This window comes from Prorops nasuta, unplaced genomic scaffold (genome assembly GCF_024137725.1).
Source record: "Prorops nasuta isolate Cenicafe-Biocafe unplaced genomic scaffold, Cenicafe_Pnas_1.2 PNAS00014, whole genome shotgun sequence".
Classification (NCBI taxonomy): Eukaryota; Metazoa; Arthropoda; class Insecta; order Hymenoptera; family Bethylidae; genus Prorops; species Prorops nasuta.
The window spans coordinates 6,593,188-6,663,541 of NW_027116811.1; the positions used below are offsets into that span (position 1 = coordinate 6,593,188).

General features: G+C 41.2%; 7 protein-coding genes across 11 annotated transcripts; 4 read left to right on the plus strand and 3 right to left on the minus strand.

The window, feature by feature from the left end:
- Window positions 1-11,368: 11,368 nt before the first annotated feature.
- Window positions 11,369-14,617, plus strand: LOC136778611 (protein FAM8A1). The gene is made up of 6 exons (XM_066735604.1): window positions 11,369-12,209; window positions 12,304-12,545; window positions 12,674-12,817; window positions 13,071-13,191; window positions 13,279-13,402; window positions 13,503-14,617. Exons 2-6 carry the CDS (start codon window positions 12,344-12,346, stop codon window positions 13,839-13,841), a joined length of 930 nt encoding a protein of 309 aa, XP_066591701.1. The 5' UTR covers window positions 11,369-12,209; window positions 12,304-12,343; the 3' UTR covers window positions 13,842-14,617.
- A 1,866-nt stretch (window positions 14,618-16,483) lies between these two features.
- On the plus strand, window positions 16,484-17,828 carry Taf9 (TBP-associated factor 9). 2 transcript variants are annotated; one of them, XM_066735605.1, is made up of 4 exons: window positions 16,484-16,674; window positions 16,758-17,207; window positions 17,273-17,356; window positions 17,450-17,828. In XM_066735605.1, the coding sequence occupies exons 1-4, from the start codon at window positions 16,548-16,550 to the stop codon at window positions 17,593-17,595; spliced, it is 807 nt and encodes a 268-aa protein (XP_066591702.1). In that variant the 5' UTR covers window positions 16,484-16,547; the 3' UTR covers window positions 17,596-17,828. The 2 variants fall into 2 exon arrangements, with proteins under 2 accessions (XP_066591702.1, XP_066591703.1); XM_066735606.1 differs by lacking the exon at window positions 17,273-17,356 and having other exon boundaries at window positions 16,489-16,674; window positions 17,450-17,819.
- Window positions 17,829-17,893: 65 nt separating this feature from the next.
- LOC136778610 (cilia- and flagella-associated protein 20-like) lies at window positions 17,894-19,292 on the minus strand. The gene is made up of 4 exons (XM_066735603.1): window positions 19,174-19,292; window positions 18,894-19,085; window positions 18,507-18,751; window positions 17,894-18,444 (listed from the first exon to the last, which is right to left on the minus strand). Exons 1-4 carry the CDS (start codon window positions 19,255-19,257, stop codon window positions 17,907-17,909), a joined length of 1,059 nt encoding a protein of 352 aa, XP_066591700.1. The 5' UTR covers window positions 19,258-19,292; the 3' UTR covers window positions 17,894-17,906.
- Window positions 19,293-19,345: 53 nt separating this feature from the next.
- LOC136778614 (uncharacterized) lies at window positions 19,346-20,168 on the minus strand. The gene is made up of 3 exons (XM_066735607.1): window positions 19,910-20,168; window positions 19,552-19,826; window positions 19,346-19,384 (listed from the first exon to the last, which is right to left on the minus strand). The coding sequence occupies exons 1-2, from the start codon at window positions 20,095-20,097 to the stop codon at window positions 19,604-19,606; spliced, it is 411 nt and encodes a 136-aa protein (XP_066591704.1). The 5' UTR covers window positions 20,098-20,168; the 3' UTR covers window positions 19,346-19,384; window positions 19,552-19,603.
- Window positions 20,169-21,291: 1,123 nt separating this feature from the next.
- LOC136778541 (oxysterol-binding protein-related protein 2) lies at window positions 21,292-27,290 on the plus strand. Of its 3 annotated transcripts, XM_066735480.1 has the most exons (9): window positions 21,292-22,049; window positions 22,663-22,694; window positions 23,556-23,754; window positions 23,857-23,966; window positions 24,076-24,234; window positions 24,347-24,547; window positions 24,651-24,840; window positions 24,921-25,255; window positions 25,327-27,290. In XM_066735480.1, the coding sequence occupies exons 3-9, from the start codon at window positions 23,638-23,640 to the stop codon at window positions 25,427-25,429; spliced, it is 1,215 nt and encodes a 404-aa protein (XP_066591577.1). In that variant the 5' UTR covers window positions 21,292-22,049; window positions 22,663-22,694; window positions 23,556-23,637; the 3' UTR covers window positions 25,430-27,290. The 3 variants fall into 3 exon arrangements, with proteins under 3 accessions (XP_066591577.1, XP_066591578.1, XP_066591576.1); XM_066735481.1 differs by lacking the exon at window positions 22,663-22,694 and having other exon boundaries at window positions 23,485-23,754; XM_066735479.1 differs by lacking the exon at window positions 22,663-22,694.
- Window positions 27,291-31,113: 3,823 nt separating this feature from the next.
- Window positions 31,114-34,754, plus strand: LOC136778609 (tumor protein D53 homolog). 2 transcript variants are annotated; one of them, XM_066735601.1, is made up of 6 exons: window positions 31,114-32,257; window positions 32,862-33,013; window positions 33,106-33,254; window positions 33,668-33,727; window positions 34,116-34,278; window positions 34,370-34,754. In XM_066735601.1, exons 1-6 carry the CDS (start codon window positions 31,813-31,815, stop codon window positions 34,502-34,504), a joined length of 1,104 nt encoding a protein of 367 aa, XP_066591698.1. In that variant the 5' UTR covers window positions 31,114-31,812; the 3' UTR covers window positions 34,505-34,754. The 2 variants fall into 2 exon arrangements, with proteins under 2 accessions (XP_066591698.1, XP_066591699.1); XM_066735602.1 differs by lacking the exon at window positions 33,668-33,727 and having other exon boundaries at window positions 31,138-32,257.
- Window positions 34,755-42,137: 7,383 nt separating this feature from the next.
- Window positions 42,138-46,372, minus strand: LOC136778370 (zinc finger E-box-binding homeobox 1). The gene has a single exon (XM_066735157.1). The coding sequence runs from the start codon at window positions 46,233-46,235 to the stop codon at window positions 44,124-44,126; it is 2,112 nt and encodes a 703-aa protein (XP_066591254.1). The 5' UTR covers window positions 46,236-46,372; the 3' UTR covers window positions 42,138-44,123.
- Window positions 46,373-70,354: the final 23,982 nt, after the last annotated feature.

Sequence of the window (70,354 nt, forward strand, 5' to 3'; positions counted from 1 at the left end):
CGAGTTTTAAAGGCGCCGGCGGACTACATAGTCGACGTTCGCAAAGCAACGTTATTCTTACCAACATTAGCAAAACCAGTTCGTGTGGAAAATGCATGTACTTGAAGAGCCATCGAGGCTTGCTCGGAAACCTTGCATGTCGATGCCAAAAGAGTCTTCGTGCAACCATGAAGTGTTTGGTCCAGCATAATCGCTAGATTTAAAGGTACCTCCAGAAGACGTAAACATATATAGTTAACGTTTGTTAAGAACGTCCAATACATGTACGATTTTGATACACGGAGAAGCACAAAATCGTGTCAACAACGCGATGGAAAATGTTGGGGAAAGTTGATGACGACATCCAGAGACGCCTCAACGCTTTACAATTTCTGATGCTCGTGTACGGTATATGGAAAAAATAAAATCAAATTGGAAAACTGTCTTCCCGTCTATTCGAAAGCATTACCAAGGAGCAGAAAACTTGAAACGTTGCGGAAGATAGTGATTTTATAAGCCGTAGGCGTCTTTTGTCACAAAAGTACCGAGATGAGTTTTCAGATTGATCCTTCCAGGCTAATCTTGCGCGAAAGCGTGCCATTATAATGGACTACCTCGAGGATCTCGTAAACTTAATAGCAAACTCCTGTAACTTGTCGTAGTTTCATACAATCACTGTCATACATAAATATATTTATGTGTAAGGGACTAACAATGAGATAAACATTAAACTATTATTAGTTTAATTCCTTTAGTTCTATTACTGACACTCTTCAAGGTTCAGCATCAATTATTCCTCGAGTATTCATAGAAAGTTTCGTCCAGAAATAGAGAGAGAAATTTATAGATATATATATATATATAGAGATGCACGGTATAGCTAGAGCGCATAAATGCGTTAACGTTTCGTCGGGCGTACCAAGGAAAATCGAAGGATTTTTCTAGGAATAATGCAATTCTGTCAGGCGCAACGGTCCTCTCGATAACTTGCAATAATTGTGTTTAAGTAGATGTAACAGCAACGTCGTTACTGTGGCAAACGTAATTGAGGGAGATAATTTTGTCCAGCATCTTCGCTCTATTAGCGTTCATAGGCTCCTGTCTAAGAGCTTTTATTAGGCGTTCGCCATCGTCATCAAATTATATTAATTTATCATATTTAATTGGAAGAGTTGACGCGGGAAAGAAATGCGTAAAAAATAAAGTATTTTTCCTGGAAGAATCTGCAAGTATAAGCAACTTTCTCCTTCCTCCTATACATTTTATTTTGCATCACACGTTTATAGTGAAAACCTAATGACGAATGGCGAACGAGATAATTCCAGCAATAAAATTAACGCCTCGCAATGATTTTACAACGCTCGAAACGAACAGCCGCTAATCCAATTATTCTCACAATTATACGCAACGGCAATTATTTTTCTCCGAAGATAATCGTAATATTACATTAAGCTTTGTATTCGAAGAGTAAACCAATCACCAAATTCACACGTTCGCGTTTAGCGGATTAACTGCCGGTTAATAAGTTACTTAACATTCTCGATCACGCATGAGTAGATTATATCGATTTCTTCTTAAATACTACGCAAACACACGGTAAACTTGGTTTTACTCGCGCAAAATCGAATTAATTCCAAATAAAATTTACGTTAGCTTTAAATCGCGTACTTTTCCTTATTTTTCTTTTATTTTTGATCAAAAACGACTCGTACGACTGAAAAGAAACTCCTGATAACAAAGCGTCCGCAACGAAGCGATTGCGAAAATATTCGGAAGTCCCGCGGTTTGCATAATTAATTTTTCCGCGACTCGAAATCCAGATAAATTATAATGCATGGAACTGTAAAATCCGTTCGGTTTTTTTTCCTTCACGAGTGTTCTTCTTTACACGTGTTTTTCTTGGAAAATAGCAGTGAAAAACAGTCTATGCTCGACTGAACACAATAGAAAATTGATATAACGATCTTGTACCTATTTTAAAGAGAAACTTACCGAGTTAAGCCGATTTACGTGGAAACTGTAGAGTTTTGTTTGTATACAAACGCTTGAGCGTGACTCTCTCTCTCTCTCTCTCTTTAAAGAATTCTAAATAAATGACTGACAATGAACGACGCGTTCAAGTGTTATTTTCCAAGAAAATAATACAAACATATCGAGCGAATATGCAAAAAAAGAGACCTGTATATAAATATAGCTACCAATTTCTACCAGCAAAACTTTTCTTCCGCAAGATACTTTTACTTGACCATCTTTTTCCACACTGAATATGATGTAAGCATCGCGTTTCGCTTTCAGGAATTCAAAACCGAGTTACGAATGTTGAACGCCAGTGGAATAGCGGCTGGTTATGGCGTGGATATTTTTAGACACCAGAGAGCTATTAGAATTTTCGTTGCTCGGTCGCTTTTAAATTGCGCTTAAAGTTAATAAAACTAAAGTTTTCAACGTCAAGGGCGTTCTAGGGTAAAACGTGGATTCGTGCGAGTCTCGCGTCTCTCTTATCTAAGGTCGAACTACTAATATCAATACACACATATATATATAATTGGCATTTCGACGTGTCTGCAATTTAGCAGCCTGCAGATTGATTACGCCAAAAACTTGGCAGCTCGGTTATCCGATATAATTATAGAACATCGATATATCAATGAGGAATTATTGGCTGAATCTCTGGGAAATTTAACAAGTTTAATTTTTTCTTTAAAAATGAAGAAATATTCTATTTCTTCAATGTATATAGTATATATAAATATGATAAAGTAACGTAACAACCTATCCTTGATAGGTCGTGACTGTGCCGCTGCTAAAGCTGATGAGCTAAAGCGAATTTGCAATGAGAAAAGTTGTAGCTCGCGTCTCTCGCATGCGCTTGTCCGACAAGGATCATTAGCTGCGAATGAGCTTCGCTTCGGAGTTCCTTCCAAAGTGCTCGACTTCATGAATGCTAAGCAATCCAGAACACTCGCTCTGCCTGTTTTACATCCTCTATAAATTCATTAGTCCGCCTCTACTAATCACTGCGCGTTTGTCAAAATAAACAATCGACTCTCTTCCTCCCTTATTGATCCTATTATTCCGACGACTCTCTCCTTTTCCAACTGCAACATTGTAGCTGACTTTGCGTGATTTAACCGTAACACCTTGTATCATCGCACTTTATGCTTTTTATTCTTAAATGTCCGTGCGATACACCACGCAAAAACGCGTTTTGCATCATTAAGGTCCGTTCACACATAACCGGTCCGTCACCGTACCGTATCCGTACCGTGATCGGATAAAAAAATTATTCAATACATTTCTTAAGGAAGCATGCAAACTCCGTATCCGATCAGTGACAGGACGTACGGTATCGGCCTTAAGAAATGTATTGAATAATTTTTTTATCCGATCACGGTACGGATACGGTACGGTGACGGACCGGTTATGTGTGAACGGACCTTAAAGACCAGAGACCCACTTCTCCGACGTATCTTCCGACGTGCAGGTCCAAGACAAATGCCGTAAACTGCGAGGCGCGGGATCCTAGAAAAAGAAGACGTAGCGACGTACGTCTGACGTAAGACTACGGAACTCAAGACGCGGGGAGCACTTTGAAGACTTGTTTCTGACGTATGACGTCACACGGTTAAAGGCGGAACAGCTGCAAGCTGTAAGGCGTAATAATGCAACGCGTCGATGCATACCTACCTGACGTCATACATCGAACACGCGTCTCTTTGTGTTTTTTCTGCCCGAGAGACGATCGTGGCGCGAACGAGATCGTAGCGAAGAAAAAATTGAAACTATTGAATATTAAAGACGACTTTGAAGCAGATACATATAGAAAATCAGTGCTTTAATATTTTTTTCATCTGTATTATATGTTTATTCGCTTGTTTCTCATAAGCGATAAATTCTATTTTGAGACAATCTGTCGCGCACTGATTCAAAGGGATAATGGGGAGAGTGGTGTTTCGTCAGAGAGAGGATATTTAATTTGATGGAATCTGTTCGGATGGTTTTGTAAATGAGATTGTGGATTGATTGGAGTTCGATAGACGTCGCTAACTTCCTGTGTGTCCGACAATCACACGCGACTAGCGAATCACTCTAACAAGGTCTGGGACCCCGTACACTTTCGATCGAGCGTGCGTCCACAAGGTCAGCCCCAGTCAGAGGCACTTCGCTTCAAGTCCGAGGGAGTCAGCCCCCAACGATTTCCAATGAAACGAGCTGCGATCCTTTTCATAATTAGCCTAGGAATTCCACTGTTATTGATTCCCGGAAAACCGAGTGCAACGGTGATGCTTTCTACGCGAGAATCGACTCTCCTCTCCTCTCCTCTCCTCTCCTCTCGAAATAAACTCTATTGCGTGCGCGTGAAACTTTGGTCGTTTCTCGTTTCCGGTATTTTTTCTATATACAGGGTGTTCTATTTTAATCAGATTTTATTGGAGAATTAACAAGATTTGGAGAATGTTCCAGATAGAATTTTTTTTAACTTGGAGGGAACACACTCGAGTTGGTATCACTTGACCTTGGAAGACACGCCGAAGAAAATACAAAGGTACGAACGAGTTTTGAAACCAATCCCTCTGTCCTTCTCTAAATACTGATCCAGGACGATTGCAAAGAAACACCCTGTACATTTATACAAACGTTCAAACGGATCGCTGTCTCCAGGGTCGAATAATTTCTAACAACACACCGAGCAATTTTCCTTGATAAACTTGTAATTTGATGAAAAATTTATTAACACGCCAGTGTGTTTCCAAGTTGAGCATAATTAAAAGAGTAAAAAAATGGAGGAAAAACTACACAAGGTACACTATTTATATTTTGAAGTCTATATAGTTTTAATGCGACGCATAATCGGTATATATTGGCACGAATGACGGTAGACCCGTTAACGAGATGGAATATTAAAGCAAAAATTAGGGCATCGGTGTCTCGCGGAGAGGACGGATCGTAGGTGTTTCGGTGTGTTGGTGCGGCGAGGCATGGAATTTCCTGGAAGGATTTCACGCTGATTCAATACAGACTTTGATCCTGCGTTCCTGGATGGCTCTACCCTTAAGCGGGGAGTACCAACAGCGGACGCAGGTTTCTTATAAAAAGTGACACAGCAATCAAGCGGAAACTCGAGTTTCTCGTCCATTCTTTTTCGATCGGACCTTCGCGTGGATCGACGCTGCGCAAAATGAACAGCCGTGACGCCGCGGCAGTTATTTTGCGCCGTTGGCATATTGTTTAAAGCGTCGTGCAGTGCTCCACGCGAAAAAGTTCAGCAAAGATAAAGCGCGTTCGTAATATACTTGCAGAGGCTTTGATAAAAACCTGTCTAGTGGAGCAGCCCCTATGGCTGCTGAAACTTGATGAAAAAAGTGTTATACGTGCTCTTTTAAGATCCGGAAATGGACGAAAACCCGCTTCGTCTGGGCAGTCAATGAGGAATTGTTTTTTAAATCGAGGGGGGGGGGGGGGACGGTTTTTTGGAACGCGAAGTTATGGATGGGATGAAAAAGCAGTCATGTGGGTGACGATAGTCATTGATGCGATCATTGGTCGACGAAACGTGGAGTTTTGTGGTTTGAATTTTTTATTAGGGTTCTAATCAAAGAGACGAGCCACTTGTTTGCGATAAAGTAACGAGGAATTAATTTTTACACTGAGATCACTGCTTTTTTTTCATTGGAATTTATATTTTGAGGGTTTTTTTTTTTTTTTTTTTGAAGAAATACTCTAATCATCTTTGTCTAAATTTTGTAAAGCTACGTGGTGTTCTACCACAAATTTTAGTGAGATTAAAATTATATTTTTGGGGTAGAATATGTTTTAGCAGGATTAAAATAACGTTTTCATTATATACGAAATGTGTTAGTAGGACACCAATGTGCTTGTCATTTTTTTTAGAAGTAAAGCATGTTTTTTGGAAGGTAAAGTAACGAAGAATTAATTTTTAAAGCGAAAGAATGAAGAGACGTTTATTTGGACGAGAAATTTCATCGAAGATTAAAAGCATTCGAGTGAATATTGAAGGTAATCATCGATAAAGCCATTGATCGACGATTCACGTGTATGGAACTTTCGATTCGAGCACTGTGTGCAATACATATGTAAAGTAAACAGTGGGCAAAACAATAAAATATTTGGTTCCGATAAATTAATAAAAAAGTAATTTTGAAATTGAAAAAAAATCCAACCCAAAAACTGGAACGTTGCTCGTAATACAGTTATTGATTAATTCTCGCTAGAGGTTTGAGATTTGAGCGTCGTGGTCGTAAAAGAGAGAGAGAGAGAGAGAGAGAGAGAGAGAGAGAGAATTATTATTGTGTTGACCTTGAAAGCGGGTTTTGAGGCTCGAAAGGAAAACTCATTTTCCAAGGAGTTAAAAAGAGCGCAATAACACGAAGCCTGGTATACCTGACCCTTCGCGCGCTACTCTCGTTCCATTTGACGTTAAAACGAATCCACCCCCCCCCCCCCTCCCTCTCCACCATTACATCAAAGGGAAACGTCGATTCGAGGGTCGCTCGACTTAGGGTGCATTATATACGGTATACGTCGACCACAATCCGCCCTTCTTTCCTCGTGCGAAACGCTCTTGGATCAACCATTACTCTCGTTACGCAGAAATTCTACCTTTCCCTCCTGCGATCACTCGATTCCACCACAAATCCTCGCACGATACCCGTACACGTTTCCAAACTTCATCCCACGGCTCTTAATTGTCTTTCTCTTCAACATCATACACACACACACAAAGACAAAATAAACGCTTATCTCGTGAAATTCAGCTGAAAAAAAAAACATTATCCAAACACACACAGCTTTGCAAATGAAAACTCTTCTCAAGGAGACTGATTTCGTACTTATCCGACGAATAATATACACACTGGATAAAATATAAACGTACGATTGTCCTCACTGGGTTAAAAAACTTATCGATCGTGTTAAATAGCGGAATAAGAGTGACCGAAAGCGTTGTTTCCTGCAGAATATATATACTTACCACACAGTGCATATACATACACACACACACATATATATATGCACAGTTTTCTTTTGTCCATCGCTCTTGCGTGAATTTCGCGGAGGAATAATTGCATCCTAATTAATCGTGACGATCTTCCGGTGAGATTGTCCATCGGCTTTCGCTCTGTTAGTTCTTGGAATAAAACGAGCTGCGCGAGGCCGAAGAGGCTATAACGCCGCTAGACTATGGCGAGCAGCGATATAAGAGCAGCGAGGAGCGAGCGAGCAACGCAACGCCTTGAACTCTCCTCAACGCGTCCGTCCGGAGAGGCAATAAAGGTAAATGAGAAAGTTAGTCTCCGGGGTTCCCTGCTTGCTCCTACGCGTAACACCTACTGTTTAATGGATACAGTACTAAAACACTGTTTAACCGAGTCTAATAAGCTCGGAAAATGCTCGTAACAAACTTAAACACTCCTATCGATTTAATCCAGTATTCATCATTCGTAGAAAAAACCTGCGCTTTCTTCAGCAATTTTACTCCTGTCCGATGACTCGTGTCCGTCTCTTCGATCATTCTTGGTCGTAAACTTTATTCCGTGTCGATGTATTTTCTTGCCAAGTGTGTATAAAAACAAATTATCATATGCTGTGTGTGTGTGTGTGTGTATAGGCGTATACAATATCATGAGCATTTGTTAGTTGAACATTTCCACGCGAGCTGGCAAAAAGGCCATGGAGAAATTCTTCTTGAAAAGCCATTCGAGATGAAGGAATAGCTACTACGTTGCAACAGAATGGGGTTTCTTCGAGTGGATTTATTGAGAGAGAGGGAGAGATGACGCATTGTCGCGATTGGAAAATTGAACCGCCTTCAATCCCATCTACACCAGCGGCAATTTCTGCTACAGATTTAATTTTCCTTCCAATCATTTCCTCCTTCTCTTTTGGGAAAAGAAGACGATACGATAGCTCTCTCTCTCTCTCTCTCTCTCTCTCTCTCTCTCTCTCTCTCCTCATAAAAGACAAAAGACAAAACTCGTTAAGCGTATGGCTCTCTGGCGTGTAAACATTTCACGAGGTAACCTGTAAAAAAAACCAGACATTGCGTTATTATTCTTTTATTTTCGATAATGAATCGTAATAAAAAACCTCACCACTTTGCAACACGGACGTATCTAGGAAATACGAGTATTCGTGTGTGTGTGTGTGGAAAACCTTGGCGCAAGCTTTATATTTTCAGCGTTATAAGTACAAGTGTACATGTGTGATACATGTATGTGCAATGTTGAAAAACACAGGCGTACAACACGTGCGTACGCGCTGCGGTCTTAAAGTTTGTTTCCATCGGCCAATGAATTTTTGGAAAAGAGGATTTACGGAGAACGCTATACTTTTTATGTTTACACTATGCGTATTTACATGGTGCGCGCCGTAGCCAAATGACACCGTTTGAAGCAAAAGTTGACGAAAAAAAAAAAAAAAAAAAAAAAAAAACACTCTCTGCGTTCTAATTCAGCGAATATCTCATAGGATTCACCAACACTGTGTTGTACCATTTATGCGTATACACAGAAGCAGACGAACACAATGCGAAATTACGAATAACAGGTTCTCGTAATATCTAATCTCGATAGATTAGATACGCCCACATCGATGCTCTCCCGATTGAATTTTTACGATTTTACAATGGCAACTTAACGCGTGTATTATTTATGGGGAAAATTTGTGATTCATTAGGTAAATAAATATATGACGCCTTTGGCGAGATTCGCGAGAGGAAAGTGTGCGAGAGGATTGTTGTGAACGAGTACTATTATGTAAGAATCAGTATACGCGTTTTGATGTAGCGCGTGGAGAGAGCTCCACCTTCGTTGCATCGTAGACGGTTTGTTTGTGGTTTCCGTGCGGTGGTTTCCTTCGGTGCGAGGCATCTTGCTTGTATACAGAAAGCATCTTATCGTCAAAGAACTCGTTGGTCTCGGCTAAAATCGACAACGCCTCGAGAAATTCTCTTCAACCAGACAAACGCAACTGCTCGCGTTTCACCGCTTATCACTGCCTGCCAACAGGAACGAGAACCCTTGCAAAAATCCACCTATACGCCTTCGTTGGTATATGTGTATGTGTAACCTGCATCCAATACGTCCGTTTTATTCCAACGGAAACGGAATTTCCAGCTTGGAACACACCGCGGAGAATTATAATTGTCCAGTAATGAGAGGTTAGGCGCGAAGGAAAAAGGATAAAAAATATTCTCTCCTTGTTATCGTTATTTACCGGTCGGATCGGCTAAATTGTTCATAATTTGAATATCGAATAGGTGGAGCAACTCCCTGGCGTGACGTCGCGTTGCGAACGTACGGTGACGGTGGAGCGAGAGAACCGAGGCAGGAATCCGAGGAATTTTACTCGGAAAAGCTGGGCAAGTTACCTTTGTGCTGAAACGGGGGGAAACAATGCGCTGTAAAAAGGGGACGGACGAAAAGAGAAGTTTGCGACGGATGTGTGATTAAAATTGCTGCTTTTATCGTAGAGTTGACGTATTTTGCTGGTTAGAAATAAAGTACGAATGTGCAATTAGTACGACTGTGATGCTCTCCGTACGAGCTGCAAAACTTCTGCTTTTACGCGTAGTTGGCGCTTTCATAGATACGAGGGATCGTATTTTATCCGGAATAATAGGCTCGATCGATATATTGGAAATTATCATTAATATTTATGCATTTTTCTGCACCGTTATACAGTGCAGGCTCGTGAAAAATGCTTCTTTTTCTGGGCGGAATAATAAAATAAGGTTAATCAATCATGCGTTACGATTGAGCGAATAAAATTAAATATCCGATACGTTATTATCGCTTTGAAGATTAAAAGTGCACGTCGGTTTTATTTTCTTTAAATTTAGCTCATATGTTGACACACAGGCGTTTGAATTTAACGATTATTATCAATTGGTGATCGAGCACGCGTTATCGGGATTATATTACGTAAGCAAAACTGTGAAGCAGAAGGTAAAATGTTTCAATTTAATGTTCGATGCATTCGTGTTAAAACACCTTCGCCGAATTGCACAAAGATTCCCCATGAACGCGATACGACCTAGATGCTTGAACCGTTTACGCTACAGTTTAAGTTATAAATGTCAATTCTTGGGAAGATTTGTTGCAGGCTCCCACGGTATCCTTTCATTTTCCCATGGATTTCACGTAACCGGTTCCGAAAACGTACAGGCGCCTTTAACGCGTGAATGGGACTGTGTGGTAGGCCATTCACCTTGTGCGATTTGGGGATTCGTATCTTTTTTTCTTCTCTTAATACTTCGCTACGAGCGAACCTCCTTCGGTATTTGTATCCTCCTATGATACTTCGCCCTCTTTTTTTTACATGGGATCCTTCGAACAAACATATTCCCATAATAGCAGCGGACCTATAATCTACCCAAACACATAATCAGGGGCCAAATAATACTGCAGTCGTTCATGTGTATATACACAAAAATACCACACTATTAAATTACTTCAGAACCTGTTAAACAATTAAAAAGTTCGTTGAGCGCTGTGATTCTCGCCGTTTATAATGCAATGAAATTATGGGTAATGGTACTGATTTTTCAAGTACGTTGCATCGATGTAAAATCAATCACAAAAATAAAGCAACAATTCTAGCTGGTAGCATTTGTATTGCGGAAGCATCCTTCGTTATTTCTATAAGCGCTTTAAGATACGCTGGAACTGTACCTCATTTCTGTCAAGCTTTTCACCTCATCCTTCTGTCCTTACACCAGTCGATCGCTATTGTTACAAGTACAGAGTGCACAACCGGACGTGAATAAACACAACAATCAAGTGGTTTGCTGCAGTATGTCTAATATTTTCCGTTTGCCCATAACAAAGGGTCTCATTGGAATTTTTATCTCAATTGTGAGCTTCAATCGGTTTCAATAAACTAATAAAATTGATTTGTTAATTTAAAAGAACATTGGTATTTCGAATTAGTGCTTTCGTCTCTTGATCAGTGTAAACAGTAACAGAGAAAATTCTTCTACCCAGGTTAAGGAATCTCTTGAATTTGTTTGTGCGATTGTTGGATATTTTTGTAAAGATATAAATAATGAAAGTATTGTTGCTTGATGAAAATACTGTGATATCACCTAATATATTTTCTGGCGTCGTGCGGCCCACACCCTTCGGAGAAGACTCGCTAAACTGTCACACGAAAATATCACTGATCCACAGGCTGATCTTTTGCACCGACACTGTTTTCCGGCACTCGTTGTTTCTCTCTTACTTATAAATTGACGAGACGCGTTAACAGTACAAAGAATCCAGTCGCCAGAAAGGTATTCTGACTGTGATTACTCGAACGAATACTTTGGAATACGTCATGCTGTGAGAAGCCAGCGCCACGGCGTGAGTTTCTGTGGTCTTGTTTCTCTCGCGCATGGAGTAGGGTCGCATTCGCATATAGAGATTCCTAGGGAATTACTTGCTCGAAAGTTGGAACCTCCGTCTTCTCAGTGACTTTCTTTCCAACACAAAAGTTGGCAAAACTTCTCCTTTCTCTTTTTGTCCAAAACATGCCGTGCTGCAATGCTGCATCTCCAGTAATCTCCACCACTCCACTCCATCAAACCTCGACCGGACCAAACCACTTTATTCCTATATTGATCTTAAACACATTACAGATTATTTAAATCCTATATATCCCTAAAAATTCAATTATATACGTAAATCGGACAATTACTATTTTTTATTTACTTTCCTCTATCATTATATAAGTTTTCTGAATTATTGATTACGAAATTTAAATTTCGTTCTATGCGTAAGCTCCTTAATATGCATTTTTTACGTCAGAATGTTTACTGTTGGTTAAAGCTCTTTATTAGGAAGAAATGGACCAATGAAATATTTTACTCAAAACAGCATTCTAATTACATTTTACATTATAATTAACCAGATACAAGTTTTCCGCAGTTGTGATTGAATTTGGCATAAATTATGCATGTTTGTATTGTATGCTGTAGCCCAGCCTGTAACCTGTAACCCCTGTAACCATAGGCATTATGAACTTGAGAGATAATACACGTCAGTCATTTCTTTATTATTCATAATCCAATGGTTGACCTCTTCAGTTCTTTAGGCTCTTTGTAAACTGTTTTTTGTATTATATTATAATTTTATATTTGTTTATATTAAAGTGAGTCAGAGTGAAATACCTATTATTCAATATTTTCTCAAGTTTAAGTTAAAGATTTGTGATTAACATTTATTCAACAAGTAAGAAAACTTTATTTGTTTATTTTATTACACTGTACACTAAGCATGTTTATTATTTATACAACTGTTTTTGTAACAAATATTTTTCTTGCAGTTTTATCAATCCTATCAAATTATTAAGTAAACAATTAATAATGGCTGATGATAAGAATGAAGGAAGCACAGAAGATGGATCTAAGTCTAGTAGTGAACATTCGATATCTGATGCTGAGAAAGAAAGATCAGAGTATTTTCAAAAACTAGAAAAATGGCTACAAGAAGCGTATGCTTGGCAAACAGTTGCCGCTATGTTTCCTTATTACCTAATGTCTGGCCAAGTATTAAACCCTACTCCTGGTATGAAACTGCATAATTCTTTTTTCCATAATAGCATCATAATCTTTTTACCATAATTATTGTGTTTTTACCTTTTTTATTTCCTAGTACATAACCAAAAATTATTCTATATAACAGATAAATTATAGGTATATTTCCATTGTCTTCACAAATTCCAACTGGCTCAAATCCTCAACGGGTAATTATTGGTACACCTCCACAACAGAATGATCCATTACAGGATAGAAGACCACAAGAGCCAGCTACAAGATTTCAACCTGCTGGAGCAGAAGGTAGAAGATCATAACGATAACTCCTGTGTTCATCATATTCAAACAGAGGTTTAGCTAGTATTACATGTGAATTTGATTTAAAATTACTGCAGTCTAAAGCTTTAGCTTTTAATAACTCTTTTTCATAACGTTATTTTTATTAAACTTTATAACTATTTAAAGAATGCAGTAATTTAGGAACTGGCATCATCATTTTGTCATTAAATATGAATACATTTGACCATGTTGTATTCTGGAACAATTAATATTTTAGGTATCGAATATAGAATACCTTCTATTTGGAAAAGATTTGCTGCTGAATTTATTGATTCTGCAATGCTCTTACTTCTAAAATTATCGATAACAGTTATTGCCATTGATGTTTTTGACTTTATGTAAGCTTTTAAATATTTCTATGTCATCTTTATAAAAACAGTAATATAATCAATTTGTGTTTTTTCCTAATTACTACATATTTTTAGAGATGTGGATGATTTCGACTTGCTCCAAAGGAATTTACACATAGATTATAAAATGGCCCTTGATATGACTTATGGAATTTTAGTATTGGAAGTGATTCATCGCATAATAGTTTGCATTTTTGAGGTAAAGAAGATGTCTACATTGTGTCTTCAAAGTTTTTGTATATAATAAGTCTGTAATAGTTTCTTCACTCAATATAGAAAATAATTACTTGTAAATTTAGGCATTTTGGTTACAATATGGAATGAATGGTCGCATTGGTGGAGCAACACCAGGAAAATCAATGATGGGTCTTAGAGTGGTACAATGCCGTAGTGTTACACCTATCGAGAGGCCGAATGAAACAAATTTAGTCTTTGTATCACCTGGAACTGATTTAGGCTTACCTCTAGCTCTTAGTCGATCGGTTTTAAAAAATTTAATTCTTATACTTCTTTTTCCAATCTGTTTTTTCCTATACTTTTTCAAATTTAACAGAACCAGTTACGATTTAATTTGTAATTCTATCGTAGTGGAGGATCCGTATAGAAATGTAAATAATAATAGACTCCATCAACAATAATATATTTGTTCTTAAAACATAATATTCATAACTATATACATTACTTGTGTATATTTCTCTGTATGTATGATGTAAATCGTTTGTAAATAGATGTATAGATGGTCTTCTCTAATAGTAACATATTTATAAAATAAATTATATGTAAAGCTTTAAAATCGAAAACTAAATTTCAAATTCTAAAATTTCTACAACAAAATGCACTTTATAAAAAACGAAAAGTCTCGTAAATCTGGGCAAGTGTCAAGGATGATTTGCAACATTGTCGAATATTTGAAATAAGAGATGCATGTGGCGAACGTGCAAATTGCACTCTTATTACTAACGAAGGGGTAATGCGAAATCTTTGCACAGTAATCTGGCCATTTGTTCGAAGCTACGCGACACTTGGTTTTTTGAAAAGAGGCCTTATTTATAACGAGTAAATTAATTTTATTAAATATAAGGAAACTGATTAGCAGAGCCAAACTGATAGAGCTAGTTTTACTCTGTTTTACCGCTAAATCAAGAATTTGGATAAAATACAAAATAGTGTCAGTCTGAATCTTCTATTATAATAAAAAGTACTGCTGATTACATCCAAAATTAAACCATTGTACATTCATTTTATTGGTCTCCGTAACTTTCTTTTTTTTTAACTTAAGGCTGATGTAGTCCTTATATATTTTATTCAAAGCACATTTCTTTCGGTTTTGCTCCATTTTTTCTCAGAAATAAAAATGGAAATTAAGTAATCTTGTGTTATAAATCTCTTGTTAAAAGAATTTTTTAAATAAACCATTTTTAACGATGAAATTGCTTTTTCGTTACAATGTCAACAATTGATCCTTTCAATATGCTCGCTGGCCGTGGGCCGCATGTCCCTGAATCCTATACCATCGCGAGATGATAGAATGTAGATATTCCAGTGCAATTCTTGACTAAGAGAGAAGTATATGTATACATGTACCACAAACAAATGAAAATACGATTTCTAGCAGCTTAAGCCGAAACGTGGAAGCAGCAGACTGCTCGGGCAATTTTTATTACCTTGGCGGGGATAGACCGCCTTCAGACATCATTGCATATGTTTCTATGTATCGTGGAAGGTATAAAAATAAAGATAATTACGGTCTCGATTTTTTGCTTAATTTTCTAAAACTTCTAAACCATCTGTTATATGATCTTTTGCTCGTCAATCTTTGCGCGAAATGGATTTTAAATCCAAGATAGGAGGAATATAGCCGATGGCTGATCGAGGACAAGATTTTACGCGGTGCCAATTTGAAGCATTATTATTTCGAGTAATAAATGTGGAAAGAAAGTTTTTTTTTTGTTAATATAATGCATTTATTTATTCCAATTCTTGGCATATGAAGGAACACCATTTCATCCTACTACATTCTATAGAATTTTTATGAATAAATATTATTAGATGTAAAATATAGCTGTTCCTCCGATTCTACTTCTTCTACCACAACTGGATGCACTGCTGCTGGGATGCCCGAAACTAGCGGGACTACCAATGCCTTCTTCTTTTTGTCCAGATCTTGAGCTTTGGCTTGCTTCCGCTGGGCAGACCGAGAAAAATCATCCTCTATGCTGCGCAATGTCTCCTCCATTTCCTGCACTGCATCCTCTAATCTCTTTAATCTTTCTTCGGTATCCATATATATCTCTAAAGTAACATTTATATCGTTGAAGCGAAACCAGTATTGTGAAAACGAATTTCTTTACGTAGTGTAACGTAATCACACATATAAATAATTGTTACAATTAACTTACTTTCTCGTACAGACAATTGTTAGCTACAATGTTTTGATCGATTTTATAATGATTCAGTTAAATTAGTTGTAAAAAGAATTATCGATATTTTACTAAAGTGGAATTTATTGTATCGATTCTCCTCATTCAACAATTGACGATCGAGGTTGGTTCGTCAATAATGTCTCTAATTTCTAATCATAATTATCAGAAGCAAAATCAATGATTATCATTACCAGTTCGTTCAAAACATAGTGTTTATTAGAAGCGATTAGCATATTTTTTATATTTGATTAGGGCGCGATTTGATAAGTTTATAATGCTTATCAATATATAAAATGTACATAGGACACATCTTATAGTACATACATGCAATTGGAGCGATGGAAATATTAAATATATATATAGAATAGAATACACCCTTAACGGGATCCCTCAAGCCCTCTATAGCCAATATTACGGAACAAAAAACGAGGGAGAATTGTCCAGGGTTATTTTTCGTTCGATTTCAATTTTTATGGGATTGTTGAAATCGTTAGGACTTGCACCTTGTGACTCCGTTTTCGGATTTGCCTGAGCACATTTTCCCGCTCTCGATATATCTCTCCAATATCATTATTTTTGTTTTTCGAAATGGCCGCCGTCACTGAACACTTCTCTGCTTCGTCGTAGTGTGACGACACTTTACACCCCTCAAGTTATCTATCGAGACCGTGCACACTAGCAATGACAGTGAGATAAGAATGTATTGGTGTATATGCATACTATCAGCGCAAACTATCGGTCAATTTTCGCAGTTTTTGAGTGTAATTTATTTATACGTATACAGTTATACATTGACACTTCGCTATCATTGTGTTGGTGTGCACGGTCTCTATACTAAAATCCATTTACTTTACACACCGCAACACACCGTAACGTACTTGTTTACAGAACTTACAGAATTTACTCAGTGTACTATTCAAGATGGCAGACATGGCAACCTTGAAACACATTCCGAAAGATGCGCAGGTGATAATGTCAATTATGAAGGATATGGGAATTAATAACTATGAGCCAAAAGTTATTAATCAGCTTCTTGAGTTTACTTACCGTGAGTTTAATTAAATAAATGTACTAATTTTCGTTCATAATACTTGTAAGAATCTTAAAAACAACTCTTTTATTCATTTCCAGGTTATGTTACTTGTATATTAGATGATAGCAGAATTTATGCCAATCATGCAAAAAAGAAATTCATAGATTTAGATGATGTTAGATTGGCAGTGAAAATGCAATTGGAACGTACTTTCACAAACCCTCCGCCAAGAGATGTATTATTAGATGTAGCTCGAGCAAAAAATATTATACCTTTACCATTTGTTAAACCAAATAATGGACTTCGTTTACCACCTGATAGATATTGTTTAAATGCAACTAATTATAGACTTAAGACTGTAACAAAAAAAGTTCATGGAAAACAAATTCACTCGATAATTAGTAATAACACTGCTGGTAATCAGTCTAGAATAAAAGTCGAAAGCAGTAAAGCTGGTCTGTCAATAGTAAAAAGACCTGGTACTCTTGCTACTGTATCCAGAACTCAAACAATTTCTATACCAAAGCCAGTCTTAAAATTGTCAACAGGTACTGTTCAGGTTTTATTAAAAGAGCACACTTTGAAAATAACATATTTATGTTTTCATTCCCAGATTTAAGACCTATCCATCCTGCATTTTCCAGAAAAATAATTCACCTTCCATTCAAGTATCCTACTCGTAAGATCATTAGTAACAGTACGAAAATATTTAATTTCAACTTTTTATACATTTCAACACTGAAACATACAATGTATCATTATTACAAATATTTTCTTATTTGTTTTACAGCAAATACAGGCGCAGCAACAGTGAAAACTCAAGTGGCCAAACCCAAAATACAAATCACGTCTGGTCAGACAATGCCTACTGTTAAAACGGAATGTGAGGAATCTTCTAAAAGAAAAAGAGAAGACGATGATTATGATGTAATATAGCTCTAAGACAAACATATATTTTTACTTAAATTTACCTGTTTGATATACACACTATTCATGTATCTTCCAGCATTGAGAATCTTAACATTAACTGCAATTTGTAAAATAATTAAAAGTTGGTTATATCTGTTCAATTTATTGTCACTTATTACGGATTATACAAAGAGAGAAGTGCTTAGTATTATGTACTTGATTTTAAATATTGAAATGGACACTAAATTTTGACGAATATCATGATAGAAATATAACATTAAGTTTACTTATTAATAGAATTATTTCGATATATTATTATGTCTTAAGGAAAAAATATATCACTCTGCTTCCTCCGTATCTAGCATTTCTTCCTCGTCTTCTCTATCAAATAAATCTTCCGTTTCTTCCACCTTTGCTGTCTCCTCACTTTCTTGCCTCTTTTCTTCTTGCCTCTTTTCTTCTTCCCCCTCTTTCGTATCTTCCTCCTCCCCGGCCACCTCCTCTTCCACTTTTGCTTCTTCCTCCAGTTTCTCCTCTTCCTTCTCTTCTTCATATTCCTCTTCTTCTTGACCGCTAATTTCAATTGCCTCGCCATGATCCGATAATTCTGACTCTAATTGTTCGTCTTCTTTGTCTTCATAAACTTCGCTCAACCTTTCTTCCTCCATTTCCCTATAATCCGTTTCAGCCTCCGACGGTACAGCAGAGGTTTTTACTAATCCTATTTGATCTTCGGTCATTTCAAAATCTGGCAATTTTGTAACTGATGGAACTTTTTCTTTCAATGTGGACTTTCTAGTTTCTCGGATGCCCACTTTTGAATCAAGTGGCATTAAAAGCTTATATTCATCTGGTGTGTTTTCTGGAGCGTAGAGTCTAAGGAAACATGGAAGATTTAGAGAAATTTCAGTTAAATATAAAATATTTGAATTATTTACCTATCTGCGAAATAGATTCGTCTGACTCTGCAATTCGCGTGAATTTGCATTTTTATCGTTTCCACGTAACTCGTGCCATAAGCCCTATGAGTCAGATCAGGAAGATTAAATTGTATTTGGTTCCAACTACTGTTGTCACTGGTGGTAAGTGCAATCGGGCAACTTGTACAGAATGTCTTCACCCTAGTAGTACTTTGAAAATTACTAAATCGAAAACGCCTGCGCATATTTTGATTATCGCGTATCTACATAGAAAATCATTGTTACTAGGTTTTCTTACAAGAACGATTAAAGTAGCTGGAAGATTTTTGTAATACACAGGCGACTTACGAAAGCGCACAAATTTTACCATATAAATTTATTCTGATCGCACATAAATATGCTTACCGTGATTTCGAATGTAAAATATTTTTTCATATTTTTTATTATCATTATGAGGAATGGTAAAGTAATGCCTAAAATTTCACGAGGATCCGGTGGACAATAAATATAGGTGGTAGCAACGTTTAACCCAGATAATTCTAACACCAATGCTTTAACTTCTTCGTCCGTAACTCTACGGACGTATCCATTTCTCACCTGTTAATTTGAAGCTTTTTAAGTGACACAGTGAAAGACTTTTATAATGGACGAAGCTAAAGTCGTAATAAAATTTGCAAGATCTAACTTGTATGCCCCATGTTTTCAACGGAGAAGATCCGACGCTGTATAGAATTGATAAAAATTTCTGTTGAAAAGCATTACGAAACATTTCAGCAACCTCTTACGTTCTATACTTTCCAGTCGGATTGATATTGGAATTTAAATTTGATAAATGTGTCAGCTGTGCGTATCGACGTATCTATTGCATTTTCGTATATGCAACTCGATGCAACCCACTAAAAAAAAAATAGCAGAAGCATGCTCCTGTCATGTCTGACGTTCATTTGTTTATAAAACCGGTAAATAAAAAAAGAACAAAAAATAGCGTCAACGAAGGTAGTCAATTATTTGAAGAATATCTGTAAAAGAAACGTGTCGGAGTAAAAACTGAAAGCTAATTTACTTTCGTTAAAGATTAATTCGTCTGAAATGTGCAGAAATAGTTTCAAAGGATGTCATCTGTCGCGAAGAAGTTCGTGCAGACGTCGGCGTTCTTTCTCGGTCGCAAAATCCGGTACAATCAGAGTTTCCGGTGCCATTCCAACACTGAAGACACGGTCAATATTAACACCGTTAATTGCGAATTTTTGCATCTTGATAAAGTGCATGATTTCTCGATTTAATTGGCGGCTGACTTGCTTCTTGAGTCTCTGGAGTCGACGACGCGCTACCACGTGACTGGTTAAAAATACAGCAATGTTATAATGAAAAGAAAAGAAAAAAAAAAAATAACAGGAATCCACACTGAGGAAACAGCGTACTAAGGAAAATTCTTCAAGTCCGTGTAACTTGGGTGCACGGAAACATCACTCCTGTAAAGTTCCGGAAACGCCTTCATGTGTTTCGATATGTATCTTTGATGCTGTTTCTTCTCTGCATCCTCGTATATTTCCAGTATCGATTGTACGCTGTTCTCCTTATTTTTTGCCAAACGCAAATTCTGATCCATTCTGATTAATCTGTGGTTGAACGTTTGCAACAATTGAAAAATATCTTTTTTTTCACCGAGAAGCGTTGGCTCCGAGTGATACGGGCCTGTAACTTTGACTGAAAATTTTAATCGGGCCAAAAGACTCAGGTCATCGCTGATGCAGCGATGTAACGCGTGGGTGGTGCGCGTTTGCCGCTTGTCGAACCGCCGAAAGTTGGTTTATTTGAAACGAAGTCAGCCCCCCGTGCCTCTCCCAGACGGATATCGATTTGGTTTCTAGGTGAATCAATATACATTAAAAGAGGATTCCACTCGTATTCTTATTTCGTCTCGATGACTGTATGTATATATATATATATATATATATATAAACTTCACCGGAGATAGCAAGATAAAGTTTCGATAGAAACCCACTGGTACCAGTCGCCGTTGAATAAATTAAAAACGACGAGCATTCTCCATCTCGAGATCGTTTAATTTTAATCGCGCAAAGTCTTCTGGAAACTGCCACGGGATTTTGTCTCGATGTTCCTCAGTCTTTCCATACAGACGATTTGCATTTAAATAATACATAGTCCAGCACAGAGTTCTATATATATACGATTTCTTCGATTATAGAAATATACATAACGGTTTTCAATTAACGTATCCCACCTCCGCGAGCGTTCCAACTTTATCACGTGCGATTGTTCCCATTGGAGTGGGCAGGATAGAAGGCCGCAATCAGAGAAGCGTCCAATGGAGCGAATAATGGCGAGAAAACCAATAAAACTAGCACTACTGACTGCCACTATACAAACACAGATTCCTACCCCTCTCTGAGTTAAACATTGACAAAAGCAATGAAAAACCGGCAAAATCACAGGTGTACAATACAAAAAAAGAATCCAGACATTTATATCGATCGTACGAATATTACAAGCCGAAGAGATTATCTCCGAGCTTATTACGATGAAATAATTAATGGTTGGAAGAGCTGGCAATGCTGGAAGCGTCAATTAATTAGATCCTAGTCGATAGGAAGGATGCGAGGCGAGGGATGAAAAGCAGGATGAGTTTGAATTCGAACGGAATCGAGCGTAGGGGTTGAGAGCGCCGCGCAGACGCGTGGATGTTCCGGTATAGCGTCGGTGGCGAAGAGCAAGGTGAGGTGACCAATGGCGATGGAGCTTGGCCGACTGGTGTACAGTGCGAGAAGACGCGCGACCATGAAGAAGCCTGCACGAACCATGCCCGAATTTATTGACGTTTCTCTAGCGGCGTCGAGTCGAGGCTGCTCGCGAGCGAGAGGGGCAACGCATTCCGGAGTAAGCTCTTGAGTGCGGAGAAAGTTAGAGAGGGATCATCGGCATAGTCACGCCCGAAGGTTAAACGTGTGCAATTTTTATCCCGAGTGTACAGCTGATTTTCCGCCGAATTGCACGAGAGAGAGAGAGAGATTGGGAGAACGCGAAGAGCTAAGAGTCCCGGAAGTTACGGGACGCGTCTTTGCCGGTGAAGATGTAGCTTTGTAGCTGGTCCCCGATCATTCCCCCTACGTCCAACGAGTACAGCGTGCAGAACTGCGTCTTATAACCGGGAACTCTCGAGTTTTCCATTTTTCTCCCTCCTTATCTCGTCCGCTACGCATCTAGTAGGGTAGCTACCTCCCCCCCCCCCCCCCCCCCCACCCCCACCAATATCTCGACACACACAAGACCCCCTTTTGTTTTCTTCCCTCTCATCCATCGCACTGCGCGCGAAAATGTGGCGTTTTCTACCAACGCTGTCCGACGACCGATGATCCTCCTTGCCGGATGTCGTTGGACGACGTGACGTCATTTTTATCACTGTCTAGTGCGATTGTGGTGGAACGCGGGCTGCTAGAGCTGCTTCTCGTGGCAGGAGAGCTTCCACGGGGCACGAGAGCTTGCTCGAAAAATACCAGACTTTTGTACGATGGCCAACGAAAAGATACCTAGTCGATACAGGTTCGTGCCTCTTGAGATTTTCCCACTATGAAGACACTCGAGTTTTATATATTTATAGTTATGCTATTAGAGTATATTAGAGAACACAATGGAATGAGCACTGCAAATGCATTTGATATTATGATATATAGTTTATAATATATATATATATATGCGTGCTGTATAAAATTCAACGTCGTATATTATAGCGATAACGTGTTCGGTTAGAGAACGCTATGCCCGCAACACGATTTTTTCATTACTCTGTTGTTTGTAGAGCTACGCTTTTATACAGTCCTCTGTGTGCTAAATTTCTCGATTACGTAAGGGGAAACGCACAATCTTACACACACGCATAATGCAAAGTAGATTTATATATATACAGTACGACACATTCCGACATTGGTATTACTCGTTTTCTAATTACGATGTGTTCGGTGGGATGGAAAACTGTTGCTAAAATAAAAAGCAGTTGTGGCAAGCGAAATGTGAAATCGCGTTTATTCGGTAAAACGACGACGTAGAGGCATTCCCCGCGCAGGAATAGGGGAGATTCCATAGAGTTAAAATTGGCGAATATGTTATTATTCTCTTGGCTCAATCTGATATGTACCCTCCTTATTTTTCTTCCCAGATCTTCGTATAAGAAGCTCCTGGAGATCCGTCGTAAGTCTTCGACACACTTAACAAAGTATGTCTTGTCTGTTGCACGCCCCTGAAATTAATGTTTTTCTCGCCACGAATGCAAATTGTACGAAGAAAAGCTAAAGTGAGACCTTCTGCCCATGTTTTCATTTCCCAAGTGTTTTCCACGCGTTAACGGACTCTCGAGAAGACGTACAATACCACGGACCATCCTGAGACTCTCGTCGTTATTTCATGGCATGAATCTATTCTCATTTCTGCGATGTACACTATTCAATAGCATCAAGCATCACCGCGGTGTATCGTACACAAAGTCACGTCGAACATCTTTAACGCTATACGTGTTTCTTACAGAGAATGAAGCCTTGCAACTAAAATGATCTAACCGCAGTGTATTATTTTTCTTTGTTGCGCATTAATCAATATGTATACATATACCTGCACTGTGTCGCTACAAGTATAAGCGAATGCAGTTTAAACTGCCATACCGTGTCACGTGACATTTCAATAACGTTCGATTAACGAAATCGGAAACTTGGATCAGTATCGCACACAATCAACGGCCCTGTATATCGATTTCAGTCATACCTGTACTTTGCAGTTTCAGTAGAACAAAACTCGATAACTAGCTTAATTACGGTGGTATACGGCTATGTATATATATATATATATATATATAACTTTAAGGCTTCGAAGAAGCAATACTGAAATTGCAAAGGGAGTGACTGAGAGCAATAATTATAGCACGGTAACCCAAATATGTTTGACGAGAACAAACTATACATATATATATAATTGCTGGATATTATAGAGATGTAAGGAAAGGAAGTGGGAGATCGAAAGGGGAAGGATGTAAAATTAAGAAGTGGCTTCTTTTGGCAGAACAACATTACCAGTTCCGGGTCACTCTGAGGTGAATCTCTGCTCAGTGTTATCACTGGGCAAGGACCTTAGCAAAATTACCATGCCCGTTATCTTCAACGAACCGCTCTCCTTCCTGCAACGCGTTGCGGAATACATGGAGTACTCCAAGCTATTAAAGCAAGCCTCTCGAGAAGAAAGCCCAATCGCTAGATTACAGGTACATGTAACGAGAATGATTTTTCTTTCCAACAGGATGTGCCCCGGCGGCACATACCCCATTATCCTTGCCTCTTATCGCTAATGGTATGTGATATTTTAGTACGTCGCCGCGTTCGCGGTAAGTGCCCTGGCATCTAATTGGGAGCGCTTGGGTAAACCATTCAATCCTCTTCTTGGCGAAACGTACGAGCTCGAGCGTGATGATTTCCGGTAATAATATCCTCGTAGCCTCGTCTATCAAAATCTCCCCCCCCCCCCCCCTCCCGCTTCCCTATATATAGGCTTGTTATTAACGGTGCCTCGCAACGATTTTCCCCAGAATAATCTGCGAGCAAGTGAGTCATCATCCACCGGTATCGGCATTCCACGCCGACGGCGAAGAGTTTGTCTTTCACGGCAGTATACATCCCAAACTGAAATTTCGTGGCAAGTCGATAGAGATTCATCCAAAGGGAATCGTCACGGTTGAGTTAACAAAGTGCGTATACGTGGAAAGAACGATACTTATCAGGGGGTTCTTGCATGTGTGTGTGTGTGTGTGTGTGTGTTCAAAGATCGAGTTAAGAGGGAGAAATGTTGTGCTTTTGTAGGTGGAGAGAAGCTTACACTTGGCAGAATGTCAACTGCATACTTCACAACGTCTTGGTAGGCCAACTGTGGATGGAACAATTGGGTGCTTTGGAAATAAAGCAATGTGGAGGTGCTGACTTGAAAGCCACTCTCGCATTTAAAAGCGCTGGCTGGAACGGCAAAGATTTGCATCGCGTGGAAGGCTTTATTACGGATCCAGAGTAAGCTGGTAACAATATGTGTAACCCCACGAGCGTTTGTTAAAAAAAAAATACGAGATTACTTTCAGCTCTGCTCTCTGTTTTCGTGTCTCTTCCATTCCAGAAGAAGGAGATTAGCTTTTCTCTACGGCAAATGGACCGAGAGGATACGTTCGTGCTCACCGAGTTTGTACGACGAGGCCATCGAACGAATCAAGCGAGAAGCTAAGAGTCCTCAGAACAGTCCTGGCCATAAGAAAGTTTTGGCCAAATTGAATAGTTTAAAAATTAGTGCCTTCAAACCTTCGCATCAGGTATGTATACAATGCACAGAGGATATAATTGAGGTGTTTTTATGATTTTTGTCTCTAATGCCATTGGTGCGTGTATGCAGGATGCGATAGACGAGTCATCCGCGAGCTTGGACGGTGAAGACAACCCTACGGTGGACGAAATACCAGGTGCCACTACTCTTTGGGAAGCTGCACCTAGGCCATCCAAGAGCTCGGAATATTATCAATTCACGACTTTTGCCATGTCCTTGAACGAACTCGAGCAAGGAATGGGGAGCAGACTCTGCCCCACCGACTCGAGATTGAGACCGGATATAAGGAAGCTGGAAATGGGCGATCAGGACGGGGCTGCTGCGGAGAAAGCGAGACTCGAAGAGAAGCAACGCGAAGTACGGAAAAATCGTAAACACAAGAAGGAAGCTGAATGGACACCGAGGTATGAAATATCGTCATCTCTTGTCTCTCTATTTATTTTTATCGACAAATTGGTCATTATTTCTCGCGCAGGTGGTTCCAATTCGCGATAAATCCATACACGGGATTGGAAGATTGGCTGTATCGTGGAGGATACTGGGATCGTGATTTTACCGACATCGAAGATATTTATTAACTCAACTATTGATGATCGTCAATAATAGTATCCTTGCTAGATTTTTCAGAACTCCGTTATAACCTTCGTGCTGGATAGCTCGTTAGTACACAAAGATGCTCGACTACAATAATTTCTATATAGAATGTCTATCCACACATTGATGAGAGCCGAACGTAGGTAAAACGTCAGTTTAAAATATGATTTGGTTTTTCATCATTGATAATCATCGTTTGTCTATTCCTTGGAGAGGATCATTAGAGTTTTAACGTTAAGTAAGAAATTGTCTATTAAAGAGTAATCGACTATATTGAAAACGTGAGTATAGAGTATCACGAACGGTTATATAACTTAACTTACTCGTATATAAAATGAAATTTATCATTACGAAAGATTTACTGTTACACAAAATTAAATTTACAAATAAATTCTATGAGAATTTAAGTTCCGGTATCGTTCGAGTGATTTTCAAGGGAAAATATGAAACGAGCGACACTTACTGTCCATTATATTGTACGTGGTAATTATAAAGAAAATTTCGTCGTTTGATCGGCATTGATATTCAGGGTCGTGTTGTATCTTGAGTAAAAAAAAAAAAATAGAAATATTTTTTCCGAGTAATTTAAAAAGCACACAGAGCTCACACCTGATAGAAAACTTCGTATGCAGGTCGTACGTGTTAAAACAATTGTTTATAGCTGCGCGTCAGAGATTCTAATCGAGTTTCGAAACTGAGTGATAAATGGAACACGCAAAAGCGCGCTGACCCCACAGCAGCCCTAAGTAGACATAATTTGTGGCTATTAGTAGTGAGAAGAGTTTTCTTAGTGCTCAAAACCGTTGGTTGATTATATCAACGGTGCAGAAGAGTTTTCCTCTCAAAAGTGTGCAAGTGAATAGAAGAAAAATTGAATGTATCCAATAATCGATGTCTATGTGTAACATTCAATATATTTTAATCTCAAAAGAAAAAAAGAAAAAAAGAAAAACGTTGTAACTTTTGGAACGCATCTTATATATACGTATAATATCTTAACTCTTGTGGAGACGGCCACTACAAGAGTTACGAGTACATTATTTGCGGGACGAGATGAGATTGGAAGGATTCTTTCTCTAGCAAATATAATGTATAGTATATGGCATTCAGGAGAGACAAACATTAACAAATAACTTTTTATAGCACGAGAACACGGTCAAGTTATTTGTTGTAAGGAAATTAGTTGTTTCGAATTATCCTTAAAAAGAGATTTCTATTCCAAAATACAAAACGTACCTCAAACGTGACTTTTTAATTTTTTAACTCTAACACATATATAATGTGAAACTAAAACAAACACTATTTTTATAAAACTTAGATTGACTGGCTATGAAAATGAGGGTGTGAGTCGCTTGATTTTCATAGTCTATCGTTGATCTATGTACATACAAATACAATGTATAAAAGACAATTAATAAAACTATAAGTCATGGAGAAAATATTATTTACTACTGTATTTTTTACGACGACACATTTTTGCAAAAGGCTGTCTTCCTTGCCCGATTCTCAATTAAAGTCTAATCTTATTTTCTCTCAGAAATGTGTTGCTTTGGTTTTGTCATATACCTAATATCTTCGCCATGACCTTTTGTCATACGACAAACACAAATTAAATAAGAAAGTACCCGATTCTTTGAATAAAATAGTCGTGTAGAGCAAGCATTTCATATCTTTTGCCATTTTTGTAACTGACAAATGTTTTTTTAGTCGAAAGATACTTCAAAGCAAATGGCTTAAATTATTAAAGTAGCTCTGAAAAAAACGTGAAAATATTTGATACTGGATGTGCCAATTTATAGGTAGATCTTTCAGTAAGAAAAGACTATATTTATAGTGGAATAAAAATTCATACCATAAATCTGCCAGCTTAATCACAATAATTAGCCTTTAATCTGCTTATTATAAAATAGACAAAATGTATGTATAGTAGAATCTTCTGCTTTTCAAAAGCGACTCCATCTTTGAAAATCTCCCTAATTGTTTACTCATTTTTTGCCATCAGAACCGACTGTAATGTGTTTAACACAATAATTACAATAAATTCTTCCTCGTCGAAATAATAATTTTTCTTAACTGTTATGTTTTCCAGCTTCGTTGTAGATGCAATAGAGAGAGAGAGAGAGAGAGAGAGAGAGAGATAATTAAAAGAAACACTCCAACTTCTCTCAAAACGTTAAAGCTAATTATGCAATTTACGCAACAACAACAAAAAAACTATTTAAATATATATCCGCCTATTAAAATATCTATTCTTGCACAATTCACAAGAATATGTACAAAGAGGAAAAATTACTTTGTTCCACTGCAACATGTACAATAATACAATAATATATACGTATACAGCAAAATTATACAAATCCACGTACATTGATAAAGAACTAAAGACACAATATACGTAAACACATTATAAGTGGAGAATTGACTTTTACCATGATTATTTGTACGCTTCCGTGTGATGGAAAGCCCTGTCAACATATCGGAGGAGATAAAATTCATTGAAATACAAAGTAGCGATTCTCTTATTTGTGGCTATACAATATTAAAAACGTCTAGCAATGTGCTAATGGTGTTTAGGGCGTGAATAGTCGCACATTTATATTAAGTTATACTTGTATACTTCTGGTAATTAAGTAAATCATGTGTGGTTGTAAATAGAAATATAGATTTTAGAAATAAATGTTAATCTAAGATACGAGAGTTTTCTTTTTTTAAACGTTCCTTTTTTGCAGATTAAAATGTTAGGAAAGAGAAGCGGTAGAATTTTAAATTGGAATTATTGCGCTCTTATTAGTTCATTGTTTCTCTCGAAAGGTGGCAGCAGGTATCGGTCAATGTTTTTCAACATGGCCGCCGAGCTGGTTTTCCAGAAGAGGTTTCACAGAAGGAATCGATCTCCGTTCGGTACGAGGAAGTACGTCAAAGGCTTTTGTGTGACAAAATTTTGCTTAGGTGACGTATGCGTGTGTGTGTGTGTGAATTTGGTAGAGGTTATTTGACAGGAGGAACGTGATCAGCCTACAGAGTAAATTATTTATTCGCCACGTTTATTCTTCGAAATGAGTAACATACCAACAGGTGAGAGCACTGACTCGGCTACCAATATTTTACATTTCATTTAGTTTTCCTTTGTTCCCATCAAATTTTCCTGGATTCCTTAATCTTGCTTAAAGGAGATGTTAACATCGCAGAGAGTACTCTACAATCATCGATAAAAAATGGGTTTGAATGAAACGTATGCAATATTTTACGAGCTAACCTATCATCCACGATTTCTCAAGACTGTTATTTAGACGAGAATTATTTTAGAAATTATACTGCAACCAGATTACCAGTAAGGCAGTGCAAATTAATTATGTCATAATTTCTATTTTCATTTAAACCTTACACCTTGGAACAACTAAGAAACACATGTTATTATTCGAGTAAAATGGTGAACTGTTTTGATAAAATCAAAAAAAAGTAAGTTCAATCTAGAGGTTATTCTTTTATCAACTTAACTTAATTAATTGCGTAGTATAAAAAGACGGAATATTTGCATATCATACTGATTTTCCTGAAATTTAAATTAAAAAGTAGACGAATAATCGATGCAGCTATTGTCGCGTGTATACCATGTGTGTAGCGTCGAAGATATCTATAAAACATTATTTTTATAAACTTTTACGAGAATTATGTTTCAAGTTGGTGTCAATTATTTTTATTGAATATATTTTAAAAAAGCATTTTCGTAATGGTTACTTGGTGCAAAGGTTTTGGGATATAACTTTATTTTATTAATTAAGTAGTTCACTTTACTCGTCGATGATTCTTTTAACAATCATGCGCAATACTTAAAAAAGTATTAAGTACCGGAAGAAGTAAATTTTCATTAGTAATGCATATATACGATGTGGTATTAATATCGCAAAATCAAACGCAGTTTGTTTTGATCGAACTATTTTTAAGATCTGCGCCGAAACACGGAAAAGCTTTGTAAATTAGTCTGCACTCTTATCATCAATGTTTTTCTACCTTTACAAACCGAATGTTAAATATTCACATGAAGCAACGCTGCACAATAAGACAATTATTTCTTAGCCTTATTTTCTCAAACCTTCCATGACTTTTTGTATATTTATATACATAATATTTTCAAAAGAATTGTAGGATCTGGAAGCGAGTTTTACACATAAAATAACATTAAATATTTCCGGTGAGTCAGCGATCTAATTATACAATCGGAACCAGCCGTTTGACGTAATCGTGCAGTAGAAGAAACAGAGAGAAAGCTTGTCAAGTAAATTTATCGATGCAACGATACGAGAGTGTTCCGGTCGAACTTTTTCCGTATGATTGCAACGAGATGTCAGTCATTCATGTATGTAAATAATAATGAATAATAGATAAATAACATTCGATCATTTTCACTGAATTTTTCTCCGTTACGCGCAACGTACATCTATTTAAATTCATTCGTTAAAAAATGTACAGATGCAAAGTGTAATTTATTTCTCTCTAACCGTCGTACAATAAATCGCGAGTGTTACCTCAGAGGTGTTTTCTTAGACCAACTAAGCTATCGATCCCAGCCGGACTACTTCAAAGACAGATCCACCCTTGCATATATAGACACGTGCTATATCCATATACTCTTCCAATTTACCTGCAAACCAGTTATTTTCCAGACACTCTTATAATCATCCGAATCCATGTATCGTTTGCTCGATAAAATTCGAGGAAAAATTCACCCGTCATTTCGATTGGAATTTTGATGCAAAAGCGCTGATTAGAAGAGGCGCAAAATCACCTCGTTTCTCACAAAACGATTATTCGCTTCGTCTGCGAATTGGTGGGTACCGATGCTTAGCCGGTAACCTTGAAGCCTTACTCGTAGAGAAAAGTCTGCGCTTGGTCCTCGCTACCTTTGAACAAACGATATACGCGTGTGGAAAACCGGTTTTCTACTCTACGCGAGGAGTTCCGAAATTTATTAAACTTCTCACCTCATCCTGTAGAAACGCTCTTATTAATGGTAACCCAATGCTATGTGATCAGGAATTAAATTTTAACATTGCGATGAATTGTTGCGGGAACCCTCACTGAATTCGTCCAACTGTACATCGCACACTGTACTTCCTCGTATCAACAAAAACATTCTACAGCTCCTACCACTTTTTAAATTGTTTAAGAAAAAAATGTCATTTTCTACTAGCCCATAAAAAACGCGTAAATCTTGTACGTTGTAAATATTTTATGACTCGTTGCAGCATGCTTTTCTCTAAGAAGATATCTTAATGTTCCTTAAGTGGCCTTTGTTGCGGTATGAAAAACAGTTTCAATCCTGTACGAGTTTGCTTTCAGAAGACTTTCTAAAAAAAAACAGAGAGAGAGAGAGAGATATTATTTGATTTTGCGTATTAAGGCTGTCAGAATTCGAAGATTGAAATGCGACGATTATTTTCTGATGCATGTGGTTGTGCCAGAGTTGACACAGTTGTAAATTCAATAGAGCTCTGAAATTTAAGAAAAACTGAAAGGTTAGATGGTGCTCCTCGCGTGTTTACTTATGTATCCAAGAACTACTCAACGGTTTGCTCGGTCTGACGTGAGTCTGTCTGCTCCTGTCGTGCCCTGATAAACGTGGTTTTGTCGTGACTACTAGCGCCATCCTGCAAGCGAAAATCGAAGTGATCCATGCCCTCGCGGTACGGATAGGATATAGCGTCCAGATCCAGCGTTGAATCGTGATAGACCACAGCTGTCTCGTCGCTTGTCGTTCGTCTGCATTCGCCAACTTCTGCACGTGCTTTCCTTACAAAACTCGTATATTTATCATTAATTCGAACGATCCTTGATTCTCGACAAACTGCAAAGTGCTGCACTCTCGACCAATCGAACATTTTAATTGATTTCAATAATGCAGTTTCTCGGGCTTCCGAGTGACACGTACTGTGATTTTGGAACGTGAAAGCGAATAAGCGATCGCTTTTATACATGAATTCGAGTATCTCGTTGGATTGGACGTGAATAAGTTTGTATGGAACGACTGCAAAATAAAACGTGTGGTATAGAATATGGTGTGTGTGTGTGTGTGTGTGTGTGTGTCAAAGTCTAGGAGATGTCTGGCGTCGAGTAACGGATTTATGCTTGTGAAACGTAGCGTGTCTCCTGAAATGGAACCAACATTGACTGTTTCCACGCCGCTTTGTCCAAAAGAATTTTCTCTCGTAGAATACCAAAGTCGGATCTAATATCGTGCAGCGTGGTGGTAAAAGTTTCGCGCCTCAGCTTTCTTTCGCGAGAAAGAAAGTGAGCGAAGGCACCGAGATACACTATGTTGTGATACAAATGATAATCGAAGGTTGAAATTCTCCAAACAAATACTAATATGGATAGCAAGGAAAAGGTAACCTCCAAACTGTCGCGGTTGATCTCTGGCTCTGAAAAAGCAGTTAAAGTTTCTCGGAATCTCGAGGAAACTGGCGACTCCATCGAGAACGATCGAGATTACGAGTCTCTGGAGTACGAGGAGGATGTTTATTACTCAAATTTATCGGCCACGCCGAGCTTCGACGATATAGACGAACTGGACGACGAGGCTGACACGGTTATAGTTCACTGTTGGCGCGGATCCAGCGGGGAGATCGATGAGATTAATTTCGAAGACCCCGGCATAACTATGGAGAAAGAATTGTCCGAGCGGCCGGAGACTCGAATGCCCGACAGAAAACCCAAACGTTCCGTCAAAGTCATTTTCATGGAGTTTTCCAAACCTATCCTTACCAAGATAATGAGTCAGGAGCATTTTAAGAAATTCCTAGAATTGCTGAAAGGTGTGCTTATGGATGTATTTATAAGAACGGTCGAAAGTATAAATGGGAACTCTTGTTAATTTTCAGATTTGATGGTCTACCTATGCGGCATAAAAATACGTTTTATGTAATACTTGGATAATACTGAAACAGGGTATTCGCACATAGCCACGGATCATTGCCTATAAACTTGGGACTGTAATAGTTGCAGTGACCGCAATGAATTTCTTTAGAATCGTAATAAAGATATTCCGTATACCTCAGAGATTTCCATGATATTTGATATGTAGATTTTTTGCAATACGATCTATATAGTTATACAAACGCGGTCCCTCTATATTTAATCGATGATAATCCAATCGTGTAGAGGAACAGCTGCGGTTACGCAATTGAGAAGCAGCGCTTGTTTGGCAGATTTTGCGAGAAATATGATTTTAATTGACGATAAAAAAGCTGTTGTAAATTGTTATTTCAGTATATAGCGACAAGCACGCTCTACACGTTTATTGTTTCAGAGTAATGTCAAAGGCTTGAAATTGTAGATTCTCGAGGAAAGAAGTGGAGGCTTTGTTACAGATCTTGTATAGGAGGTCGTGTTTTCTTGAATCTTGTCTCTTTCTTTCAGGAGAAGACGCTCTTCAGTCTGCTGGCTCCGGCTCCGGCTCAGGCTCAGGCTCTCTCTCCCCTTCCTCGGACAATGTGGCCAACGAATTGCAGGGCCTCTCGCTGGAGGAGCAGGAACGCCAGAAAGCAGAATGGAGCGCCGAACTCACCAAGGTACACACCAACTTTTCTCCCCTTGACAAGATGGACAGTTGTTTCTTTGCTCTTCGTGATGCTTGATGAAGTAATTTCAACGTGTGTTACAGGTTGAAGAGGAAATACAAACGCTGAGGCACGTCCTGGCGAACAAGATTCGGGTCTCTCACGATCTTAAAAGAAAATTGGGTATCAGCGTTTGGAAGGAGCTGTCCGATGACGTTAATCAGGGCTTAAAAAACGTCAAGGAGAGCCAAGTGTATGTGGTTTATCGAGTCACTGCGTTTGCATGCTTTCTATCGCTTTTTCTTTTTTATCCCCACACCTTCTTGCACTTTACACAGACTCTGCTTACATACGCAGCATTCGTTTACTATTATAGCGCACTTGTGCAAAAACTTGTTGGACATTGCCAAGTCTTTTATCGTGTGAGAATAGTTCCACATCTTTTGTTGAAATTCCTTTGAATTTATAACAGCGAGCGCAAATTATCTTCGACCATTGATCGAATCTGTAGTTTCTATAACGAAATGTGATTTTCTTTTAGGATATTTAAAGTCCAAGAAAAATTGCTTCCCTTTGCTTTCTCCGTCTCCTACTTTGTTATATTTTTAATTTTTTTATTTTTACGAAAAAAGTTTTTCTTTGACTTTTGGTTGGATTCTTATTTAGTTATCAAAACGTTGGAGAGAAAATTGGTCAGTTCACCAGGACAGTATCCGAGAGCAGTTTGTAAGTACGAAACAAATAATGATCACTCGACAAATCAATCCAACATTTCTGTTCTCTTTTATGTGTTTGTTCATAAATAGTATTTTTTGTCTGTCAGAGCAATCCTCGAATGTGCATGGAAGATTATAGTGTTTAATATTCTCTCTCTATAATTAATTAAACATTAGTGTAAGGCGAAAGATAATGTGTCCTCGCTTTATTCAATTTAATACTCATCTACTGCTTAACATTAATTGTACAATAAACCAAAATACAGTATGTCCGCAATATTCTATCTAACGTAAGCAAATAATTATTTATCGATGTGTTACTAATAAACTTATTGCGAGTGTCGAACAATTCAAGCCTTATATGTGCAATACTGCAGTAATATTCTCTTTATCGACAGGTTCCAAAAAACTGAGTCGGTGTTCAAAACAACAGCTGAGAAAACCTCGAGCATCCTAGGAGGATTCGGTAGTGGAATTACGATGAAATTGGGGCAGATGCGTAACTCCGACAGCTTTCGCTCTCTGGAGGAAAAGGTTGGCTCAGCCTACGAAAACGTTAAGGTATGAAAGTAAAGAGCGCGGTCTCTATTACCGGTAACTGACAAGTTAGATTTCTACATTGCCTTAAAATTATATCTACGAATATTTTCAGACAAAAGTCGTGCCTTCGAGATCTAATTCAACGCAAAGCTTCGACGAAGCTCTTCGAGAATCCGAAGCATCGAGACGCGCGTCAGCAACGCCGTCGGTCACCAGTCCAACCATTCCTGAAGATAAAATGTTCTAAAGCATTTACTGGGGCGAACCACTCGCCTCTCTCAGTACGATTGTAGTTTTCACATAATCGTACAGTCATACGCCATTTTACCATCAACGCCACTATTGTTCACTGAATTGCTATTACCAAGGCCAATGAAATCTTTGTGCGCTCAATCGAGTTGAAATAATGCGAGATAGTTTCATAGCTAACTCTATGAACTATTGTGAAACTGTACAATTCTAATAATACGATAGAAAAGTAAATATCGTTATATAGATTGAGAAGCTGTGGTATGCATTAATGAATTTAGAAGAGCAAATATCACAGACGCCTTAAGTGTTTAGCACCTTGATTTCCTTTTATTATTCCACTTTTTTTCTAACCCTTATCGCATAATGATATTATGGGTAGAATTGAATCTTGTCTTTCAATTGTTTAAAAGTATTTATTAAAAGGATGAAAGCAAACGGCGCTGTGAATAATGTTTACTTCTCTGTCCGTTGCACGGTGAAAACGTAGTGCTTTCTCGAGAAATCTCTTCAAACAAATACTATTTTATGCATCGGGGGATTATGCGAATAGCAAAAATACAAAATGATATAACGGTATCATACATGCATTGTGTAGTTTTATTTTTATCCCAGTAGAATAAACATATTCATTCATAATGTTTATATCACGTGAAATAATGCATTCGGTAGTTTCGTTGAAGTTTACAACAATTTTGTGACTATTTATAAGGATGCACCGGTAACATTATAATTCCATATAATATTGTGCACTTTTGATGAAGGTTTATTTAAATGATATACAATATATTATGATAGCGATTATATTATTCTCTTGAATATTTATAAAAGTATCTTGTAAATTTATCGATCGCACGATGAGCCGTCTGCAGCAACGAACACGATTTCAATTTATCTTGATGAATCCCGTCCTTTGACAATATATTTTCAAGCGAAATAATGTTGATTCAATCAGTTTAATCATTGTTAACCATACAATTTCGTTCTAGATACTTTAAGATAGATTTGGTGTAATAAATTTATTTTATCTGATAGAAAGTGATTCAAGTTTAATATCTGATTTCACACGCTTTTGCCGTTACGGATAATACCTCTATATTTCTAATAGTGCATCAATATCGTCATAGCGAATCCACGTAGAGCACCAGTTAATGAAAAACAAGGTTGTTGCTTGATACTGGCATTTATTACTTTGTTAAAAAAAAAAACTTATGTATACAATAACGAATGATAGTAAAACTATAAGCTTGTAAGATCAAAGTCGAGTTGTGGGAACTCGAGTTCCTACACAGTATATATTTGACGAAGCTTGTGGTACATATTTTTAAGAGAGCTTATAATTTCAACAAGAATCGAGAGCTATTTTGTATTTAATTTTTAAAAGGGTAGCAAGGGGGGAAGCGTTGCAAAAGTTAGCTCGATCATATTGGGTCGGAATTGAAAATGTTTTTGATTTTAAAAGATTTGATCCGTGCGCATACATCGTAATTGATATTTTTGCATAATATACTGGAGTGTGGCCACTTTTGCGAGTAGAACGTTGTCAATTCGTTACCGCCACTGTTCAATCAGGGTACGTACTTGAATTTAGATCGATATCAGCAACATTATCTTGTTCACACTGATGAATAAATTATTTTGAAGAAATTCTCCATTGGCATTGATCACACACTCCTTTGCGCCAAGATTGATGCAGCGTAAAAAATCACTGATAATGAGATAACAGCAGAAAAATACTGAACGAATGTATAGCTCGACTCGTGCATATTAGAATAGACTCTCGAGTCTCAGTATAGTGCACTATTGGGACAATGTGTGGTTGGAGAGAGACATGTAATTGACGAAATTTATAAAAAAGAAAGGAGAAAGCATACAAACTTTTATTAAAACTAAGTACAAAAATAATAGGTACATTCTTTTCATATTTTCATCTAAATTATAGGCTCCTATACCGGTTGGTCTGCCTTTCGAGATACGAATCACACAGGGCACGATGCGTTTCACATTTTACGAGAGACGTCGAAATTTCGTGATCGTTCTCGATCCAGATCGGGATCAAGATTGCAGAGTGCTCGAGATAAGCGAGCGTTACCTGTTTTACCAGCAACTCGAACTTTATTAAGTACGATTTTACAGGGCGATTGGACGGAAAAACGGGATCAGACCTTATGTGGGTGTGTTAAACGCGTTTTACACGCGTCCACGTACCGTATTGCTAATGGACGGACAGACATTGCGATTATTATGCCTGAGATCAAGACTAAATTAAATAAATAACCTGTTATTGTTGATCGCACAAAAACGCCAGGTTGTTTTCATCGTTTTTCTTTCGCGCGATGCTCGGCGCGACGGGGTGGTCGTTTTGAGACGCGAGTGGAAGAATCAGCGTCGCACGGACCGTTCGAGCGCGCCGTTCATCGGGATTTCTAAAGGGAAACAGAAGTTGTTGGTTGAAAAGCGGACTAAAAAAGTTGTAAAAAAATTTCTTCCCTACGCGGTCCTCTCCTCGTATTCATCTCTACATAGTTTTCGCATTATTCTTTTCCAGTTATTTCTCGCGCGTTCTTGCTGAAAAGGCGAGATAACGGGAGAGCGATCGCATCCTCTTAAACTCGCTCTTTCCACTTTACTCCTGAAATTGGTGACGCGACTGCTCCGATAATATTATCATTTACCTACTAGAATAATAATTCATCCCTCGCGAAGAATGATAAGAACGAAAATTAAGCTACGCGCTCCGATATCTCGCACGCTATTGACCGTCCACGATCCTTCCGGTCTCTCCTGGCTGCTGATCGGCAGACGAATAAAGGAGCAGAGAGCTGCGGCGTTGCAATAACATAACATTGTATCCTTTCGCACTCGAGACGCCAAAGTATTTACGTATAAACACGTGGTTCTCCGTATATTCACATTTCCACGCGTAGTATATATTTCACGTGTATACTACACACCATATACTTGTATATCTTTGCGTACATAGATTTGTAGATATATATTACGATCTCATTAACAACATAAAATGTAATTATTCACATAACATAATAATTCATGCTATATATATATATATATAATATCAATATTAACGATCTGGTTTTGTACTGGGTAGGTCGACGCGTACAATATACGGATATACATAAATTGTAATATGTCACATATATATATATATATATATATATATATATATATATACCTGGCGCAGCGGCAAATCCGACTGCAGTTGCACTTTCATTCGTTCCATTAGAGTCGAAGTTTTTTTTTCTCTTCGCATGCGAGTAGAAAAATACAGTTTATTACGCCGTGTAGCGCGACCTTGGCTTTGCTTGGTTCCGGCTCTGTGCAGCCCTATTGAGTATTATCATTATCGTTATCGTTACTATTACTATTATTAACGTTATCATTATTATCATTATCATTACTCTTAAAGAATCATTGAAAATATCTCTTGGATGTATTTCGTTACCATGGTAACCTTGGGATCGTGCCTAAAACTATGTATCGTCTTGGAGCCACCAGCGTTACAACTTTTAAAGCTAGGTAGTAGCGCGTGTGGACGAAATAATATATAATATATATATATATGCATATAAAAAGAGAAACACAATGTTGAAAGTAGCAACGTTAAATTTACAAACGCTTTTTAAAGTAATAGTGAGTTATCGAGTAAATTCAACGGTATACTGTGAGAGAGTGAGTATTATGTATTATCGTACAAGAAGAAAAGAGAGAGAAGACGAATCGACCGAATGTTGCTATAGGAATCTTGACGAGATTTCCAGTTGGATAAAGGAATAAGGGAGGACGATGAGAGAGCGATACAAACGAGTGTCGAATTTGGAAATCCGTATACACATACACACACACACATACACACACGTGAAAAAGACGCATGTACACACCGAATACACAAGTAGCACTGTACTACGTAGAATAGCGAAGCTCGTGTCGCATGAAAAGATTAATCGCCATACTATATATATATATATATATATATATATATTTGTCCCCAAGTGTCCTTTTATATACCCGCTTGCTTATACCGAGCTCCGGTGCCGCGACCTTTGCGAATAACGTTGCACTTTTGCGCGCAATCTTTCATCTACAGATAGCGTGGCTACGGCTCGTATCTCGTGTTTACCGAGAAAGAGAAACGGGGGTGTGCCACACCTCCACTCTACCTTCAGAAGGTCAACAGGTTACACGTCCATACGTATATATATATATATATATATGTTATACATGTTTCGTGCGAGACTCAATAGCAAAACGATCCACGCCGATAACTATTAGAGGCCCATGTATAGAATTTCGTGCAAATCACAAGAATCCGGAAGAATCGTCCCTGTGTGTATATTTTACGCGCTGTACAATTGATTTCCACTCGAGTTATTCTACGTATATATATCCTGCAGCAAAACGCGAATTGCCCAATCAGTCGGTTTACAAAGATTCGACGGTGATAAATGTAATGTGTATACATACATACATATATATATATATATATATAGAAGTACGAAAGAGACTCCGTACACAATAGATCGCAGGAGGAGCGAATCCACGAGGAAGAAGCAGAGTTTTCTCATTGCGGGGAATTTTTTTAACGGGACCTCGGCCTTAATCGGAGTTTCCCGGATCCTTTGGGCGCGTTTCAATCGACCATGTAACGGGCGTCGAATAAATCGAGGGTTCGATTACGGGCCTGATTCCTCGGGTGTATGGCATCGCGATTAGACGTCGCTGGATCGCAATCTGATTTTAAATTGGTGAAAGTCGAGTGGGGCGCTCGCTCCTCGCTTCCAGCACGGACGGACGGACGGAGCTATATACACGCCGTATAAGGAACTTTCATCATACGTCTGGTCTAGGCGCGCATCGGGCTACACGCTGCAAGGGCATTAAAATTCAATCCTTCTGTGACTTTCGACACGCGGGGAATCAGCCGCTAATTTCGAACGAAATTTAATCATTTTTCATGCATATACGTTTAAATAAAGGTCGGTCACGAGAGACTCCAAGGGCGGAAATACCGTTCTTTCGATTGCTCGGTGAAACTTTTCGCCGGGCAGTTTGCACTCGATTCGAATAACATGCAAAATTGGAATTTAAGAGGCGAAAGAATTCCAGGCTGAAAATGTAAAGAAGAAACGGGACAACCTTGCGATTCTACGCTGCACGGTTCATCGATCACCGTTTTTCCACGAAAGCGGAATAGTTTTCGACGCGTATCACTCGATTTGGTAATTTTCCATTAGGTTTTTTTGTACCTTAATAATTTTAACGTATGGTGTACTTTGGGTACGATCACCGGGACTGATGGAAAATCGATAGACTACGAGATAGGTACAATTAAAAAAGATAGTACCTATATATAGCTATCTCTCCCATGGGATCGAACTGAGACGGATCGCTTCAATTTAGCAATTACCGCACAAAGCTGCATTATCGCAAATTGTGGCCAATTCAAACTTTCCATTCTCGATTCGTCTCCGAGAGTTTACGTGTGCAGCTACGAGCAATCGCATATGTATGTCAATCATAATGCAAAATTTCTTCGGTGATGCAATTGTAATTTTAAAACAATAATACATATATATATATATATATGTGTACATACAAACTTTATTACCTTTACACTCTTTTCGAGAGACAATCGCAAAGAGCTTCGCAATTCCCGCTCGGTTTCATCGTATTTCATCGTGCATATATAAACATGGGCGTGCGCAACGCAACATTGTGTTGACGAGTTGCAAAAAATGATAAATAAAAGCAAGAAAATTTACACGCGTCGACGCAAAGGACTATAATCACGTACGTAGATTGGACGGATCTATCGAGATCGACGGAAATCGGGAGTAAATCCAGCCTTAACAATGACAAAATGTCGCTCGATCTCGCAACTTTGTTCCAACACTCATATAAATATATTTATTAAATTAATTGGACGGCAATGAGAGTAATCACAGCTGTATACCCACGTCGCATCGCTGCGGTCGAGCACAAGCGCGATGCTACGTTGGATCCAATTAGCAACAATATAATCTTCCGAATGTGCGTCACGTGATTTATGAACGCTCCTTAGGATCCTCTCTCCGCGAGGGATCTCTCGCACCTCTGTACACACATATATATACCAGCTGCACGGTACGGCGTCCACGGCGATTCACGGATCGTGGACGTCAGATTACGCGCGTCACACTCTTATCTACATTATTAGCCAAAGGATTAATATCGTGCTGAGAATTCGCTCGCGGCTCCGACGCAGCAGCAGCAGCAGCTCGAAACGCTCTCGCGATTAGCACGTTCTTAAGGAACTCTTTCGACATATCTGAGTCTAATGCACGCGGCTGGAGGACGATTGGCCGAGATCGAATTTCAGACACGTATAATCTGGAAAAAGTTTATTACTCTCGGGCAATAAATTTCCTTGCACAAGAGATTGGGTGGCTGACAGTTCCGAAAGAAATTGCGTTGGTATTTATGGGATCAGCGCGAGGGGGGTAAATGTCGATGGGTTGTATGTACGTAGGAACGCGTTTGGGCGATTGAGACGGAACGAGACGAGTAATGCCCAAGTGGTTCTCCACGGTTGATTAGCGCGGTCAACTGTTGCGCTCTGTACAGACATATATATATATATATATAGAAGTAACCTTTATAGTGTCCCGTCCACGATACTATTAACGGGAATAATTTCACGAGGGACCAACGAGGGCCCGAAAGAAATTTTAACGCTTGGCATAGATCGAACGATTCCGCGTCACTTGGATCATCCGTGCTACATCGGTAGTACCAGCACCACTATATATATATATATATATAGCAAACGGTTATATCGCGTTGCCGCAACGGAGGCGTAGTTGGCGATGAAATTTATCGCCGCCGACGCGCCGTGGTGGTAGAACGGCGGCCATCTTTCTCCCCCGAGTCGTCACGGCAGCTCCCAGGCACGGCCGACTTCGCGCCAAACTACGTGCGTAATGGATGCACGTAACGCAATATACAGTCTAGCAACGTGTAATTACCCCGGCGCTCTTCCTAACGATCTCCGAGAGTCTCTCTCGCTCTGAAACGCTGACCTCCGCGAGAGCTCCTCTAAATCCCTCGGCCTCTTCGTCCTCTCCGCCACCTTATGCCAACCACTGCAAGCCTATTTTCCATTCACCAAAGATCACGTTGATTGCGTGTAATTCGTTAGTCGCAAAACCACTTTGCTCACCGCACGATAATTTCATTTTTATGCTATTTGCAAAATCAATTTTATCCCTCTTATAGTTTATAAGTTTGCTTTTGCAGGGAATTATTGCGAGCTACTCTGCTGGTCTTTTCTTCAACGATCGTTCTTCCTATACTATATATATATATATATATATACGCTCGATCTAGTTCCCTTCTGTTTTTTTACTTTGCTTTTTTTCACGAGGAAATATGAACGACGAGTTTCGTCACACGGCTATACTCGCGAGTGGCGCAATTTAGACGATCGTTCACGCTGTTATTCGTTTCTGCCAATACGCCGTACAATTTACATAACGCCTCTCTTCCGTGCATTTATTGCATTTTGTTCTACCGGTGGTATGCATTTCGCCAAGTTTACTACTCAACGAACCGTACATACACATTTTTCTTCGCTGGATGTGTAGCTTTAGTTTGCTTATAATTTATATATATATATATATATATATATATATATATAGTGCCGTGGTTTTCTCACTCGAACACGATTACCATCTCGACTCGCTATAGTTTCGACGCGAATACAATTGTTTAATAAAGATTAATTATATTTCACCATGTATAAATATCACCGGACCAATAAGACTGTATATATAATCGTATACAACCTATATATATATATATAACAATGATTCGCCGCAATCTCTCAATCTCCGTCCGATCTCTCGATGAAAGAAAAATTATTGGTCGGAACAAAGCAGTTTTGGAATAAAAGCAGAGAAAGTACTAGGATCGTGAAATGCACGATTCGAACACATCGGCAGTGAGCGTTGTGTGTCTTTTTCAATGTATAAACGTGTATTTGCGTGTGTCCGTTGGATCGGTGTGGGTAAGTCGATTCGTAGTCGAAAGAATCACGCGACGCCAGCCACACAATGTATAGCGTCTTATCTATGTAGCTGAATCTCGAAGAAAAAATAGATATTCGAGGCAGGATTAATTAGCAAGGGTCTCGTTCGAATCACCTCTCGTCCCGATAGAATTCTTCGGGCCGGAAATTTTCCTTCTCGACTTTCGTCGTTCCCGGGCGCCTGCACCGTCTCTTACGCAGAGAAAAATTAGTCGAATTGAATAAATACGAATGCGCGTAGAGGTAATTTCAGGATTCCAATCTCACGTGGGGAATCGATGATTGCGGGTTGCGCGAAGAAACGTCGGATAAATGAATTGTGTATGTCGATGAGTGTACAAGTGATCGAGTCGGACTAAATTTTCTCGGCGTAAGGAGAACGCTTGGAAGCAGCAGCAGCAGCACATTACACGTGCTTGAATCTTCCGAGGTCGCACGCGAAGCACAATGTGGAAGGATTCGAGAACTGGCACGGTCTGGCAGGGACGCTGAAATTAGCCGAGTACCAAAGGGCAGTAGCACTTGTGTAGCGTACGCGCCGGTCATGCACTTTGCTCCGATCACTCGTTGAGTATGTACCTAAATCACAGCTCATGCTACTAATTACTTAAAACATATTCCTCTCGACGTTTCGCACTAGTATATCCTTATACGGGTTATCTATATCCTTTACGCCTATTTATCTCCAATGATTTAACGTACTTTATCTATATATATATATGTATATATTAAATGTATATATAATAATAGAAAATAATCGAAAAACGTTTAAAATTCGTATCTCGCAGTGGTATATTCGTTACGGGATCGTCGTAGCGATCCTCGACGCGTCCAACGTCGAGTGGCTCCATGGGGAATTCCAGTGGTCGTTGCGCGACTGCAGAGTCGAGTCTATATGTTTGCTCCAGCGGCGATCGATTGTCGTGTAGGAACGAAAATTTGATTCATAAAAGTTGCGTAGTGGCACCGAGAGCGACGCTCGATCGTCCGCACTGCGAAGAAACGACGGAAGGGGGAGGAGGAGGATCCACTGTTCCCGGTCGAATAAATAAGGATGCGTGTGCATGCACACGAGCAGAAATGCTGGCAAGAAACGTGGAAAATCTCCTATCATACGGCAAAGGATCGCCGAGCCACGAGGAATTTTTTTGCGCATCCTCCCGAAAGTACGGAGATTCTACTAATATTATAATTAAAACTCTTAAAGGATGCGGAGGAGGAATACGCGAGGAGTACGTTGTTGCGCGCACCCACTATTTCACCAACATTGTGGAATTGACACTGTGATGGCAGTAGCTGAGTGAGGTTTCGTATTGGCAGAGCTATATATCCAGCAGCGAGTCGAGTCGAGTCTGCTTCGAGACGCGTGCACGCGCGGGCGCTGAAGAGAGAGAGAGAGAGAGAGAGAGAGAGACAGAGAGAGCATCGAGTCCGGTTAAAGGACAAATAAACAGACTCGAGTTGCGGATTGTTATCACATTGCGACGGGACAGACATCCGTTTGGATCCTTCCAGCAAGATTGCTCGCGAGAAGCTAACTGGGCTGATTGAGAGTGGTCCCCGTCGGATCCACCGTGATCTGATGCTGACTCCTATTCGTTATCGGTGTTGTCGCGACGCTCGGTGTGGTCTCCGCGGTGGGGCTCGGATTGTTGCTGCTGTTGCTGCCGCTGTTGTTGGTGGAGGATTGCTGCTGCTGGACGCTCGGCTTCTGCGTCACGTGGGTCTGATAGTGCTTGGCCAGATGGGCCTTCTGCCGGAAGCTCTTGCCGCAGAGCGAGCAGGCGAACGGCTTCTCCCCGGTGTGCGTTCTGATGTGCACGTTGACGCTGTACTTGTCCTTGAAGCCCTTGCTGCAGATACAGCAATAGTGGAGCGAGCGCTCCTTGCGCTGCACGCTGCCAGGCGAGCCGCTCGAACCAGTTTGTTGCTGGCCGGAACCGTTACCCGCGGTACTGTCGGCCGAGGTGTTGCCGTTGCTGGCGTTGCTGGCGTTGCTGGTGTTCTTGTTGGACCGCCTGCAGTACTTCTTGGGGGCCTTGGCGGGTGCGGAGTTCCTCGTCGGTGCGGCGATCTGTAGCTGGCAGGTTTGTTGCTGTTGCTGCTGCTGTTGCTGCTGATCGACGTCGGTTCGAGCGTTGCTCTGTTGCTGGAGAACGTCCTGTTGACCGGTCGTCACGACCGTGACGGTGCTGACCTGGCCGAGGTCGGCCGGAAGCGTGATGGTACCGAGGCTGCCGCTTGCTGGGTCCAGAGTGTACATGACCGTGGTCGTGGCGGAGACGTTGCACACTGGTTCCAGGCTGCAGTAAGACTCCACGACCTCGTTGGCGATGCTCTTGAGCTTCTCGTAGTCCCCGGGTCGATAGGCGGTTTGGTCCAGCTGGGAGAGGAGAAGCTCCTCGTCCGTGCACCCGTGCATGGGCTCCTCCTGCTGTTGCTGGACCTGTTGCTGGACCTGTTGCTGGGGCTGACTCTGTCGCTGTCGCTGCTGCCGTTGCTGCTGTTGCTGGTCCGCGACCATTTGCAGGTTGCTGCTACTGGTCACCGGCATGGATATCGTCGTGGCCTGACTCGAGGGCGAGGACGACGACACTACCTGGGTAGGTCCGGCGTAGAGTTTACCCTGAAGAGCGCTTCTCAGCAGGCTCTCCGCCGAGTCGCCGGCAGCGACGGCGGCCGCAGCCGCCGCGGCTACCTCTTGCAGGTTCTGATCCGACAACTTCCAGTCGTTGTTGTTGTCCCCCGGGCCGCAATTGGCGTTGACCGACGGCGCCCGTACGCACAGCTCCTTGCTCTCGACGAACCCACTGTCCTCCGTGGTGTACTGGGCGGTCGGAACGGTGAATCGCTCGTGAAATCTGTCGACGGTTCTGCCGACGTCACCGACGCTCTGGGCCCGCTCGTGATCCTGCTCGGTGGACGCTGGCTCGAGATTGAGAATGGCGTCCAGGTCGAGGTTGGGTCTGAGGGACCAGGAGTCGCTGGATGTGGGTGCGGGACTCTTGCAGCAGTCCAGCGCGTCCATCGAATTGGCCTCGTTGTTGAGCACGGTGAGCGTGTAAATGGCGCCATCCGTGTTCTGGCGATCGTTCGTCGTCGAGCAGCCTCGCCCGACCACCTGATGATGATCCTGCTGAGGATTCTGGTGAACGCTGTTCACGTCGCCGGGATGAGTCGGCGTGGTCGCGTGCGTCGTCCAGCAGTACTTGTTGAGGTCCTCCAGGAGGATGTTGCAGGTCTGCTCCTTGCTCTCGTCGGTGCCCCAGTAGTCGCAGTCCGACTGGTCCATGGGAACCTGCTCGTTGTTCTGCTGAACGTTGCAGGCTCCGTGATGGGCGCGTACGTGATGGTGGTGGTGATTGAGGGAGCCCGTGATGGTGGAGACGGGTGGCAGTGCGGTGAGAGTGTTGTTGTTGGTCTCCTTGATGAAGGGGGAGCCGTGCAAGTCGCGAGAAGCGTCGTGGTCGTCGTGACCCTGCTGAAGGTAGCCTATGCTGCGGCAGGTCGAGCGAGGCAGGAAACTGTCCTCGTCGCCGTCGGTGGTGGCGCAGTGAGGTGGTGGGGAGACCACAAAATCAAAGAAGTCTGTTTTTGGGAGGTCTTCCCCGCCCCCACCTGGGGCGAAGGCCTCCGTCAGATCCATCGGGCCGATTTTCGCTCGAGATAGCGTCGTTCTCCGGAGAGTTATATCGCTGCAGCCTCGCGTGGTCCGATCGGCTTTTAACGACGCGACGGTACGATCAACCGCCTCGACTCTCGTGTCGCGCGATTCGCCTGGATCCGCTTGCCACGTCACTGGTCCTCACGCGACGTTTCCTCTCTCGATCGGCCGCCGCATTCTGCGATCCGATCTCACCGAGAACCTGAAATCAAAATAATAATACAAATGATCGTCCATCTTATTCATCCGCACCGATATATATATATATATATATACGCGACAAATCAGCAGTTTGCTCTCGCTTACACACACACATACACACACACAACTCGACTATATATATATATATATATATATACACATACTATACATGTAATATACCATGTATCATTATACAGTGTCTTAACGTTCCCGATTTCGCAATTTGTACCGTCGACCAACACTAACGAATCCTCTCAAGAAGATGGCCTCTGGCCGATCAACGTATACAATAATTATCCTCGTGTTGCAAGAGCATCAGCCTGCAAAAACAAGACAATCCAACGGGGTAACCGACTGGTATAATAACTCGTGTATCCAGAAAATGAGATTTCTTTGCAGACATCAGCAACGCAACGGTTCTGCCGCTGCTCTTGCCGTAGCTGCTTGCCTAAGGAGGTTTTAATGATTCAAATCCCGTGTGTTTAGTTTGCCAATAAACGCGCGCTATTCAGCCCGTGGCAAATGGCGCAGATTTGCATTTCTGCTCGATGACGTCACTGGTAGCAATAATAAGGCGAATTATTCTGGCGGTGGCCGCGTTAATTTTTCCGCTCCGTCTCGGATAATAAGGCATATATATATATATATATATATATATGTATAAGAACATTGTCGAAGTCGGGAAGATTGGCGGAGCTCGATCGCTGTATCGAGGTACCGGGCCGATCGAGGAGAGACCAGAGGCGGCCTCTCTCGCATGCTCCAGGCGTGGGAACGCACCGTGGCTGTGTATAAATTCACTCACTATGTAGCACCGGGGACCAAGAGAGAGAGAGAGAGAGACAGACTAGGGTATATATACCGATCGCGAGAGAAAGTGAGAAGGAGACGCGACCGGAGGCTGCAGCAACGCAACGGCGGCGGCCCAGCGCTCCGCGTCGGAGGTATACACACAGAGTTAAGAGAGAACTTGCGCAACCTCTTCTCCTCGAGCGATCTCGCCACGCTGCTGTTGCCCCGCCGCACGATTCACAAACGCACTCTCCATAGTCGTAGGTATATACACCCAGAAGAGGCTCCAATAAAGTTGCACAAAAGAACAAAGATGGAGACTCTGAGCAAAACACACGAGGATCGATCACGAGGACCACTCGAAGACCCTCTCGCGCCGCAACCGGATGTCCGCCGAGCTCCGACTCTCTTCAGCAACTGTACCTCGCGTACGCCAGGAGAGCCTCCGATGGTTCGCGAAACGGCGTGCCGCCCAGATCACCCACGGAGCCCTCGAATTCCTTTCCAGCTCCTTATTGCCGATCATGCTGCGATTCATCCTAGCGGTACGCGTACGCGCTCTTCAGCTACGTTGAATCATCGCTGTAAATAATACAAGTTTATCGGTCTGGTCAACGTCTCACAATGCAACGTAGTTGCACCAGAGAGAGAGAGAGAGAGAGAGAGAGAGAGAGAGAGAGAGAGAAGTGGATTTACAGGATGGCAGGCACCGTGGAGCTGGAGCGTGAAGTCGATCATGCGTTGGATTGCATTGTCTCTATCGGAGACTCGACAGCCTCCAGCACGACGGTATATTTATGAATGCTCCGGCGGCTGCGGCGATTCAGGACGCGTAGCGGCAAGCGCACGATCCGAGCCAAGTGGCACCAATCCGGTCCAAGGAGCCCGAAATGCCTCCGGTTTCTACCCTAATCGATTACCCATTCGTCCCACCAGCGATGACCACGCGGCTACAGCGAAACACATTTTTGCACCGATCGACTCGCCAAACTCCACGCTGCTCGCTGTATTATTGCTTGCGCAACGATCGTTCTCGTTTCCGAGCCAATGGATAAAGATCGCTGCTGTCTGGCAAGGGCCCCACTTTCCGGGCCCCGACTCGCGATCCATTTTATGGACTTACTTGGCTAGAACCACCTGGAACGTACCGCATTCTCTATAGCAGATATCCCTCTGGACTTTCTTTGCTAGACGAGATTAATTTCCGATGTTACGCGAATCACGATTCGTAGATTGCCCCCTCCAACCTATACCCGATGTATATATATATGGTATAGTTTTAACACACAGCTAACAGCCGCTTTATTTCCGACGTTGAAAGATATATCCTTTGTACACGGAATATCGCATCATCGACAATTTCTTCAAAGATCACGATTGTGCAAGCATTTTTATTGTGAAATTTCAGCGTTTCCTGTGAAACTCGCCGCGAAAAGAGATCGATCGGGCAGATTGGTCCGTACAACGGTCCGCGGGCCCCGGGAAACGCTAATGAGGCCCACTATATATATATACATAACGATTTCGCCGATTCCTCGAATTCTGCACTCGCTTCGAGGCTTTTTCAACCGGTTGCTCGCGTTCTTCGATTCGGATTCTCCGCGTTGAATCGTTGCGGATGAAAAATAAGCCAAGGTGGATCTTCGTCGGGAAAGCGTCAATTATCCAATGACAGCACATTGCTATATATATATATATATATATATATATATATATATGTATATAGGAATTCTCTGTAGCGGCGATCGAGGAGGAAAACGCTGCAGAGAGGAGATTGCCGAGCGTATATATACACTCGTAGATTTTCCCAGGTTTTTCTGAGAAAAGTAAGACGACGTTTGGTGCACGTTGAGCCTCGAAGAGGCGAGAACAGGCACGAATGGCGAGGACGGAAACGGGGTCAGCGGTTTGAAAAGTGGTCTGAGAAAGATCGACGTGCCGGGGCGAAGGCACGGGCAGATTCGAATATGAAAATAAGACGGACGTCTGGAGCCAGCCAATTACCTCGTACGATGCACTTTTCGATGACGTTAATGGCTTATGCAGCGGACGCGTAAAAAGATGACTTTATGCCGCTAAACCAGAATGAAAGGCGCGTGCTTTATTAACGCGTGCGTTATACAATATCGTCCTATAATCTCAAATTTCACTTTTCATGCGAGTCGCACACACACACGCGCGCGTGCAAGACGCTGGTATCTCTTAATAAATATCGCGAATCTCTCGAGATCGATAATATTCTCGACGTGGCATATATATGGCGTTCACGTACACCATAATTGTGTTTCTATCGTACACATGACAATAGCTACAAATTCATTGTAGAAAATGGGGGGGGGGGGAGGAGGTTAAAAACAGTGGAGGTCTGTCGAAATTTGCAGCGGTGTCTGCTCGATGGAAATTTTGCCTTTTCCGTCAGGGCCAGACGGAAAAATGCGGGGAAACGCCATTATCGGCTGGCGCGGACCCAATTTTATGGTCAATCCCAGCACAGTACTTACGATAATTGGCACCGCGGGCTACAACAGCTCTACAATAGTTTTCGCAATGCACGACAAAGCATAGCCGTGACCAACGCAACGATCGAGACAAAACGTTTTCGGAATTCTCCTTCCATTATGTATATTTACAATGTCCGTAGTATAGAGTGTACCACGGTACAGTGCGATACACAGCATTCCAGGAAGGATCGTTATAACGGTAGATCACAAAAATCATCGCTGACTTTGATGCTCGAATAATCGTAAGCCGAGAAATTGCGAATATTTTTGTATATATATATATATATATATATATATATAGAGAGAGAGAGAGAGAGAGAGAGAGAGAGAGTTTGTTCCAACGAACATATCTGGCGAGTGCGAAGCACCGAGATCTTCCCCGTCTGACAGCCTACGTATGCAGCGGGTTGCGCAACTCTATTAATGTTTCATGAGAGTCGACGCGTGTGCATGGTGCACGTTATTCGCGATTACGAGTATGTATATATATATATGCGGTACTTGGAAGCTTTGGAAGGGTTGCAAAGTTTCAGAGTCAACATTATATACATGTATGTAAGAAGGTTGGAGTGAAAAAAAAGGATAGGCGGAATTACCGCGGGCCTTCACGCACCACAGCCGAAAAATGAAGACATCTCATCTCGCGGTGTTTTCAGGCAACTGCCAAGTGTTCTCACACCTGCTTTTCCTCCCGAAGAGAGAATTCCTCTTTTTAATCGCGCGCAATCGAGATTCGGAGAGGAGATGGGAATGTAACGGTGTGGCACAGTTAAATAATTCGGCGTCCTCGTGGCTCTCTCGAAACTATTACCGAAACCTTTTCACCCGTCTCATTGTGGTTGGATCCTATTTGCTCTCTTCAGGGTAGGAATTGTGAAAATTTTACGAGCGTCTTTATACGCTGTAATAACACCTTGCAGGGTTCCTTTATCGCTTCATTTGCTCGATATAATTCCTGCTGACCGACATTCGTCCTCTACCCTCGTATCTTGACGTCATCCCCCCCCCCCTCTTCTTATTCTTTCTTTTATGATAATTTATCTCAGTGGTACACGCACTCTTGCTGTCTCGTTAAATTACTTCTCTAGGATCCGCACGTTCCATCCTTATATTTCTAACCTCACTTTGACACATATCCCTCGAGTGTGCACAAACCTCGACAAAGACGAGAAAACGAGGGTAAAATCTTCGGTCGGAGCGTGATGATTCACGTTGAAGGAGGAAAAAAGTGTCCTTATAGTGTGGAAGAAGAAAGGAGGGGGGAGAAAAAATTAGACTCCATTGTGTACTTGCCGTGGCAAAAAGTGGAAGGGGTCGATTTTCGCAGTGGCCTTATAAACGTTCAAGGTGGAGGCATGAAAAAAAAAAAGTCTCACGATTCTTAAACGGATCTGGCTTGGAAATGGCGAGTCGTGTCAATGTCAGCTCTGTTGGGTAACGATGCTCTTAAAGAGCCCGGAGATAATTGTGGATAAGCGTCGCCAATTTAGAACGCGTTAAAGCTGTAGGTGATGAGGAACGTTTCCTTTATATAATTAATTATTTAGTAAGAAATAGTTTATGCAACGCTCATATTTCTCGCTAAAAATCTGCACTTTTTCATCGACGCTAATCCTCCGAGCGAGTTATTGGAAGGATTTTAATAAACACGGGATATATATACATCTGGATACTTTTATGAGACCAGAGCGATCCCGTTTTATACCTCGAAGAGGCGGCTTTTAACGGGAATATTTTTTCCGGAAAGCGATCGGTGCAGCACGAGGAGAAAAAGGCGACAGGAAGCTAAAAAATCAATGGACAGCAGTCGCCTTGACCCACATGACATCGGTTTCTTTTTCTGATTCTTCAATCACAATTTCTTGCCCTTTATCTCTCCAACACAATTTCCGAGACCGACCGATAATTGCTAATTGCTCGATACTCTTGCTGCAACGGACACGCCCCTTTCTCCCTTTCCTCTCCACCTTTCTCTCCTTCCGCCAAGCGCGCGCTCTTTGTTATGTTACTCGTTCTCATTTTTCGCCATCGGTATGATTTCACAATTTTCGAAATCCAGCCGTTTGACAAAAAGGAGAAACTTTGTTTTTCCTTTTCTCACTGATCTCCGCTGTCTATCTCTCCACACACACACACACACACACACACACACACATATTTCATATAAATCGATTAAGTCGTAGCAGCAGGTTGCATATTTTTCTCGTTTCTCGGCATTTCGGGCCTGTCCCGCGGCTTTCTGCGGTAAAGCAGTAAAACCGAAAGAGGGAGAGAGAGTAAGTGGCACTCGTTACCGACGAAATTCAAGATATTACCTCGCGAGCACTTTGTTCTTTGGAACGAACGCGTCGCTTCGCCAGCGATTTCTCTGTCGCCGCGGTGTGTGTGTGTAATTAAACTTCAATTAAAAAATTATAAAACTGGCTGCAATTAAGACGCAGACCTCTTAACCCACTTGCCACTCAACAATTAGATGGGCTCGAGAGGGTGCTTTCCATTTAAAGGCCGAAGAATTCATCTGACCGTCAAGAAAATATTCAATCGAGAACCTATATAGGTATACATATAGTAAAAAATTTAGCTTCTCTCGATTCGAGGAGGAAAATGAAGCATGGGCAAGATGTTGTTGGTCCCACGAAAATTCTAACAACGTACAACTCTGTGGCGCCGGATGAAATATATATATATATACACAAACAGCTGTATACCTGATGGGGCTACGAACCCTTTCTCAAGACGTTGACCGAAAGCTAAGCAGCAACCCGGAATATTTTTGTCCGCCGAGAATATCAATCTAACACGAATGTGCTTGGACAAAGAATATGTAAATTATGCAAAACACTCGTCCTTGGACTACAGCGCGATAAAAGCTCCTTTCTTCTCCGCATTATTATTATTCCCCGATTCGAGAGATAGGTTCGAACATTTTTGCTAAATCTTTGCGCCACTACGGCTAATTTAAAGCAACGTCGTCCATGCGCGGAAGACTATTAATGGCACATGTCAAGGTAAAAAAAAAAAAGAGAGAGAGAGAAAAAAACGGTACGCAATGTGTATCGACAGTAAGATCAAGCCGATAATATTTAACGATGCCGAGTCGTTGAAGGAAGCGGATACTCGGCCCAATTCCTACAGTGCAGTACACGCGCGTAAACTCGCTGAAACACTTTAACGATCGCTACGCTACACTTACGAAATCGCCTGTATTGTTGCATCGCCGAGCAAAAAACGAGGCTTTACCCCCCGTGCAAGCGGGATGATATCGCGTGTGTGCGCGGCAATATTCTATTCTTATGTAGTATAAATAAGATGCTGAAGAGAGGCATTCTTTTGGACGCGAGCTACGAGCCACAAAGTGCACTGTAATAATAATAATGATGAACGATAGAGCAAAATTTAGGGGAGAAAAACGAGGCTGTCCATGTTCCTACTTCGAATGTGTACAGCGAGTGTCTCAAGGAGAATTGGTCCACTCTCGAATCACTAGGGTAACGAGATTTATATAAATATAAGAAGCTGAAGAGAGGAATTCTCCTGGACGAGCCACAAAGTGCACTAAAATGATAATAACCAATGGACCAAAAATTTAGGGGAGAAAAACGAGGCTGTGTGTTTCTGGTCCACGTGTTGCGCAGCGAGTGTGCATCGAGGAGAATGGGTCCACTCTCGAATCACTCGGATAACAATATTTATTCATGAAGCGCAACGGCCAGCACGAGGAGGCTCGTACTTTCAATTTGCTCGCTTTTATTTGTAGAAAACGGAATCTATTGTTCGCACATCGGATGCTAATGTGGCAGGGAGTAAGTAGTGCGACGACGAATAAAGCGTATCATAGGAACTCGTCTAAAACGAGTATGAAAAGAATAAGAAGAAAATTGCAGAATTTCCACGGCGGCGCAACGATGCTCCGTTTCGCTTTGCTTTGCATTCGATCCCGTTAACCAACCGAGCCAGGATCATGAAGACGAAGAATGAAACGGGAGACCCGCTTTCGATGTATTTTTATGTAATTGATACAATGACCATAATGCGGAGCGGACGCTTTTCGCCAGGTTCCGCTGCACACTATATATATATATATATATATATATATATATATATTATAGAGAGTCGAGTTGATTCCAACTTCCTCTCGATTCTTGTTTTTAGGTCTTTTTACCCTCTTTATCCACACTACTCGTCTCTTCGTATTTGCAGTATACGTTATATATATATATATATATAGGTTATCGTGCAAAGGCACCGGAAGTGACCATTAATGCGGAGCGGACGCTTTTCGCCAGCCATCCATTGCAAACTATATATATATATATATATATAGGTTATCGTATATAAAAGCACTGACGCTTCGCGTTTGGTCCCGTTACACATATATATACACCTCTAAGATAAATTTAAAGTGTTTTTTCACTCAAGTTTTTTAGCAAGTTTTTCCAAGCGCTTTAATGATACGCGCACCAACCCCGTTACGATCGTGGAGACCATAAAATAATAAAAGGAAGCAAACGTCCTTGCTCCGCGAGTCTCTCGTCGGATACCCGTGCAGCAAGCGTGCAGAATGTTTGCTTTTCAACGAAGAGATTTCCGCAAAGCGTTTTAGCATATTTTCCCGTTAAACCACCATCCAAGATTGAATTTGCGAAATTGAATTCGATCAAATTTGCCAGTTGCCTCCTTCCACGCCGAATCTAGGCCCCTGTATTTTTCTTTTCTCCATACAATCGCGTACTCTCTCTCTCTCTCTCTCTCTCTCTCTCTCTCCCTGTATACACGCACACAGGTGTTGTTGCGCAGACACGCGAAACGTCGGGAATATTTCATTTCGCGCCAAATATGTCGGGCGCTAAATTCGAGTAAAGATTAAAATCGTGGAGCTGCTTTTCTTCGCTTATGCATAATATACGTTATACGCGCGCACCTAAGATAGACGGAGCTGGATAAGGAGAAACATTGTCGGTCAGGTTGCGGGCCGTTTCCCATACGAATATGGAAATAACAGCTTGCCGGATGAAATATATCCGAGGTGGCACGGATCCCGCGCCTTCCGCACGTGGCTACGCGGTGAGCGCACGCACACAACCCTCCCAACGGGATGAATAGCGCGTACGCGCACGTGTACATATACGTATATCGTGCACACACTATGCAGCAACACACAGCTGAGCGGTGTAGCGGTGCGAGGGAGCCGCGTTCGCACCCGGCCGTCTCGTTTCGGCTCCTCTGTAATATGCTCCGAGTGTCGAGTATGTGTATCAGAGCGTTGGGAACATATTATGCACTGTCTATATACGTACATGGAGGAGATTCGAAAAAAATCTACTGTGCACGTATATACGGTTTTTATATTCGTTACGTGGTCGCAGCTACATGTGTTCGTGTATATGTGAACGTACAAGTGTCTTATAGGCGACCGAATAGAAATTTATTCTCTCACGTACATACGGAGTAACCTACACCAACTGCATTTCTCTCGTTTCTATCCAAACGATCCTATTATTGTCAATTATATATCCTCGCCAATCATCTAAAACTCTCCAAATGAATTTAATTAAAAGCAACGTGTAAGCACGAAGATCCTAACGAGCGAGTCGAGCAGGTTGCAGGTCGATTAAATCAATTAAGTTTGAGAAAACGCTAAAGTTCAGCCAATTTTTTCCCTCGTTCAGGCGAATTTATCAAAGTGGTTGAATCGCCTCGATCAATTATCTTTTCGAGAGATGCTTTTATATAATTATAGGATCCGAGAGGGAGAGGAGTGAGGTGTATATATATATATATATATACTGTTCGGTCAATTAATTAGGGCACTCTTCCGAGAGAGAGAGAGAGAGAGAGAGAGAGAAGAGTGTTCGGGCTTGGATCACCCAGTGCTAATGCAAATCATGTTTTCTCCCAAGGGGAGAGAGATATTGCGAGTGTTGCAGTGTTCTACACAGTATATGCATCTCGAGAAGTCGCAGTTTATTCTGGCTGCTTGGCGAGAAACGTGCTCGATTCGCGCACGTGTGCAAGGTGCATTCGCTCTTGCTGGAGGTATTGCGCAATTACTCGCGCCAGGACAAGTGGATCGATTCGCGATCGATACGAGATGAGGAGATTAGCCTCGTACGTGTACGTGCACTCAATCCTCTCCAGTAATTCAAATGTCCACTGTAATCTGTGTGCTGCCTCTGAACTTCCACGTATAGATTCTTCCTTGATATCCCAATACGCGAATATTGACTAAATACTTCCACGAGTATTCGAAAAATCAATGATGAATCATTCGTGGATCATTATCCCAACCCCTGATCCAATTTACTCCATAAATGATTTTTGCTGATATCCCAAAACGCGCGCGCGATTATGGACTAAATACTCCCACGTGTAATCGTTCTTGTACAATGATAAACTTCCAAAAATAAATGATGGATCATTATCCCAACCTTTGATCCAATTTACTCCCTGCACGATTTCGCGTTCCAGTGGAAGCTTCCAACGGTACACTCTGAATTAACACACACTCGTGGTATATATATTTATGCAGTTTAACTGAAAATCTCTTCTGTCCGCTTATTTTACGTGCCTGGAGCACTCGTAAATATTCATGATTTATACTGATTAATCTCAATAGAAATATTTCGCTTCGGCTTGCGAAAATAATATTAACCTCGAGAGATCTTAATTTTGGTTGATTGCTAATCATGCGTGGCTACTATAAGAAGCAAGGTTTTTGCTTATATACCTGTCGTTCGTAAGTAGCACTTAAACTTGTGTATATTAACGCGCAGCGAAAACGCAAATGAGCCCATCATACGAGTCTCCTCTACTCTCCAATTTTTGCCAATTATAAATCTTGCTAAAACTTGACGAGCGTTGCAAAAAGATACTACGGCAGTTGTATTTTTATAAGCAAGCTCCTGATGAATATTACCGTCGTAAAATCAACACGTACTTTTTACGAATGCATCGAGATATTTATACTTGGTGCAACGTTCAAACTGGTAAAAACTGTGGAATAAAATTCATCTCTTACGATAGAGGACTATCGATGGATCCATGGTGAGTTATTGGATCACTGGAGAGCCTGGCAATGATTATACACTGATAAATCTTCGAGTGTGAATATATATCAGAGTATTTTATTTATTTAGCCACAAAACGTGGACGTAAAAAATAATTCTTCGTAAGCTATAATACAAAAAAAACTTTTTTTTTTACAAAAATTTGTTCTCGAGTATAGAAAGTTCTTGAGTAATAAGACTTTCGAAAATATTATATCTCTTACGAATAAACGTTTATATATATATTTATATATATATAGATTTTGTGGTGAATCAAGTGCAGGAATGCTTCGTGTAATATGATCAAAGGTGCAATAATATATACTGAAGAATGAAACTGGTTTATGGGATGACTCGAAGGAAGCAGCCTAGAAAACTGCTCGAACCAATGGCTCTCAGACTAATTGCTGATTAGTCATTAGTAATTAGCAGCTACCAATCGCTTTCCATCGCGCAGCATCCTACATTCTCGGGTTCAAATGTCGCGCTATGAAACTCACGATCAATCGCTAATTAATATTTCACTGGGTCGTGCTAACTTATTGGCATGTCAAGAATACCAGCAGCGATCCTCGGCTAGGGAAATTATAAATAAATCCACTACTCGATTTCCTTACAACTCGTGTGTATATATATAAAGAGAGAGATTTCCGCAAGAGACTTGGCAATATTCCCCTACAAGCTTATCATCGAAATCGATCGCTAATTATTATTTCACCTGGTTGAAACGTCGAGTGCCACGAGAATCAATCGCGTTGAAATCCTTTGTAGTATCTATGTATATATATATATATATATATAAAGAGGCGAATATCTCGATTAGAGAAATTATTTAATTAAAGGGCTGGCTTCCCAGTCGCATGGCGCATTGAAGCAAAGGAACGATTTACTGTCCGCGCGAGCGAGTCGTGAGACTCGGTACGTTTACACCGTGCTTATAAACACGACGTAATACTTCCCAGTGTGTGCCTCATAGCGATATTTAAATTACACATACATATGCTAATATATTAGTGCAGTATGCGAAATATTTTTTCCGGCGACTATATTAGCTTCCCTATAATAGTGGAACCAGTCACGTTAGCGATTACATGATTACCAGTCGGACTTACACGAAAAATCAACGGAATCTTGATGAAAGTTTTAGTTAAGAAGGAAGTTGACGTAGCGAGCAGCGCACGAATTTGAATTTAAATTGAGGTTTTGGTGCTAAAATAAGATAACCCTGATGATAGAGCCGACGATACGGTGAATTATTGGGTTTGGCTCATGTTAAATCGCAAGCTCTACAGCAGCAAACCTAAATTTCTCGAGATTCTATCGACGGAGGAAATTCCTCTAGCGACGACGTAACAAGAGGCAAACATACAAGGGATACTCTCTTTGCAGTGTCTTCGAGAAAATGCTTCACTCTCTCGTTGGAAATCGAGATTTTGCCTCTAAAAATATAGTTTATTCAGAGTTTTTCCTCCAGCGACGCAACGCGCAATAATATAAGGGATATTCCTTGCAACTTGGTGAAAATACTCGACTCTCTCGCTGAAAATCCAGATGAGAGCTCCAACAATATAGTTTTGTCAGAGTTTTTCCTATGCGAGGGTAATTAAGAGTTTTACGAGAGTTTATAATGAAAACAACTGCTGTACGAGAGAGAGAGAGAAAGAAAGAAAGAAAGAAAGAAAAAATCAACTAACGTCAAGACGCGAAACGCAAGTCTATATAGTCACAAGAACATCCGTTTTGTGCCCGAGTGGAGAATTCGCGTGTATTTCGCGTGGCCGAGCGAGCGGCATACGAAATAACACGAGGTCCCCCGAAGGGTACGTGCTCGCACGTATTGTTTCGTTATCCAGCGTGCGTCGTCCTGCACGGGAGGAGGGGTGATATTTTTCGCCCGCCGTGGGACGCGCGATAATGTTGCGATCAAAGCCACCAGATTAATGTCGGAGATTGCACAGGCGAGAGAGTCTCTTGCGCGCTGCTGGAAGCGCTTGTCAACGTCTCTCTGCACCGGCAAATAACTACATTTTCTCTCCGAACAAAAAGCACTTTTCAACGAGGAACGACGATATACCGCGCCTGTGAGAAACCCGTGAATCATCGCGTTATCTCTTAACGCGAGCCGAAACCGCGACAAAGCGGGATTTCGAATTGTACATTTCGATCTCATCAAATATGGCATGAAACTTTGTGGAGATACAACCAAAGGAACTTTTCTAATCGGAAAATCTCTCCAGTGTTTACAGCTGTATAATTTCTTTGACAAGATGTGTTTATTGCGTTCCGGTGCTCGAAACTCGTTATATTTTAGACGAACACCTGTTTCGAGATTAGTCTAGGGTATTTCGTAAGATACTGGGGATCGTAGGTCACCGAAAAATCTTTGCTATAATTACTCTTTTAGGTTCACTCGCAGCATTAAAGTCGTATTAAGGTCGGCGTGGATTTAGCTGCTCATTCCACACAAACGAGTTACCTTATTTCCCGCATAGAATCTATACTGTATATGTATATATATATATGTGCGTGTACCGTCCGTGGCTGCCAACTAAGCCTGGCACATTCTTAAATCAGCCCTGTCAATTGGCAGATGTCTAGAATGATTTACCCTCTATTCGTGATTTCTCAATAATCAACATTACCGACATAATTGAATGGATAAAAAATCCCCTTGCCTCTGTATCTCCATCCTTAACTCGATGTACTATATATACACTACACGTGTATATACACGCTCAGTCAGTCAGTCAAATAACGAGATTCCATCCTAACACTTTTTTACTTGTGGTAAATTGGCTAATAATTTAATCCGTTGCTCTCTCTCTCTCTCTCTCTCTCTCTCTCTCTCTCTCTCTCTCTCTCTCTACGATAAGCTATATATATCTTCCGAGCTTTGGATAATTCAAAACATTCGTATTAATAGCTCGTTATTCGGCTTATCGCGAATGCTGTTCCGCATTAGTGATAAGGAGTTTTGCCGTAAGATATCTTGTTCAACATATATATATATATATATGTGTGCATAGAGAGAGAGAGAGAGAGAGACGCCGCCAAAGGCCGAATTTTTCCGAGAATATGACGGAAACACGAAAACAGATCGCCCCTGAAAAAATAAACCAGTTTGAAATTTTGTTTTCGCGCTTATATGCGCCCGTTGCGTAAGTGCCCGGAAAATGCATAAATGGCAAAGGTAGTACACATCTGTAATGAGTTACGCAAGCCTGTGCAGGAGCTGCATAATATTCAGATAAGTACCGGTTTCACAGGCTCATATAGTACCTCTAAACTTTAAAGTGGTTTCCTAAGTAAAATTTTGCTACGCTATATTTGCACACTTTCAGGACTTTGCCACTGTCGCTTTTCATTATTCATGTTCCCAGTATTCGCTTTGTAACGCACGCAGGAAGTGCATTCCCCCATGAAAGTGAATCTCGATTTATAAAATGTCTGAGACGCGAGCCTACCGACGTATATATGTTCCTTCGAGTCGAAAAAACGACAAAATCAAACTTTCAACCAAATTTACAGTTTTCCCTGTAGGACGCGCGAATGAAAAAGTTTTAAACCCACAAAATTCATTAAAAATACAAATAAATCCTAGCAGTATATCCACGGTCGAAATCAATGCAGAGGGCAAACCAGTAAAATCCCAAGAGTGCACTATAAATTCCTCATTTTTATACCTACATATTATATAACACACACACACACACACACACGATTCGACGTGGAAAGTTTACAAGCTTAACCTTAATAATTCGATAGATAAAACTGAGTATCGCTCGTAGATTATTGTGTTCAGCTACAAAGTTTATGGCTAATGGGAATTTCTCGCAAGTTTATTACACAGTTGTAAAATTCGTGAAGGAATTCAAGGTTGGGAAGCACTGTGTGTCTCTGACAAAGTTTTCGCGTTAGCGATCGTGGCGGGGGGTGAGGGGGGCTGCTCGATAATTGCGAGTCGAGTTATCGATGACGCAAGAGAGTTCCGTGTTCCCTATGCCCCAACGCCAGTCGATCCTTCAACGTGGGCATCGGTGCATATAACGATAGAGTTATGGCACGTATATGTATAGGTGCAAAGTGGGACCGTAAAGTCGAGACAGGCCGAACGCTGGATCTGAACGCGTCGATCTATACGGGGTACGAGAGTGCAGCGGCTGGCCGATCGATAGATCCCATAAATCTGCACCGCTCTGACGTCCTTGCGACTCTCCGAGGCGCATTGCTATCTCGCCGACTCTCCGCTGTACGCTTTACAAATAGCGTATAGCTCCGCTAACAGTACCCGCGCGCGGACTTTATTTACTACGAAACGGAACTCGCGCGAGGAGCGAGCCACCTCGACAAAAATCATCCTTCAATGGGAGGGAGGCCTATTCATTCTTCGCCGCCGCCGCCGCCGCCGCGCCGCGCCGCGCCGCGCGGCGTAAAGCGAGAACGCATCAATTCTCATTTATTACATTTAGTCCCGACAAAGGCCCCTCATTAATTTATAATAACTCAACTCGAGATCCCAGCGCGCATCCGATGTAATTGAGAGAACCAATTAAAGAAATTAGCTTACGCATGGGGTAACGTTATACCCTTATATACGTCTATGTGTGTGTGTGTATAGCCGGGGCTAAATCGCGAATCGATAATAATCAATCTTCGCGTAGCGCAACTTGATTGAATTCTGTTCTATCAATTTAGTTGTCGAATGGAAAACTTTCGTCATACGCAACGTGCTACTTTTTCTATTGATCTGTCTCGGGGTTTCGATGCAGTAATAATCACTTTTCAACGTCCGGCAAAAAAAGTCCTATATATACATATATATATATATACGTGTACCGTTATAGTTTACTCGCTTACCGCTGGTACCCCCCACCCCCCCCTCTCCTCTTTCCCCCTACGTAACACCGTGTCGATACCAAGGACGATAATCTTGGCGCGAGTGACTATTTTGTTTATTTTTTTCTTCTTCTTCTTCTTCCTCCGAGCAGCAGATTCGAGAGAGATTACGAGGCAAAGTGATTATCTCCGATCGGCCTTCCAAAAACTCTGGCAAGAAATTCATTGTCGCCGGGAGAGACACGTAAATATAGCGGCACATCACGTACACGAGCACGAGAGGAAGAAAATAAGTCACGGCTGATTTATTCTTTTCACCGTTTCGTCGACCTTGCGTGTGCGCGCTTCCTCGTTAGATTGGCTAAAAAATATATCGTGTTGTAACTACGTATAAACTATATCTCGAATCTCTTTCTCCCGCGAAGCTAGTTTGTTTACATCGACTGAAAAATATATCGCGTTGTACTCTACATAAACTATGTGGCAACGAAGTATACACGCCAAGTTGTGGCTTGAACGACAATCTTCTCGAATCTCTTTCTCCAGCGAAGCTTCTTTGTTCGCCTCCCATAGCACGCAACGCGTAATTTCTTGCTACAAGCCCGTTCTGTGTGCACGGTAAATTAATAACGCCACTCGAAACTGCTTTCTTCTTTGCGAAACAAATTTACGAGCGCGGATGGTATTAGGCGCTAGCTTTTAATTACTTTGGAATAGTTGCAACGTCCTTCGGAAATAATTACGGGTTACGATTAGTTGCGGGATGCTCGTACATGCCTTTCAATTATCCGTCGAGATACTCCGCGTGTATATATATATATATATATATATATATACACATATGTATGCCTATCTGCATAAAGATTTATGTTTCCCATTGACCAGTCATCGAATTTGCTAGTTTTTCTGCCAGGAAAAAAATGTGCAAGATTCTCGCGAAAATCATTTCCCTGGCACGCAAGCAACACTTTCGATGGTTGTACTTTTTTATTCGTTGCATCGTATAGTAGTGGCAAAAGTGCGAGACGTCTCGTCAGGGTGGAGGAAGGGATCCTGCGAAAGCTCCCGCAATTCAATCCCGATGTTGCTACCCACCGACCATTTATCGAATTTGCTAGTTTTTGCAGGAATAAAAAAAATGGCAAGATTGTCGCTAAATTCTTTCGCTTGGAAACAAAAGTTTTCACTTGATTCGTTATAGCATCGGAGCAGATAGTCGAAAATGGCAAAAGTGCGAGGAATCCCGTGAGAGTGAGCGAGGGAGCTTGCGAAAAAAAAGCGGCTCGCGTTTGAGTTACGATTAAGCAGTAGCGTGTATTGCAAGCATGAGAATAAACGCGGCGACTAACGATGTGAAAGTTCCGAGTACCGTAAGTCAACAAGCGCGCCACAGCGACTCTATAATTTCGTGAATACGCACGGCGAAACAATGTCTAACCAAATAAAATAATTTACAGTTAAGGCACCAGCTTCGACAGAGTCTATTTGTTCACCGCGCATCGGGCGAAATGCGGTCGTAATACTTGAAATATACGCGCGCGTTTCGGATGATTGCAGACGTCTGGAATTATCTTTAATTCCTCATTAAAACAGCGTGTATTTACGTACTCGAAACGATAACTGCTCGCAATGACTAATGATAAATCAACAAAGCAATTTTGCTAGATCCGGATGGCTTCCCTGCCTGTTACTCCGAAGCCTTCAAAAGTATGTGCTGTTGCAGTGTACAGCCGCTCGCGCGAGGCCAACGCAGTGTGCTATGTATATCATTTCGTCCGGGCAGACCGTTACGCTACATTGTTTACCAACTCTAGTCAGCTGCAGACTCTGACACAATCTACTGCAATTTCCAAATCCTAACGATAATTCGACGATCCACCTCCCCTATAATCACGTATCACCTGGAACACTCGACATTTTGAATTATTTTCCAAAATATTTCGAAACAGCCACATTGTGCAAAATTTGTAAAATTGCATTTGTCACTGTACTCGAGCAGGGTGCGATATACCGTGTGACTCGTTTGACGCAAAGCGACCCTTGCACCGTACAAACTTCACTCTCCAGGCTGCGCGCGCAGCGCTTTTACCAAAAAGTCACTCTCTTACTCGCGAGTGGAACAAGAGAGAGAGAGAGACATTAACGGGAAAGCGGATTAACGACTGCTCGCTGACGATAAACGGGCGACACGTTACGCGAACTGAGAACAATTATTATTGCCCCGTGGAGGGTCATTATGGTCGCATAAGTGGCTGTTATTGGCTGCCAGCACTTTGTTATTTCAGCTTGCCGTGATGAAATGCACTTATAATACGTCCGCGACTGTCGGCTATTAAAGTGGAGCGTATCTTATCCTAAATAAGCAATAGACGTACACTGTCAATCCCTGCAGCTCGCGCGCGGATTGGCACAGTTTCCCTCGATTCTCCAATTATGTATATTTAACTGTGGCCATAGCGCGCTATTGTCCGTTTTATGTTTCACTGTTCGATCCGACTCTGTCCATTATACATCGAAAGTATTTCGCCCCGGTAAAAATACTGCAGCGAAATGATACGCTTGTTGCAATAATGTCCCTGCGCGGCTCTACCACGAGAATCGTAGCTATATATATATATATATATATACATAATATCGCAATAGCTATATCCTGGTGCACGGTCGTTATCCTGAAAAATATGGTGTTTACGATTTTGATCGAGCAACGAAAAATAATGGAAAGTATTTGCAATGGAGAGTCGATAAATTAATGAATTATGTTGCGCTCTGTTAGTATATATATAGAATGCCATTTATTCACCGGTCGAATATATCGATTTTCAACGTTGCGCAAATTGAAAATTGGAACGAGAGGCGGACGAGATGACGCGAGTCCAGTGGAGCACCGATATAAAATACAAGAGGCTCGTTTCGTACCGTCGAACGAGCGTGTGTCTCGCTATACGCAGGGACAGAGTTTTCCGTCGCTAATTAAAATCCTTCTGACCGCGCGGAGGAACGAAGCTCGAACAAGCGAGTCCATAAGGAATCTCGGCGAGCCTCGGGACGTCGGCAAAAACGAAAACTCTCCGAATCCGTTTTCTCGCATTCCCCGCGATCCTCGCCACTATCCGCTCGAATGTGTCATGACCGTAATGGCCGGCCGATTTCCCTCATCGCATCGGTGCTGCACGCGTACGCGAAACTCGACGGAGAGGCTCTCGCGCACGTGGGACGCGGAGCTTTGCTCGAGGAATCAACGGCGTCTTGCGTGCTCCTGCGCGCTCACTTTCTCACACGCGTCACTCGTTTCGCGCGCATCCATCATTACACATTACCCGAAGCATCGTTTAAATCACTCGGCATTCAAGCGTTCCGCGCCGAGCACTTTATTAACCCGATAACGATCATCGATACGTTATATATATATATATATATTAGATTCTTAAATCTCGATCCTCGATCATACCGGTGAAATTCCTGCTTAATTATAGACTCGATTAAAACATTTGTGCGTTAAAACTTTTTCCATACACCGTTTAATCGCTATAAACGATGCGCTATCGTTGTACATCTGCGATATTAACTTTAATTCGACTAATTAGAATGTTCCGCGTGCCAAACGAGTCCGAGTCGTTAATTTTGCACGTTATCTCGAATAAGAGTTTTTTCCTCAGCGACCAGAATGCCTTGGAATTTGTACAATTATACGGCCAGAGTCCCGGCGAGTCCTCGCTGTATCTAGGCCAGGCCGGACTATTCAATCTGGTTTTTCGATTAAAATTCGATCCAAGTCGATTACTGTTATACCGGGAAAGAAATTCTCCGGAGGAAAAAACGCGTTAAGCACCGTGTAGTGAAGGGAAGAAAAACCAAACGTCAATCTTGGTTTCGGTTCGAGCAGCTTAGTTCCCGCGCATCTCTTCTACCGCCTCGTTATAGTATATATATATATATATATATATATATATATATATATATAGCTAAGCAGGGAATCGTCAGGTGTCACTGTCTTCTATGACTCACGGATAACTGTATATATATATATATATATATATATATATATAAGACGCTTTATACAGGGTGCGAAGAAAACTTTCAATCGAGCTTTATTGCGGATCTGCCCATTTAAAAGGGGAATAAAGAGGGGGGGGGGGGGAGGGGGAGGCAAGTGCGAACTCTTACAATTACAACCACAGGATGATTTATCCGAGAAAATCGCTGAATCGTGATAATGCACAATAAACGAGATAAGCACGCCTATTCGCGCTTCGAAGCGCGTCGACTGTTGGCCTGTTTGCAAGGATGGCGGAACGGGAAAAAATCAACCAATGGGAATGGAGCATCAACAATGTGAAATATATCTCTCACCGCGTCTATATAGGTCTATCCCTGTATCGCCGAGCGCGCGGCTCGCGGTTTATTATGATAGAAAAAATGCGGCAACTTTCATTCCGTGCGCGCGCGAAATTCTCTCGCGGAGACGAAGCACCGCCTGCCATCCTCGTCCTCGCGTCCTTATACACACCATTATCATTATGATTATTTTGAGATTTCGATGCGATCGGAACGCGAAAGTGTATACACGAGCGCCACGAGAAATCTATTGAAATTCGTAACTCGTGAGGAGTCTATTAGCGTGCGATAGAAAACGTTGCAAATGAGACTCGTGCTCTCACAGGCGTATTCTAGAAATTTCCATTTTGTTCAGTCGTGCGAAACCGCGACAGGATCCAGATATATACGTGCGTGGCGAAATCATACAAGTTTCGGGCTAATACGTTGACGGGATAATTGCGGCTGTTATGGGCGAAAACTTCCGTAGTCTGGGCTCTCCCATATACATACATACGTATATATATATATATGTTAGAGGGAGAAGAGCGGGCACACGCATGATTTATGAACAGTGCCAGGCAGATAGTCGATAAACGACAATCGAGTGTGATGGAGAAAAAAATTAAACCACGAGTTATCGTTGAGGCGACAAAAAACTTTCGAGTTGGAGCTTTTTTTAGATCACCGTATAAAAACGTGTATATACATATGTGGGAATTGAAAAAAATTGCTCGTTCCTTTGCTCGGAGTTTCGAGGTATTATATATATATATATATATATATATAGGAAAAAGGGGATGGAGCCCGAGCGGTTAAAATCCGGCAAAGTCCCGATTAGCAGCGTCAATAGCCTAATTGTCAAATCACTCTTCGTCAGTGGATAATGGCGCTGCGTCAATTTGAGAGCGGGTATGCGGACGTTGCGAGACGACTACCGAAAAAACAAAGCGAGCAAACGAGTCGAGTCGAGTAGAGAGCCGCTTTAACGAGCGCGCCGGAATTCCAGGTTCCTGCTGCTGTTGCCGTTGTGCTGCTACCTGGCCGTAGAAATCGAGATGAAGGTCGGTCGAAAATTAATTTCGGGTCGGACGCGAGAAGTGGGTCGAATAACGGTGAAATTGTACCGGCATGATAATCCACTTGTATGTGTATCGACTGTGTGTTTCGATACGCGCGTGGTCCCCGTCTGTACACATATATATATATATATATGCACCCTTTTCGATATGGACGAAGGGTCCTGAGCGAGTACAGGAAAAAGTCTGCCTTTTTGTACTGCACTACCACTTCTATACTATATATAACCGAACGTATTGTGCTTCGATCCAGAGTTAAAAGTTCCCTCGAGCGCGAAGAGAGCTCGAGGGAGAAAGTACATATATATATATATATAAGAGAGCTTTAATGTAATTGCGAGTCGATGTGAGATAATGTTTAATCTCGTTGATTAAGATAATGAACGGGGGCCGCCCCTCGGCGGAGCACGAAAATTGCTACCTGCGTTCAGTCTTTCACACGCCTCGCTTGGTCGTCAAAGTGGCTGCACGTTTCAAAGTTCCCTCGATCGTGTGGCGTATTCGATGTACGCTCTTCGTTATTGTCAACAATGTTGCTATACGTCCCGCGCGAGGATCGATCATTCCAGACGAACGAGTCTCGATCGAATCGCGTACCGTCCAATGAGCTGCCATTAGACAATTTTGTGCTTCTCCCAGGACGACCGTGGCGATCGAGATTTTCATCGGTGAAAAAATACGATATGAAAGTGTACGGGATAGAAATCTTGGAAATGAAAAAATTGCAGGATGTTCGAGGCAAACTTCACTCGCGTCTCATCGCTATCTCCGAATAGAGAGTGAAGATTCCTGATAAATAGAGCGCATCGGCATAGAATTTTCCCTCCGCTCTTGTATATATATATATATATATACCACTACCCTGTACAGCCTCTCTCTCTCTCTCTCTCTCTCTTTCTATATATATATATATATATATGCAAGCCGAGAAGTTTTCTCCCTCCGTCGCAAGTTCCCACAGTGCCAAGCCTGCATTTTTTCCCTAGCGGCACCGATCGCCAACGTCGAGTAATACTGATGAAACCGGACGGTCGTTTCGCCATTTCGTATTTATTTGCCCCTGGACAATCGATACCACGAAATGGAAAGTGCCGACAATGAGAGCGCCACGAATTGCTGACGAAACTATACGGGCCGACGCAATTTAATAAGTCCCCGCGGAGTGGTGGTGGAGACCAGCCACACGAAATCGCCATGATTCGATACCGATTCGCTCGAGTCCCCTTGAAACTCTGCCCTCGACCTGCGCGCTCCTATACGAGATACAACTTCTTTGCTTTCAAACTGCCCGAATTCATCTCGTTATTTTTATATCGTGTCGCGCGTGAACTGTAAAAAATATTACAACGACGCAGTGGTGGTCAACTTTGCAATCTACGATTTTACTTGTAAATTCACATGATTTGACAACAATTTTACAGTTACTATTATTAAGCTTCTCCATTGCAACTTTATAAAATTTACAAAGTTGCTAGCGATCACCAAACGTTACAAATCTACTAAAAATAGAGTTCACGGTACAACCGATGTACACACAAATAACTCCTAACACAACGTATTTCAGCCAGGAATAAATTCAGTAGAAAAATCTCGTGGCAATAGAAAATTAATTAAAATCCGTAGAAACGTGTTAACAGCTATGGATTTTAATGGAGTCATACAGTGTGTAGTACAGATTTTCCAAGAAGTTGAAATTCAGGTTTGATTTCCACCGGTTGGCATATGGTAGACAGGTGTAAAGATCGAGTGGACGAGGGAGTGTTTGGAAGTTGCTCGGGGAGGGGGGGGGGGGGGGGGACCGCCGTGCACAGTTAGTGCGTCTGAATTGGCCTCGGAATGTCCACGCATAGTCCTGACAGGGAGGGGGGGGGGGGTGGGGGGAGAGAAAAGTTTGCCAGCTGCGGTATTTTACCAGGGTATGGCATGGCGTGTCACAGCTTGTTTACGTGGTCAATCCACGGAGACTAAACGAAACGAATACACGTTGCTGGCCGTTGCTTGCGCAAGTCCCTCGTTGGGACCAGGAACGTTACGCCTACGTAGCCCGGAGCTATCATGAGAGAGAAGTCCAAGCACCCGGAGATCCCCACCTATCGGCTCCTATACCAACAACACCCACCACCACGATTTAGCTAGACTAGCCGCAACCACACTCGCAATTGCACACCGTGTAGCCTGTATCGTGCCATTTCAATCGTGCCACTCCACTATATATATATATATATATAGTGCCACACGGGGGAAATTGATAGAAAAAATTTTGCACCAATTTTCACAGTGATCGATCATCTTTAATCGATTGCCATTGTTATTCGAGCATTCGTTTCAACGGGCTGTAAAACTGCAATTTTTTTCGTACTCTGTCCTTTTCTTTTACTATATTATAGTGTATATACTTTGCTGTAAGCGGAACTCGTTACAGTCGTAGCGAGTATTTTCAGTCCGTCGAGATAGAGCGCCCGTGTTTGTGTGTGGGCATCTTAAAAGGTATATACATGTATATATACTAGTTCGACGAAAGAGCTTGGGCGAGGATTTAATCATTATCGACGATCTAACCGGTCGTGCAAAAAGAAAAAACTGGGTCAGCTTTGACGCTCCGAGCCGAAGCGAGTCTCTCAAATTTTCTACCCCGGTCTCGGCAATACAAATATTTAATTGCTTCCCCGCTATCAAATTCTCAATAAAGATTCCGATTTTACGTCCGCGGAGGGAATACCGACGTTTATTCCGAGATCCAATGGATTTTTCCAATCGTTACTTTACAGCTGTAAAATCAACTCGGATATTATAAATCGTATTAACGAGCAGTTGAATCGTTTCGTGGAAAAATATTAAAACGATCGGCAGAAATATGACACGACGCGTATTTCGAATTTCTTCGTGGTAGGTATATATGTACACTGTTGAATTTTAATTCAAACCTTTTCGAGTCTATCAACTATGTTGCGAACAGAATGGGGGTGGTACGGGAGGACGCGTGTGTAGAGATGGAATCAGTTTGAAGAAATCGTATAGGTATATCGTCTCGTGTTGTACAAAGTTTAATTATATCGAAGGAATCCTCGTATACTCGATCGTATTCCAACTCTATAAATATATAATGATTTGTTTAGAGAACCAAGTTTTCCTAACATTTTTAAAACAAAGATGGAATCAGTTTGAAGAAATCGTATAGGTATATCGTCTCGTGTTGTACAAAGCTTAATTATATCGAAGAATTATCAGACTCGATCGTCTTCCATCCCCACATATATATACGCAATGAATTTTTTATATAGAGAACAAGGAGTTTTCCTAACGATTTTATAATCATTTACCTCGTCGTACAA

What these genes read in the sequence shown, in the direction of transcription:
- LOC136778614 (XM_066735607.1), bottom strand. Translation starts at nt 20,097, where the DNA reads ATGGATCAGAATTTGCGTTTGGCAAAAAATAAGGAGAACAGCGTACAA. An exon ending in GACTTGAAGAATTTTCCTTA is followed by an intron (nt 19,827 to 19,909) that starts GTACGCTGTTTC and finishes ATTTTTAACCAG; the next exon opens with TCACGTGGTAGCGCGTCGTC.
- Taf9 (XM_066735605.1), top strand. Translation starts at nt 16,548, where the DNA reads ATGGCAGACATGGCAACCTTGAAACACATTCCGAAAGATGCGCAGGTG. An exon ending in GCTTCTTGAGTTTACTTACC is followed by an intron (nt 16,675 to 16,757) that starts GTGAGTTTAATT and finishes ATTCATTTCCAG; the next exon opens with GTTATGTTACTTGTATATTA. An exon ending in TCGTAAGATCATTAGTAACA is followed by an intron (nt 17,357 to 17,449) that starts GTACGAAAATAT and finishes TTTGTTTTACAG; the next exon opens with CAAATACAGGCGCAGCAACA.
- LOC136778541 (XM_066735479.1), top strand. Translation starts at nt 22,018, where the DNA reads ATGGCCAACGAAAAGATACCTAGTCGATACAG. An exon ending in GCCCAATCGCTAGATTACAG is followed by an intron (nt 23,755 to 23,856) that starts GTACATGTAACG and finishes GTGATATTTTAG; the next exon opens with TACGTCGCCGCGTTCGCGGT. An exon ending in CTCGAGCGTGATGATTTCCG is followed by an intron (nt 23,967 to 24,075) that starts GTAATAATATCC and finishes GATTTTCCCCAG; the next exon opens with AATAATCTGCGAGCAAGTGA.
- LOC136778609 (XM_066735601.1), top strand. Translation starts at nt 31,813, where the DNA reads ATGGATAGCAAGGAAAAGGTAACCTCCAAACTGTCGCGGTTGATCTCT. An exon ending in ACAGTATCCGAGAGCAGTTT is followed by an intron (nt 33,728 to 34,115) that starts GTAAGTACGAAA and finishes CTTTATCGACAG; the next exon opens with GTTCCAAAAAACTGAGTCGG. An exon ending in CAGCCTACGAAAACGTTAAG is followed by an intron (nt 34,279 to 34,369) that starts GTATGAAAGTAA and finishes GAATATTTTCAG; the next exon opens with ACAAAAGTCGTGCCTTCGAG.
- LOC136778610 (XM_066735603.1), bottom strand. Translation starts at nt 19,257, where the DNA reads ATGTTTCGTAATGCTTTTCAACAGAAATTTTTATCAATTCTATACAGC. An exon ending in ATTTTACATTCGAAATCACG is followed by an intron (nt 18,752 to 18,893) that starts GTAAGCATATTT and finishes TTTTCTATGTAG; the next exon opens with ATACGCGATAATCAAAATAT. An exon ending in CGAATCTATTTCGCAGATAG is followed by an intron (nt 18,445 to 18,506) that starts GTAAATAATTCA and finishes ATGTTTCCTTAG; the next exon opens with ACTCTACGCTCCAGAAAACA.
- LOC136778611 (XM_066735604.1), top strand. Translation starts at nt 12,344, where the DNA reads ATGGCTGATGATAAGAATGAAGGAAGCACAGAAGATGGATCTAAGTCT. An exon ending in AGTATTAAACCCTACTCCTG is followed by an intron (nt 12,546 to 12,673) that starts GTATGAAACTGC and finishes GATAAATTATAG; the next exon opens with GTATATTTCCATTGTCTTCA. An exon ending in ATTGATGTTTTTGACTTTAT is followed by an intron (nt 13,192 to 13,278) that starts GTAAGCTTTTAA and finishes ACATATTTTTAG; the next exon opens with AGATGTGGATGATTTCGACT.
- LOC136778370 (XM_066735157.1), bottom strand. Translation starts at nt 46,235, where the DNA reads ATGGATCTGACGGAGGCCTTCGCCCCAGGTGGGGGCGGGGAAGACCTC.